The sequence below is a fragment of the Xenopus laevis genome, chromosome 9_10L, assembly GCF_017654675.1.
Source record: "Xenopus laevis strain J_2021 chromosome 9_10L, Xenopus_laevis_v10.1, whole genome shotgun sequence".
In the NCBI taxonomy this organism is placed as follows: Eukaryota; Metazoa; Chordata; class Amphibia; order Anura; family Pipidae; genus Xenopus; species Xenopus laevis.
The window spans coordinates 33,792,212-33,854,376 of record NC_054387.1 but is presented as its reverse complement, the minus strand read 5'-3'; the positions used below and the strand labels follow the sequence as shown (position 1 = coordinate 33,854,376).

The following is a 62,165-nucleotide window of genomic DNA, read 5'->3' as shown; positions in this document are numbered from 1 at the left end:
TATGGGCTAGACGGACTCCGACTGTGTGTGTGTGACGGACTCACCAACTGTTTGTTTGTGTGATGGTCTTACAGACTGTATGTGTGACGGACTCACCAACCGTATGTGTGTGTGACTGACTCACCGACTGTGTGACTCACCGACTGTGTGTGACTCACCGACTGTGTGTGTGTGACCAAATTTGTGTGTGTTTTTGACTGGCTCACCGATTGTGTGTGACTGACTCGTTGACTGTGTGTGACTGGCTCAATGTGTGTGTGTGTGACTGGCTCACTGTGTGTGTGTGTGACTGACTCACTGTGTGTGCGACTCACCGACCGTGAGTGACTCGCTGAGTTTGTGTGTGTGACTGACTCACTGACTGTGTGACTGACTCACCAACTGTGTGTGTGACTGACTCGCCGTCTGTCTGTGACTGACTCGCCGTCTGTCTGTGACTGACTCGCCGTCTGTCTGTGACTGACTCGCCGTCTGTCTGTGACTGACTCGCCGTCTGTCTGTGACTGACTCGCCGTCTGTGACTGTGTGTGACTGTCTCACGGACTCTGTGTGTGAGTGACGGACTCGCTGTGTGTGACTCACCGACTGTGTCTGTGAGACTCACTATCTGTGTGTGATTGACTCGCCGACTGTGTGTGACTGACTCACTCGCCGACTGTGTGTGACTGACTCACTCGCCGACTGTGTGTGAGTGACTCACTCGCCGACTGTGTGTGTGCAACTGACTCGCAGACTTTGGTGTTTATACAAATGGCTCGCCAACTGTGTGTGTGTGTGTGGGACGGACTCGCCGACTGTGTGTGTGGGACGGACTCGCCGACTGTGTGTGTGGGACGGACTCGCCGACTGTGTGTGTGTGGGACGGACTCGCCGACTGTGTGTGTGTGGGACGGACTCGCCGACTGTGTGTGTGTGGGACGGACTCGCCGACTGTGTGTGTGTGGGACGGACTCGCCGACTGTGTGTGTGTGGGACGGACTCGCCGACTGTGTGTGGGTGTGTGGGGGACGGACTCGCCGACTGTGTGTGGGTGTGTGGGGGACGGACTCGCCGACTGTGTGTGGGTGGGTGGGGGACGGACTCGCCGGCTGTGTGTGGGTGGGTGTGTGGGGGACGGACTCGCCGACTGTGTGTGGGTGTGGGTGTGGGTGTGTGTGTGGGACGGACTCGCCCACTGTGTGTGTGTGGGACGGACTCGCCCACTGTGTGTGGGTGTGTGTGTGTGGGACGGACTCGCCGACTGTGTGTGGGTGTGTGAGATTGACTGACTCATCGACTGTGTGTAACTGTCTCACGGACTCTGTGTGTGAGTGACCCACTCACCGACACACCGAGTGTGACGGACTCGCTGTGTGTGTGTGACGGACTCGCTGTGTGTGTGTGACGGACTCGCTGTGTGTGTGTGACGGACTCGCTGTGTGTGTGTGACGGACTCGCTGTGTGTGTGTGTGACGGACTCGCTGTGTGTGTGTGTGTGTGTGACGGACTCGCTGTGTGTGTGTGTGACGGACTCGCTGTGTGTGTGTGACGGACTCGCTGTGTGTGTGTGACTGACTCGCTGTGTGTGTGTGTGTGTGACTGACTCGCCGACTGTGTGAGTGACTGACTCGCCGACTGTGTGAGTGACTGACTCATCGACTGTGTGTAACTGTCTCATGGACTCTGTGTGTGAGTGACCCACTCACCAACACACCGAGTGTGACGGACTCGCTGTGTGTGTGACTGACTCGCTGTGTGTGTGTGACTGACTCGCTGTGTGTGTGACTGACTCGCTGACTGACTCACTGTGACTCGTTGACTGTGTGTGTGTGTGTGACTCAACTGTCTATGTGGGACTGACCGACTGTGTGTGACGGACTCGCCGACTGTGTGTGACGGACTCGCCGACTGTGTGTGACGGACTGATTTACTGTGTGTGTGTGTGACGGACTTACTCACTGTGTGTGATGGACTTACTCACTGTGTGTGACTCGCTGTATGTGTGACGGACTGACTCACTGTGTGTGTGTGACAGACTGACTCAGTGTGTGGGACGGACTGACTCAGTGTGTGGGACGGACTGACTCAGTGTGTGTGGGACAGACTGACTCACAGTGTGTGTGTGTGTGGGACGGACTGACTCACAGTGTGTGTGTGTGAGACGGACTGACTCACAGTGTGTGTGAGATGGACTGACTCACAGTGTTTGTGAGATGGACTGACTCACAGTGTGTGAGACGGACTGACTCACTGTGTGTGTGTGTGAGACGGACTGACTCACTGTGTGTGTGTGTGTGAGACGGACTGACTCACTGTGTGTGTGTGTGTGAGACGGACTGACTCACTGTGTGTGTGTTTGTGAGACGGACTGACTCACTGTGTGTGTGTTTGTGAGACGGACTGACTCACTGTGTGTGTGTTTGTGAGACGGACTGACTCACTGTGTGTGTGTTTGTGAGACGGACTGACTCACTGTGTGTGTGTGGGACGGACTCGCCGACTGTGTGTGTGTGGGACGGACTCGCCGACTGTGTGGGTGTGTGTGTGGGACGGACTCACCGACTGTGTGTGTGACGGACTCTCTGACTGTGTGTGTGGGGGACGGACTCGCCGACTGTGTGTGTGGGACGGACTCGCCGACTGTGTGTGTGTGTGTGGGACGGACTCGCCGACTGTGTGTGTGTGTGTGGGACAGACTCGCCGACTGTGTGTGACTGACTCACAGACTGTGTGTGTGACTGACTCACGGACTCTGTGTGTGAGTGACCCACTCACCGACAGTGTGACGGACTCGCTGTGTGTGTGTGACTGACTCGCTGACTGTGTGTGACTGACTTGCCGATTGTGTGTGTGTGCGCGACTGACTCACTGTGACACGTTGACTGTGTGTGTGACTCACCGACTGTGTGTCTCAACTGTCTATGTGGGACTGACCAACTGTGTGTGTGTGTGACTCAGACTGTGTGTGACGGACTCGCCGACTGTGTGTGACGGACTCGCCGACTGTGTGTGACGGACTGACTCACTGTGTGTGTGTGACGGACTAACTCACTGTGTGTCTGACTCAGTGTGTGTGATGGACTTACTCACTGTGTGTGACTCGCTGTATGTGTGACGGACTGACTCACTGTGTGTGTGACGGACTGACTCACTGTGTGTGTGATGGACTGACTCTGTGTGTGTGTGTGTGACGGACTGACTCAGTGTGTGTGACGGACTGACTCGGTGTGTGTGACGGACTGACTCGGTGTGTGGGACGGACTGACTCACAGTATGTGTGTGAGACGGACTGACTCACAGTGTGTGTGTGAGACGGACTGACTCACAGTGTGTGTGTGAGACGGACTGACTCACAGTGTGTGTGTGAGACGGACGGACTCACAGTGTGTGTCTGAGACCGACTGACTCACAGTGTGTGTGAGACGGACAGACTCACAGTGTGTGTGTGTGAGACGGACAGACTCACTGTGTGTGTCTGTGTGTGAGACGGACTGACTCACTGTGTGTGTGAGACAGACTGACTCACTGTGTGCGTGTGTGAGACGGACTGACTCACTGTGTGTGTGTGTGTGAGACGGACTGACTCACTGTGTGTGTGTGTGTGTGTGTGTGTGTGTGTGTGTGTGTGTGAGACAGACTGACTCACTGTGTGTGTGTGTGTGAGACAGACTGACTCACTGTGTGTGTGTGAGACGGACTGACTCACTGTGTGTGTGTGTGTGTGTGTGTGTGTGAGACGGACGGACTCACTGTGACTGACTCACTATGACTGACTGACCGACTGTGTGTGTGACTGATGGACTGTGTGTGTGTGACTGACCGACTGTGTGTGTGACTGACCGACTGTGTGTGACTGACTCATCGACTGTGTGTGAGATTGACTGACTCATCGACTGTGTGTCTCACGGACTCTGTGTGTGTGTGTGACCCACTCGCCGACTGTGTGTGTGTGTGACCCACTCACCGACTGTGTGACCGACTGTGTGTGTTGGACTCACTGTGTGTGTATTTTGGACTCACTGTGTGTGACTGACTCAATATCTGTGTGTGAGACTCAGACTGTGTGTGTGCGACTGACTCGCCGACTGTGTGTGTGAATGACTCGCCGACTGTGGTGTTTATAGAAATGGCTCGCCGACTGTGTGTGACTGACTCACTGTGTGTGACTTGTTGACTGTGTGTGTGTGACTCACCGACTGTGTGTCTCAACTGTCTGTGGGACTGACCATCTGTGTGTGTGTGACTCACAAACTGTGTGTGACTGACTCGCCGACTGTGTGTTTTGCACAGACTGTGTGTGACGGACTCGCCGACTGTGTGTGTTACTCACAGACTGTGTGTGACGGACTCGCCGACTGTGTGTGTGACGGACTGACTCACTGTGTGTGTGTGACGGACTAACTCACTGTGTGTCTGTCTCACTTTGTGAGTGTGATGGACTTACTCACTGTGTGTGACTCGCTGTATGTGTGACGGACTGACTCAGTGTGTGTGTGTGTGTGTGTGTGTGTGTGTGTGTGTGTGTGTGTGTGTGTGTGTGTGTGTGTGATGGGACTCACTGTGACTGACTCACTGACTTTGTGTGAGACTCATCAACTGTGTGTGACTCCACTACTGTCTGTGTGTGACTGACCGACTGTGTGCGTGACTGACTCGCTGACTGTGTGTGACTGACTCGCCGACTGTGTGTGTGTGACTGACTCGCCGACTGTGTGTGACTGACTCGCCGACTGTGTCTGTGTGACTGACTCGCCGACTGTGTCTGTGTGACTGACTCACCGACTGTGTCTGTGTGACTGACTCGCCGACTGTGTGAACAGATTTGTGTTTGTGTGTGTCTCGCTGACTGTGTGTGTGTATGTGACTGGCTCACCACCTGTGTGACTGGCTCGCCGACTGTGTCTGTGTGACTGACTCGCCGACTGTGTCTGTATGACTGACTCGCTGACTGTGTGAACAGATTTGTGTTTGTGTGTGTCTCGCTGACTGTGTGTGTGTGACTGGCTCACCGACTGTGTGACTGGCTCACTGTGTGTGACTCTTACAATGTCAATGTATCTGGAAGCCCTATCCCGAAAGTACGCGTCTGCGCACATAAGCCGGCAGGGTGGCGTGCCGGTAGGCAGATCTCCTGGTGCATCTTACAGTACCCCCCTTCAGGAGTACCCTCCAGGGACTGATAACTTGTGAGGAAATTTTCTGTGAAAAGCTCTGACCAAACGAGCGTGGATATTGGAGACTTTTACCCAAGACCTCTCTTCAGGCCCAAACTCCTTCCAGTTCACCAAACACTGAATATTGCCATTAAATCTTTGAGAATCCAGAATCTCTTGGACTACAAACCTTCGATGATCACCAAGTAAAATAGGAGCAAGGAGGAGGTTGATCACAGGAAAACATGTTTCTCACCAAAGGTTTGATCAAAGATACATGGAAAGAGGTTGAAATGTTCATATTTGGAGGGAGGTCCAACTTGACAGATACAGGGTTAATGATTTCTTTAATCGTGAAAGGGCCAATGCAACGAGGTCCGAACTTGGGAGATGGCAAATGAAGTTTGATATGATGAGTAGAAAGCCAGACTGAATCTCCAACTTGATAGGGGGGACTGGAACGGCAACGTTTATACGCCGCCACCTTCTGACATGAACAGGCTTTAAGGAGAGATTGATGAACCTGAGACCAGATGGCTCTAAAGTCAGGGATCAATGCAGACGCTGCAGGAACCTCCAGATTAAAGATGTTTGTTATAAGTGCAGGAGGATTATAACCAAAAACAGAGACAAAAGAACACCCCAAAGAATCATGACTTAAATTATTATGGACAAACTTAGCCCAAGGAAGAAGTTCAACCCAATTGCTTTGGTTTTGGGACATACAATATCATAAGAACTGTTCCAGAGTTTGATTGGTCCTTTCAGTCTGACCATTGCTTTGAAGATGGTAAGCAGAGGAAAAATTTAATTTGATCCCCAAAAGTTTAGAGAAGGATCGCCAGAATCTAGAAACGAACGTCACACCATGGTCCAACACAATGGATTGAGGAACACCGTGCAGATGAAAAATTTCCTTGATAAAACACCTGGGCTAAGCCAGCAGCCACAGGAAGTTTCTTCAGAGAAATGAAGTGAGCCATTTTAGAAAATCTGTTGACTACTATTAGAATAGTAGACATCTCGGACGATTTAGGCAACTCCACAATAAAATCCATGGCAATGTCTAACCAGGGTTGCACAGGTATAGGCAAAGCTTGAAGAAGACCACAAGGTAACGACCGAGAATCATCTGTTGTGCACAGACTGAACAGGCCAAAACAAAAAACTTGACATCCTTGGCAAGATAAGGCCACCAACATTATCTAGACACACTTGTGCATTTTCCTCACTCCAGGATGCCCAGAAATCTTTGATGAATGAGCCCACTTGAGAACCGGAGGAACCATTTGTTGAGAAAAAAATATCTAAATATCCAGAAGGACCTGTCAGAATAGTAATAGATTGATTAGCACCCACCAACAAGTGACGCCATTCCTCCAGAGCGGGTTTTACTGCCAATAATTTGCAATTGCCCACATCATAATTTCTTTCTGCTGGAGAAAGTCTGTGGGGGGGAAAAAAAGCACAAGGGTGAAGAGTTCCTTGGAAGTCAACTCTTTGGGAGAGGACGGCACCTACGCCCACCTCTGAGGCATCCACCTCTAAAATAAATGGACGAGCCAGATCAGGATGAATGAGTTTAGGAGCTGAACTGAAAAATTGCTTGAGGGTGCTAATCAACCTATTACTATTCTGATAGATCACAAGAATATAGTTCCTCTGCCAGAAGGCTCAATCCTCGTCCAGCTCGGTGGGCTCTTTTCTTCTCCAGGTTCAATTTCCTAATTTCTTATCAACCAGGTTCCAAGAATATGAAGGTGGTTAAGAAAAGACGTGCTTTTAAGCCTTTCAAGTTAGCTGCGACAGCCGAATCATTTATAAGGTACAAGGAGGCCAATAACTCATGCAAAAAAGCTATAAGGCAAGCTAAAATTGATATGGAAAAGGATATTGCAGCAAGCAGAAAAAAGTCAAAATTATTTTTTTAATATGTTAATAGTAAAAAAATGAAGCAGGAAGGTGTTGGACCTTTAATATCAGAGGGGGGTCAGCTGGTTGATGAAAAAAACAAGAAAACAAAACAAAAAAGCACAGATTCCGCACATATTTTTTTGTCTGTCTACACAAATGAGGAACCAGTTACTGAAGGTTTCCTTTTTGATAGTCCCAATTCTAGTAATATAACGCTGCATGGTTCACACATGATGGAATTCAAAAGAGACTAGAACATGTTAAGATAAACAAAGGTCAAAGGCCAGATGGAATTCATCCCAGGGTACTAAGCGAGCTTAGCTCTGTGATTACCAAACCTCTTTACTTAATTTTTCAGGATTCTTTGAGGTCTGGCATAGTGCCGAGAGACTGGCTAATTGCTAATGTGGTGCCGCTATTCAAGAAGGGATCCCGTTCTCAGCCTCAAAACTATAGGCCAGTCTGAAGTCAGTAGTAGGAAATCTTTTCGAACGGTTAATAAAGGATAAGATACTGGACTTCATAGCTAATCATAATACTATGAGTTTGTGCCAGCATGGTTTTAATTTCTTTTTATGAAAAGGTAAGTAGGGACCTTGATTCTGGGATGGCAGTGGATGTGATTTTGCTAAAGCATTTGATACAGTGCCACACAGACGGTTGCTGGTTGAATTAAGGAATGTTTGGCTGGAACATAGTATTTGTACCTGGATAGAGAACTGTCTAAAAGATAGACTACAAAGAGTGGTGGTAAACTGAACATTTTCTAATTGGACCAGTGTTGTTTAGAGCAGTACCATAGGGCTCTGTACTAGGTCCCTTGCTTTTCAACTTGTTTATTAATGACCTGGAGCTGGGCATTGAAAGTGCTGTTTCTATTTTTGCAGATGATACTAAATTGTGCAGAACTATAGGTTCCATGCAGGATGCTGCCACTTTGCAGAGAGATTTGTCTGTTTGGAAACTGTTAGTTTCCACTAAATGGCAGTGTGTTGGGAGTTTCCTTGAATGAGAAGGGTCTAGAGGTCTTTGTAGATAACAAGTTGTATAATTCTGGGCAGTGTCATTCTGTGGCTACTAAAGCAAATAAAGTTCTGTCTTGCATAAAAAGGGCATAAACACAAGGGATGAAAACATACTTATGCCTCTCTTTAGGTCCCTGGTAAGGCGTTCTCTGGAGTATGCAGTGCAGTTTTGGGCTCCAGTCCTTAAGAGGGATATAAATGAGCTGGAGAGAGTGCAGAGACTAAGTGCAACTAAACTGGTTAGAGGGATGGAAGACTTAAATTATGAGGGTAGACTGTCAAAGTTGGGGTTGTTTTCTCTGGAAAAAAGGCGCTTGCGAGGGGACATGATTACACTTTACAAGTACATTAGAGGACATTATAGACAAACAGCAGGGAACCTTTTAACCCATAAAGAGGATCACCGTACCAGAGGCCACCCCTTCAGACTAGAAGAAAAGAAATTTCATTTAAACCATTGTAGGTGGTTCTTTACAGTGAGGACAGTGAGGTTGTGGAATGCACTGCTGGGTGATGTTGTGATGGCTGATTCTGTTAATGCCTTTAAGAATGGCTTGGATGATTTCTTGGATAGACGCAATATCAAAGGCTATTGTGATACTAAATTCTATAGTTCGTATAGATATGGGTATATATAGTTTATGTGAAAGTAGGGAGGGGTGTGTGTATGGATGCTGGGTTTCATTTGGAGGGGTTGAACTTTATGAACTTTGTCTTTTTTCAACCCAATTTAACTATGTAACTGTGTAACTACAGAAAGCCTCTTGCGCTTCAGAAGTCCATGAAGCCTTGTATGTTTTTTCCATTAGTGCTGTTATGGCAGCCACGGTCTGAGAAGTTCTTTATGAACTTACGATAAAAATTGGCAAACCCCAAAAATCGCTGTATGGCTTTCAAGCCAGTAGAAGCTGCCCAGTTCAGAACAGCAGAGACTTTACATAGTTACATAGTTAAATTGGGTTGAAAAAAGACAAAGTCCATCAAGTTCAACCCCTCCAAAGGAAAACCCAGCATCCATACACACACCCCTCCCTACTTTTAATTAAATTCTACATACCCATATCTATACTAACTATAGAGTTTAGTATCACAATAGCCTTTGATATTATGTCTGTCCAAAAAATCATCCAAGCCATTCTTAAAGGCATTAACTGAATCAGCCATCACAACATCACCCGGCAGTGCATTCCACAACCTCACTGTCCTGACTGTGAAGAACCACCTACGTTGCTTCAAATGAAAGTTCTTTTCTTCTAGTCTAAAGGGGAGGCCTCTGGTACGGTGATCCTCTTTATGGGTAAAAAGGTCCCCTGCCATTTGTCTATAATGTCCTCTAATGTACTTGTAAAGTGTAATCATGTCCCCTCGCAAGTGCCTTTTTTCCAGAGAAAACAACCCCAACCTTGACCGTCTCCCCTCATAATTTAAGTCTTCCACACCTCTAACCAATTTAGTTGCACTTAGTCTCTGCACTCTCTCCAGCTCATTTATATCCCTCTTAAGGACTGGAGTCCAAAACTGCACTGCATACTCCAGATGAGGTCTCACCAGGGACCTATAAAGAGGCATAATTATGTTTTCATCCCTTGAGTTAATGCCCTTTTTTATGCAAGACAGAACTTTATTTGCTTTAGTAGCCACAGAATGACACTGCCCAGAATTAGACAACTTGTTATCTACAAAGACCCCTAGATCCTTCTCATTTAAGGAAACTCCCAACAAACACACTGCCATTTAGTGTATAACTTGCATTTATATTTTATTATACTTTGACTGGGTCCATCTCAAAACCTGAAGGAGAAAGAACGTATCCCAAAAAGGAAATACTGGTCTTGTGGAATTCACACTTCTCAAGTTTGGCATAGAGACAATTCTCTTTTAATCTGACCAAAACCTGTTATACTTGGGTAACGTCACCCGAAAATGCAGAGGAGTAAACCAAAATGTCGTCCAGATATACAATGAGTGAAAGAATTTCGATAGTGTCAGAGAGAGTGTAAGTGATTAAGTGTGACAGAGAGAGTGTGAGAGTGCATGAGTGAGTGAGTTTTGGAGAGAGAGCAGTCAGTGAGGGTGTTTGAGAGAGTGTGAGGGATAATGAGAATATGTGTGTGAAAGAGAGTGACAGTGAGTTTTTGTGAGAGTGTGAAGGCGAAAGTGTGTGAGAGTGAGATAGATAGATAAGATTCATTGTCACATTCATAGTTATAGAGCTACAACATTCAGTGAAATGTATCCTGATTGACTTTTTGTGCAAAATTAAAAACAAACTTCAACTAACAATTACTTACAAAAACAAACCTCTCAGCAAAAAACGATCAACATGACCTATAGGTAACTTTTAATGTACATTGTACATTCGTATTTTAAAAAGTATTTTTTTATTGTTCGTATCATTTTAAATAGAGAATGTGTGAGATTGAGTGAGTAATAGTGTTAGAGAGTTTGTGTTTGAGAGATAGTGAGAGAGAGATTGTTGTGTGTGTGAGAGAGACAGTGAGTGACTGTGAGAGAGATAATGAATGTTGGTGAATGTGAGAGGGTTTGAGAGAGTGTGTGTGAGGTAGAGTAGGAGAAAGTTAATGATTCAGTGTGAGAGTGGAATTGTGTGCGAGTTAGAGAGAGTGATATTGTGTGAGAGAGGGTATGTTAGTGTGAGACAGAGTGAGTGTGTGACAGATATATTGTGTGAGTTAGTGACAGAGAGTGGGAGAGAGCGAGTGTAAAAGTATAAAATTGTCTGTAAACAAGTGAGAATAAGAGTGAGCGCAAGAGAGTTGGTGAGTGAGATTAGAGTGTGTGTGTGTGAGAGAGAGTGAATGGGTGTAAGGGTTTGAGTGAGTGTGTGAGGGAGAGTGAGTTAGTTAATAACTGAGTCAGAGCTAAGAATTGAGTGAGTTACAGTTAGTGAGAGAGTGTGTGAAAGTGAGTGTGTGAGCAATTGTGTGAAAGTGAGAGAGAGGGAGTGTGTGAGGTGTGTGACAGATTTACTGTTAGTGAGTGTGAGAGTTGGTGTGAGAGTAGGTGTGAGAGAGTGTGTGAGATAGTGAGTGTTAGAAAAGAGAGCGAGATTGTGCATGAAGTTTATACAGTAAGAGACATAAGTGTGTGTGTGAAAGAGAGTGAGATTAGCAGAGTGTGAGAGACTGTGTGTGTATTAGAGATAGTGAGATAGTGAGAGAGTATGAGTGCATCAGTGATAGTTTTAGTTTGAGAGAGTTAGAAAGAGTGTGTGAGAGACTTTGAGAGAGCGAGTGAAAAAATTACTGAGAGGGTATAGTAAGTGTGAGTGAGTTAGAGAGAGTGAGTGAGAGTGTGATAGATTAAGAGAGAGAATGAGTGAATTAGAGAGTGTGAGAGTTGTAGTGAGAGTGACAAAGTGTGGAAGTAAGAGAGATAGAGAGTGTGAGATTGATAGTGAGAGACAGATAGTGATAGTATATGTGTGAGTGTAAGAGAGTGTTAGTAAGTGAGTCAGAGAGTGTGAGTGAGTATGGTATAGATCAGTGAGAGAGAGAATGTGAGTGAAAGATCATGAGAAAGCGTTGAGAGTATGTGTGAGTGAAAGCTTGAAAAGTTTCAGGGGCTCAAAAGCAATTGGGCAAACTAAAAATAAAATGTTTATTTCTAATACTTGGTTGAAAACCCTTTGCTGGCAATGACAGTCTGAAGTCTTGAACTGATGGACATCACCAGATTCTGGGTTTCCTCCTTTTTAATGCCCTGCCAGGCCTTTACTGCAGCGGCTTTCAGTTGCTGTTTGTGGGTCTTTCTGTCCACAGTTTAGTTCAACAAGTGAAATGCAGCTCAATTGGGTTCAGATCAGGTGACTGACTTGGACATTCAAGAATATTCCACCTCTTTGCTTTAATAAACTCCTGGGTTGCTTTGGCTGTATGTTTTGGGTCATTGTCCATCTGTATTATGAAACGTCTCCTAATCAATTTGACTGCATTTAGCTGGATTTGAGCAGACAGTGTCTCTGAACACCTCAGAATTCATTCGGCTGCTTCTGTCCTGTGTCACATCATGGATAAACACTAGTGTCCCAGTGCCACTGGCAGCCATGCAAGCTCAAGCCATCACACTGCCTCCCAAATGTTTTTGATGTGGTATGCTTTGGATCATGAGCCTTCTCCATACTTTTTTCTTGCCATCATTCTGGTAGAGGTTTATCTTGGTTTCATCTGTCCAAAGAATGTTTTTCCAGAACTGTGCTGGCTTTTTAGATGGTTTTTTTTAGGAAAGTCCAATCTAGCCTTTCTATTCTTGATGCTTATGATTGGCTTGCACCTTGCAGTGCACCCTCTGTATTTACGTTCATGCAGTCTTCTCTTTATGGTAGACTTGGATATGGATACACCTACCTCCTGGAGAGTGTTGTTCACTTGTTTGGCTGTTGTGAAGGGTTTTCTCTTCACCATGGAAATGATTCTGCGATCATCCACCACTGTTGTCTTCCATGGAAGTCCAGGTTTTTTTTGGGTTGCTGAGTTCACCAGTGCTTGCTTTCTTTCTCAGGATGTACCAAACTGTCGATTTTGCCACTCCTAATATTGTAGCAATTTCTCAATGTTCTTTTTCTGTTTTTGCAGCTTAAGGATGGCTTGTTTCACTTGCATGGAGAGCTCCTTTGACCTCACATTGTCTGTTCACAGCAACATCTTCCACATACAAGCACCCCCCCCCCTCAAATCAACTCCAGGGCTTTTATCTGCTTCGTTGATAATGACATAACAAAGGCATTGCCCACACCTGCCCATGAAATAGCCTTTGAGTCAATCGTCCAATTACTATTGAGCCCCTGAAATGAAGTGATTGTTTTAACAAAAGACTTAAGTTCCTCACATTTTTATTCAATCTTTTTGTTCAACCCACTGAATTAAAGCTGAAAGTCTGCAGTTCATCTACATCTGAGTTGTTTCATATAAAATTCATTGTGGTAATGTACAGAACCAAAATTAGAAAAAAGTTGTCTGTCCAAATATTTATGGGCCTAACTGTATGTGAGTGTGGGAGCATATGTAGAGGTTTGTGTGGGAGCATATGTAGAAGTGTGTGGGTGGGTTTGAGAGTGTGAACATATGTAGAATTTTGTGGCTGTGTGGGAGCATATGCAGATGTGTGTGCGTGTGATCGTTGGTACAAATGTAGGTGTGTGTTTGGGAGCATATGTAGGAGTTTGTGAGTGTGGGAGTATATGTAGAAGTGTGTGGGTTGCTGTGACTGGGAGCATATGTAAAAGTGTGTGGGTGTGAGTGTGGGAGCATATAAGTGTCTGTATGTGCATAAGTAAGAGTGTGAGTGGGAGCATATGTAGAAGTGTGTGGGTGTGATTGTGGGTCCATATGTAGATGTTTGTGTGTCAATGTTCGAGCATATATAGAAGTTTTTGGGAGCATATGTGAAAGTGGGTGTGAGTGAGAACATATGTAGAAGTGTGAGTGTGGGAGCATATGTAGACGTTTTTGTGTGAGTGTGGGAGCATATGCAGAAGTGTGTGAGTTTGGGAGCAAATAAAGGTGTGTGGGAGCAAATAAAGGTGTGTGGGTGCATATGTAGAAGTGAGTGTGGGAGCATACGTAGAAGTGTGTGGGAGCATATGTAGATATGGGTGGATGTGAGTGTGAAAATATATGTAGAAGTTTGTGTGTGTGGGAGCATATGTAGAAGTGGGTGTGTGAGTAAAAGTTTTGAGTAGTGAGAGAGTGTTGGAGTGAGTGTGGCAGCATATGTAAAAGTGTGGGAGTTGCGCATGTTTGTGGGTACATATGTGGAAGTGAGTGTGGGAGCATATGTCTGTGTGTGGGAGCATATGTAGAAGTGGGTGAGTGTGTGTGTGTGTTAGAATAGGTAGAAGCGTGTGGGTGGGTGTGAGTGTGGGAGCATATGTAGAAGTATGTGCATATGTAGATGTGGTTGTGAGGATATATAGAAGTATATATGTAGAAGGGTGTGGGTATGAATGTGAGAGCATATGTGAGTGAGAAAGCATGAGAAAGAGTGAGGGAGAATGTAAGTGTGTGTGTGATAGTTTGAGAGCGATGGTGAGACCCAATAGAGTGTTGTAGTATATGTAGTATTGTGAGTGTGGGAGCATGTGTAAAAGTGTGGGGGTTGAGCATTATTTTGCGTGTACATATGTAGAAGTGTGGGAGTATATGCAGAAGTGGGTGTGTGTGCGCATATGTCAAAGTGTGGGGGTTAAGCGTTATTATGGGTACATATGTAGAGTGTGTATTTTAGATATGTTAATATGGCTTTCAGGGAAACATTTTTTTTGAAACTTTAGTCTCCATACTTTGACATTCTGGAGTGTTATGATAGTTATTATTGAAAAGTTTATGTACAATTCTGATGGACTCTTTTCACTCATCCATTGATGTTCAAAGATAAATAGATGATTTGTTAATTTTGTCCATTAATATAGCAAATGTTTTGCTTGGTAAGTAGAGCGGAAGACTTTATTTATTTTTATTCTGTATTTATTTTTTCCTTAATGAATTTTTGTTTAATTTGGCATATGTTGCTCTATTTTCATTGGATTGAATCTAAATGAAATGTAATAATAATTATTTTCTTTTATGTAAACTGATAGCCTTTATTGTAAGTCAATATTTTGTTGATTTTGCCCTTACTGTTTAATTTTTAAATACCAATAAACATAATTGGAAAAAAAAGCGTGTGAGTGTTGGAGAATATGTAGAAGCATGTGGGTAGTTGAGTGTGGGAGTAATGTAAAAGTGTGGGGGGGGTGGGTTCATATGTAGTAGTGGGTGTGATTGGGAATATATTTAGAAGTGTGGGAGCATATGTAGATGGATGTGTGTCGGTAAATAATTAGAAGTGTGCAGGCGGGTTTGTGTGCAGAAGTGTGTGTGTGTGTAAGAATGGGAGCATATGTAGGAGTGCGGGAGCATAAGTAGAAGTGTGTGGGTGAGAGTATGGAGCATTTGTAGAAGTGGGTGGTGTGAGTGTGGGTGTATGTAGAAGCTTGTGAGTGGGTAAGAGTATAGGAGCATATGTAGAAGTTTGTGTGTGTGCATACAAATATAGAAATGTGTGAGAGTGGGAGCATATGTAGGAGTTTGGGAATATATGTAGAAGTGGGTGCATTTGTGGGTGGCTATGAGTGTGGGAGCATATGTAGAAGTTTGTATGGGGCGTAAGTAGAAGTGTGTGGGTGTGATTGTGGGTGCGTATGTAGAATCTCCAATCCAATAATTAAGGAGAGCACTTCAAAGCAATACTGCTGTGATTAGATTTTTATTTGTAGACTTACCATTCACAAGACTTGTTTTGAGCCTTGCATGCCCTTTCTCAAGTGCATATGTAGAAGTAGGTGTGTATGGATACATATGTAGAAGTGTCTGGGTGTGTGTGTAAGAGCATATGTAGGAGTGTGGGGATGTGAGTGTGGAAGCATATATTGAAGTGTGGGTGCATATGTAGAAGTGGGTGCATAAATAAAAATGTGTGGGTGCATATGTGGAAGTGTGAGGGTGCCTGTGTGGAAGGGTGACGGTGCATGTGTGTGAAGGATGGGGCTGTGTCTCTGTGAGGGTGGGAGCCTATGTAGAAGTGGATGTGAAGGTGGGTGCCTATGTAGAAGTGTCTGTGTGTAGGAGCCTATGTAGAAATGTTCAAGTATATGTAGAGGTGAGTGTGGGAGCCTATGTAGAACTGCATGTGGGGGTGCGTGTAGGAGCCTATGTACAATTGTGTGCGTGTAGGAGCCTATGTAGAAATGTACAAGTATATGTAGAGGTGAGTGTGGGAGCCTATGTAGAAGTGGGTGCCTATATAGAAGTGGATGTGAGCGTGGGAGCCTATGTAGAAGTGTGTTCATGTCTATGTAGAAGTGGATGTGCGTGTGGGTGCCTATGTTGAAGTGGATGTAAAGGTGGGGGGTACGTATGGGAGCCTGTGTAGAAATATACTAGTATATGTAGAGGTGAGTGTTTTAGCCTATGTAGAACTCGATGTGGGGGTGCGTGTGGGAGCCTATGTAGAAGTGGATGTGAGGGTGGGTGCCTATATAGAAGTATGTGCATGTGGGAGCCTATGTAGAAGTGGATGTGAGGGTGGGGGGTGCGTGTAGGTGCCTATGTAGAAGTGGATGTGAGGGTGAGTGCCTATGTAGAAGTATGTGCGTGTGGGAGCCTATGTAGAAGTATGTGCGTGTGGGAGCCTATGTAGAAGTATGTGCGTGTGGGAGTCTATGTAGAACTGAATGTGAGGGTGGGGGTGCGTGTGGGAGCCTATGTTGAAGTGGATGTGAAGGTGGGTGCCTATGTAGAACTGGATGTGAGAGTGGGAGCCTATGTAGAAGTAGGGGTGCGTGTGGGAGCCTATGTAGAAGTAGGGGTGCTTCTGGGAGCCTATGTAGAAGTGGATGTGGGGGTGTGTGTGGGAGCCTATGTAGAAGTGGATGTAGGGGGGTGTGTGTGGGAGCCTATGTAGAAGTGGATGTGGGGGTGTGTGTGGGAGCCTATGTAGAAGTGGATGGGGGGGGGGGTGTGGGAGCCTATGTAGAAGTGGATGTGGGGGGGTGTGTGGGAGCCTATGTAGAAGTGGATGTGAGGGAGGGTGCCTATGTAGAAGTGTGCGTGTGGGAGCCTATGTAGAACTGGATGTGAGGGTGGGAGCCTATGTAGAAGTGGATGTGGGGGTGCGTGTGGGAGCCTATGTGAAAGTGGGGGTGCGTGTGGGAGCCTATGTAGAAGTGGATGTGAGGGTGGGAGTGCTTCAGGGGACCTATGTAGAAGTGTATGTGGGAGTGCGTGTGGGAGCAAATGTAGAAGTGGATGTAAGGGTGGGAGTGCGTGTGGGAGCCTATGTAGAAGTGGGAATGGATGTGAAGGTGGGGGTGCGTGTGGGAGCCTATGTAGAAGTGGATTTGAGGGTGGGGTTGCGTGTGGGAGCCTATGTAGAAGTTTGAAGAGGATGTGAGGGTAGGGGTGCGTGTGGGAGTGGGAGCCTATGTAGAAGTTGGGGTGCATGTGGGAGCCTATGTAGAAGTGGAGGTGAGGGTGGGTGCCTATCTAGAAGTGGTTGTAAGGGTGGGAGCCTATGTAGAAGTATGAGCGTGTGGGTGCCTAGGTAGAAGTGGATATGCATGTGGGAACCTATGTAGAATGGATGTGCGTGTGGGAGTTTATGTAGAGGTGGATGTGAGGGTGGGAGCCTATGTAGAAGTGGGAAGTGGATGTGGGGGTGCGTGTGGGAGACTTAGTGAAAGTGGATGTGAGGGTGGAGGTGCTTCTGGGAGCCTATGTAAAAGTGGATGTGGGGGTGCGTGTGGGAGCCTATGTAGAAGTGGATGTGAGGGTGGGAGCGCATGTGGGAGAATTTGTAGAAGTGGATGTGAGGGCGGGTGTGCGTGTGGGAGACTGTAGAAGTGGGAAATAGATGTGGGTGTGCATGTGGGAGCCTATGTGAAAGTGGGGGTGCGTGTGGCAGCCTATGTAGAAGTGGATTTGAGGGTGGGGGATGCATATAGGAGCCCATGTAGAAGTGATGGTGGGGGTGCGTGTGGAGCCTATGTAGAAGTGGATTTGAGGGTGGGGGTGCATATAGGAGCCCATGTAGAAGTGGATTTGAGGGTGGGGGTGCATATAGGAGCCCATGAAGAAGTGGATTTGAGGGTGGGAGTGCATATAGGAGCCCATGTAGAAGTGGATGTGGGGGTGCGTGTGGGAGCCTATGTAGAAGTCTAGGGTGGGTTCCTATGTAAAAGTGGTTTTGAGGGTTGGTGCCTATGTAGCAGTGAAGGTGGGAGCCTATGTAGAAGTGGATGTGTAGGTTGGAGCCTATGTAGAAGTGGAAGTGTGGGTTGGAGCCTATGTAGAAGTGGATGTGTGGGTTGGTGCCTATGTAGGAGTGGATGTGCGGGTGGGAGCCTTTGTTGAAGTGGATGTGAGGGTGGAAGTTGAGGTGACCGCCTATGAGAGTGTGGGTGCCTATGTAGAAGTATGTGCATGTGGGAGCCTATGAAGAAGTGGATGTGAGGGTGGGAGCCTATGTAGTAGTAGGGGTGCTTTTTGGAGCCTATGTAGAAGTGGATGTGAGGGTGCGCGTGGGAGCCTATGTAGAATTAGATGTGGGAGCCTATGTGGAAGTAGATGTGGGGGTGCGCGTGGGAGCCTATGTAGAATTAGATGTGATGGTGGGGGTGCGCGTGGGAGCCTATGTAGAAGTGGATGTGAGGGTGGGGTGCGTGTGGGAGCCTATGTTGAAGTGGATGTGGGGGGGAGCCTATGTAGAAATGTGGAAGTATATGTAGAGGTGGGGGTGTCTGTGGTAGCCAATGTAGAGGTGGGTGGGTGCCTATGTAGAAGTTGGGGTGTGTGTGGGAGCCTATGTAGAAGTAGGGGTGCTTTTTGGAGCCTATGTGGAAGCCTATGTAGAAGTGGATGTGAGGGTGGGAGCGCTTGTGGGAGCCTTTGTAGAAGTGGATGTGAGGGCGGGTGTGGGAGACTATGTAGAAGTGGGAAGTAGATGTGGGTGTGCATGTGGGAGCCTATGTGAAAGTGGGGGTGCGTGTGGCAGCCTATGTAGAAGTGGATTTGAGGGTGGGGGTGCATATAGGAGCCCATGTAGAAGTGGATTTGAGGGTGGCGGTGCATATAGGAGCCGATGTAGAATTCGAGGGTGGGTTCCTATGTAAAAGTGGTTGTGAGGGTTGGTGCCTATGTAGCAGTGAAGGTGAAGGTGGGAGCCTATGTAGAAGTGGATGTGAGGGTGGGAGCCTATGTAGAAGTATATGCGTGCCTATGTGGTTAAGTTGAGGTGGCAGCCTATGAGCGTGTGGGAGCCTATGTAGAGGTATGTGCGTGCCTATGTGGTTAAGTTGAGGTGGCAGCCTATGAGCGTGTGGGAGCCTATGTAGAAGTAGATGTGCATGTGGGAGCCTATGTAGAAGTGGATGTGCGTGTGGGAGCCTATGTAGAAGTGGATGTGTGGGTTGGAGCCTATGTAGAAGTGGATGTGTGGGTTGGTGCCTATGTAGAAGTGGATGTGCGGGTGGGAGCCTATGTAGAAGTGGATGTGCGGGTGGGAGCCTTTGTAGAAGTGGATGTGAGGGTGGGAGCCTATGTGGAAGTTGAGGTGACAGCCTATGAGCGTGTGGGTGCCTATGTAGAAGTGGATGTGCTTGTGGGAGCCTATGTAGAAGTGGATGTGCTTGTGGGAGCCTATATAGAAGTGGATGTGCGTGTGGGGGCCCAAGTAGAAGTATGTGCGTGTGGGAGCCAATGTGGAAGTATATGTAGAGGTGGGAGTGCATGTGGGAGCCTATGTGAAAGTGGGGGTGCGTGTGGCAGCCTATGTAGAAGTGGATTTGAGGGTGGGGGTGCATATAGGAGCCCATGTAGAAGTGGATTTGAGGGTGGCGGTGCATATAGGAGCCGATGTGGGGGTGCGTGTGGGAGCCTATGTAGAATTCGAGGGTGGGTTCCTATGTAAAAGTGGTTGTGAGGGTTGGTGCCTATGTAGCAGTGAAGGTGAAGGTGGGAGCCTATGTAGAAGTGGATGTGAGGGTGGGAGCCTATGTAGAAGTATATGCGTGCCTATGTGGTTAAGTTGAGGTGGCAGCCTATGAGCGTGTGGGAGCCTATGTAGAGGTATGTGCGTGCCTATGTGGTTAAGTTGAGGTGGCAGCCTATGAGCGTGTGGGAGCCTATGTAGAAGTAGATGTGCATGTGGGAGCCTATGTAGAAGTGGATGTGCGTGTGGGAGCCTATGTAGAAGTGGATGTGTGGGTTGGAGCCTATGTAGAAGTGGATGTGTGGGTTGGTGCCTATGTAGAAGTGGATGTGCGGGTGGGAGCCTATGTAGAAGTGGATGTGCGGGTGGGAGCCTTTGTAGAAGTGGATGTGAGGGTGGGAGCCTATGTGGAAGTTGAGGTGACAGCCTATGAGCGTGTGGGTGCCTATGTAGAAGTGGATGTGCTTGTGGGAGCCTATGTAGAAGTGGATGTGCTTGTGGGAGCCTATATAGAAGTGGATGTGCGTGTGGGGGCCCAAGTAGAAGTATGTGCGTGTGGGAGCCAATGTGGAAGTATATGTAGAGGTGGGAGTGCATGTGGGAGCCAATGTAGAAGTGGATGTGAGGGTGGGTGCCTATGTAGAAGTTTGGGTGTGTGTGGGAGCCTATGTAAAAGTAGGGGTGCTTTTTGGAGCCTATGTAGAAGTGGATGTGAGGGTGCGCGTGTGAGCCTATGTAGAAGTGGATGTGAGGCTTGGGGTGCGCGTGAGAGCCTATGTAGAAGTGGATGTGAGGGTGGGGGGGGATGCGCGTGGGAGACTATGTTGAAGTGGATGTGGGGGTGTTTGTGGGAGCCCATGTAGAAGTGGATGTGGGGGTGTTTGTGGGAGCCCATGTAGAAGTGGGGGTGCGTGTGGGAGCCTATGTTGGGGTGCGTGTGGGAGACTATGTAGAAGTGGGTAGTAGATGTGGGGGTGCGTGTGGCAGCCTATGTAGAAGTGGATGTGATGGTGGGAGTGCATGTGGATGTGGGGGTGGGTGCCTATGTAGAAGTGTGTGGGTGCCTATGTAGAAGTGGATTTGAGGGTGGGGGTGCGTGTGGGAGCCCATGTAGAAGTGGATTTGAGGGTGGGAGCATATGTATTAGTGTGTGTGTGCGTATATGTAGAAGTGGGTGGAAGTATATGTAGAAGTGTGTGGGTGGATGTGAGTGTGGGAGCATATGAAGTAGTGTGGGACCAAATATAAGTATGTGACAGCATATGTAGAATATTGTGAGTGTGGGTGCATATGTAATAATGTGTGTGAGAATTGAAGCATAAGTAGTTGTGTGAGAGCATTTGTAGAAGTGTATGGTTGGGTGTGAGTGTGGGACATATGTAGAAGTGGGTGAGTGTGAGAGCATAAGTAGGAGTGGGTGGGTGTTAGTGTGGGTGCATATGTAGAAGATTATGGTGGTGCAGATGTAGAAGTATATGAGTGGATGCGAGTGTGGGAGCAGATGTAGAAGTGTGGGAGCATCTGTAGAAGTGTGGGCGAGTGTGTGAGGTTATGTAGAAGTGTGTGTGTGTGTGTAGGTGCATATGTAGAAGTGGGTGAGTGTGAATGTGGGAGCATATGTGAGTAAAAGAGCATGAGAAAGCGTGAGAGAGAATGTAAGAGAGTGTGTGAGTGAAAGTTTAGTGAGGGAATGCAAGAGAGATAGTGAGACCCAAGAGAGTGTGGGAATGAGAGAGAGTGTGGAGTTTATGTAGAAGTGTGAGTGTGGGAGCATATGTGAAAGAAGTGGGGTTGAGCGTTATTGTGGGTACAGAATGATGTAGGAGCATAAGTAAGAGTATGGGAGCATGTAGAAGTGTGTGTAATTGAGTGGGTATTTGAGTGTGGGAGCAATGTGAAAGTGTGGGTTCATATGTAGAAGTTTGTTGATGTGAGAGCATGTGTAGAAGTAGGTGAGTTTGAGTGTGGAAGCATATGTAGAAGTGTGCGTGTAAGAATGGGAGTATATGTAGAAGTATGTGTGAGCATATGTAGAACTTTGGGAGTGTTAGATCATATCTAGAAGAGTGTGGGAGCATATGTAGAAGTGTGTGGGAGCATATGTAAAAGTGTGTGGGTGATTGTAGGAGCATATGGTGGTGTGAGTGTGGGAGCATATGTAGAAGTGTGTGGGAGCAAATGTAGAAGTGTGTGTGTGGCTGTCGGAGTATATCTAGAAGTAGGTGGGTGTGTGATAATGGGAGCATATTTAGGAGTGTGGGAACATATGTAGAAGTGTGTGGGTGAGAGTGTGGGAGTATATGTAGACGTGGGTGAATGTGGGTGCATTTATAGAAGTTTATGGGTGGGTATGAGTATGGGAGCATATGTAGAAGTTTTTTGGTGTGTGTGTGTGGGAGCGTTTGTAGAAGTGTGTTGGCGGTTATTGTGGGTGCATTTGTAGAAGTATGTGTGTGTGTGCGCATACAGATGTAGATTTGTCAGAGTGTGAGCATATGTGGGATTGTGGGAATATATGTAGAAGAGTGTGGGAGCATATGTAGAAGTGGGTGAGTGTGCGAGCATCTGTAGTAATGTGTTGTTGTGTGTGAGTATATGTAGAAGTTTGTGGGTATAAGTGTGGGAGAATATGTAGAAGTGTGGGAGCATATGTAGTAGTGGGTGTGAATGTGGAAGCATATGTAGAAGTTTGTGGGTGTGTGTGGGAGCATATCTAGAAGTGTGTAGGTGCATATGTAGAAATGTGTGGGTGCATATGTGGAAGAGTGTGTGGGGGTGTAAGATCATATGTAGAAGTTTGTAGCTGTGATTGTGGGTGCATATATAGAAGTGTGTGTGGATACATATGTAAAAGTGTGTATGTCAGAGTGGGCGCATATATGGGAATATATGTAGACGTGTGGGTGTGTTGGAGCATATGTAGATGTGAGTGTGGCAGCATGTGTAGTGATGGGTGTAAGTTCGGGAGCATATGTAAAAGTGTGTGTGAGTGTGGCAGCATATCAAAAAGTGCGTGTGTGTGGGAGTGTTGGAGCATGTGTAGATGTGTTTGAGTGTGGCAGCATGTGTAAAAGTTTGTAAATTTGGGAGCATATGTAGTGATGGGTGTCAGTGTGGGTTCATATGTAGAAGTGTCTTGAGTGTGGGAGCATATAGAAATGTGTGGGTGCATATGTAGGGGTATGGGTGAAAGTGGGTGTGTGTGGGTGACAGTGGGAGCATATGTAGAAGTGGGTGGGTGTGTGTGGGAGCATATGTGGAACTGTGTGTGTGTATGTGGGTACATATATAGAAGTGTGTGTGTGTGTGAGAGAGTATATGTAGAAGAGTGTGCATATGTAGAAGTGGGTGTGTGGGAGCATATGTAGCAGTGTGTGAGTGCGGGTGCATATTTAGAAGTACAGTTAGGTCCATAAATCACTTAATTTCAGGGGCTGAAATGTAATTGACCATTTACTCAAAGTCTTATTTCATGGGCAGGTGTGGGCAATTCCTTTGTCTATCAATGAAGCAGATAAAAGCCCTGGAGTTGATTTGAGGGGGGGGGGGGTGCATGTATGTGGAAGATGTTGCTGTGAACAGACAACATGCGGTCAAAGGAGCTCTCCATGCAGGTGAAACAAGCCACCCTTAAGCTGCAATAACAGAAAAAAAACCATCCAAGAAATTGCTACAATATTAGGAGTGGCTAAATCTACAGTTTGGTACATCCTGAGAAAGAAAGAAAGCACTGGTGAACTCGCAACACAAAAAAACCTGGACTTCCATGGAAGACAACAGTGGTGGATGATCTCAGAATCATTTCCATGGTGAAGAGAAACCCCTTCACAACAGCCAAACAAGTGAACAACACTCTCCAGGAGGTAGGTGTATCCATATCCAAGTCTACCATAAAGAGAAGACTGCATGAAAGTAAATACAGAGGGTGCACTACAAGGTGCAAGCCAATCATAAGCATCAAGAATAGAAGGACTTGCTAAAAAAAAAAAACATCTAAAAAAAGCCAGCACAGTTCTGGAAAAACATTCTATGGACAAATGAAACCAAGATCAACCTCTACCAGAATGATGGCAAGACAAAAGTATGGAAAAGGCTCATGATCCAAAGTATACCACATCATCTATAAAACATGGCAGAGGCAGTGTGATGGCTTGGGCGTGCATGGCTGCCCGTGACACTGGGACACTAGTGTTTATCCATGATGTGACACAGGACAGAAGCAGCCGAATGAATTCTGAGGTGTTCAGAGACTGTCTGCTCAAATCCAGCTAAATGCAGTCAAACTGATTGGGAGGCGTTTCATAATACAGATGGACAATGACCTAAAACATACAGCCAAAGCAACCCAGGAGTTTATTAAAGCAAAGAGGTGGAATATTCTTGAATGGCCAAGTCAGTCACCTGATCTGAACCCAATTGAGCTGCATTTCACTTGTTGAACTAAACTGTGGACAGAAAGGCCCACAAGCAAACAGCAACTGAAAGCCGCTGCAGTAAAGACCTGGCAGAGCATTAAAAAGGAGGAAACCCAGAATTTGGTGATGTCCATGAGTTCAAGACTTCAGACTGTCATTGCCAGCAAAGGGTTTTCAACCAAGTATTAGAAAACATTTTATTTTCAGTTTTTTAATTTGTCCAATTACTTTTCAGCCCCTGAAATGAAGTGATTGTGTTAAAAAAGGGCTTTAGTTCCTCACATGTTTATGCAATCTTTTTGTTCAACCAACTGAATTAAAGCTGAAAGTCTGCAGTTCAACTGTCTCTGAGTTGTTTCATTTAAAATTCATAGCGATAATGTACAGAAAAAAAATTAGAAAAAAAATTCTCTATCCAAAGATTTATGGGCCTAATTGTATATGGTTGTGGTAGCATATGTAGAAGTGGGTGAGTGCGTAGCATATGTAGAAATGGATGTATATGAGTGTGGGAGTATATGTAGAAATGAGTGTGGGAGCATATGTAAAAGTATGAGAGTGTAGGAAGATATGTAGAAATGGATGTATGTGAGTGTGGGAACATATGTAGAAGTGAGTGTGGGAGCAGGGCAGCCATCAGGGGGGGGGCAGGGGGGAGAGTTGTAGGGGGCCCCCGAGGGTAAGGGGGGCCCCCCATCCCCATAAGGGGCCCTGGCCACCAATTTTCTCATAATGTGGGGGGGGGGCTGGCCACCAATTTTTTTTCTCATGTGGGGTCCTAGCCACCAATATTTTTTAATGGGGGGGGGCCCTGGCCACAAATGTTTTTTTATGGGGGGCCCCTGACCACCAATAGCTTTTTTATTTTTTATTAACATGTGGGAACCCTAGCCACCTATATTTTTTTTACTGTGTGGTGGGGAGGGCTGACCTGTAGGTGGGGCTTGCGGTGGGTGCAGCCCAGGGGACCCAGGAAATTTTGTCTTATGGGGCCCTGCGATTTCTGATGGCGGTCCTGTGTGGGAGTATATGTAGAAGTTTGTTGGGGGATTTGTGTAGGTTGGTGTGAGTGTGGGAACATATGTAGAAGTATGAGCGTGTGGGTGAGTGGGAGCATATGTAGAAATGTGTGTGGGTGTATATGTAGAAGTGTTTGTGTGGTTGGGCTTGACTGTGGGTGTGATTGAGTGTGAGAACATATATAGCATATGTAGACGTGTGTGTGTTGGAGCATATGTAGAGGTGTGGGGGCAGGTGTGAGTGTGGGAGAATATATTGCATTGTGTGGGTGTGAGTGAGTGCTGGAGCACAAGTAGAAGTGTGTGGGTGTGATTGTGGGGGCATAGGTAGAAGTTTGTGTGGGAGCATATGTAGAAGTGTGTGGGTGCGAGAGTTGGAGCATATGTACAAGTGTGTGGGTGTCGGGGCATTTGTAGAAGTGTGTTGGTGTGTGGGAGCATATATAGAAGTGTGTGGGAGGGTTGGATCATATGTAGAGGTGTGTGGGAACATATGTAGAAGTTTGTGTGTGAGTGTGGGAACATATGTATAAGTGGGTGGGTGAGTGTAGGAGTATATGTAGAAGTGTGTGGGTTGGTTTGAGTGTGGGAACATATGTAGAAGTTTGGGTGTGAGTGCATATTTAGAGTGTGAGTGTGGGAGCATATATAGAATTGTGTTTGTGGGTGCAGAAGTGGTTGTGAGTGTGGGAGACTATGTAGAAGTGTGTGGGTGGGAGTATGTGTAGAAGTATGTGGAAGAGTGTGGAACTATATGTAGAATTGAGTGTGGGTGCATTTGTAGAGGTGCAGGGTTGCGTGTGAGGATTTGTGGATTGTGTCAGTGTTGGATCATATGTGCGAGTGCACATATGTACGTGTGATGGGGGTGTGTGTCAGTTTTGGAAATTTGGAATAATCTGTTATCTGTCCCTGTTCATTCCCTAGTCTGTAGGCAGCAAGCAGAGTGGGGGCAGCGAACACCCAGGGGCCCCAAGTCAGCCGCAGCCATGTGAATACTACATGTCCTGCTACTGCACACACTTCCTGCACCCCCCTCCAGAAAGAATACGGCTTTCTTCTCTGCATGGGACCCCTCCACCCCCCTTTGCAGCCTCTACCCCAGGTTAGTGTTACACACACACTTTTTACACAAATACACACTTACACACTCACACTCACACACACTCTCTCTCTCTCTCTCTCACACACTATATTTGGGCAGATTGGGGGTGGTCACACACATTCACAGCACTCACATAATTGCACACAACACACACTGGTAACACATAATTTGCCACGTGTAGACACACATTTACACACTTACATGCATGGTGCCTTTGAAGTGGATTTCATCAAAACTGACAATTTTGGGAAAGCATTGTAACTCTGTACTTTGGATTTGAAAGACATGTTACCCATTTTGGATTTGGCTGAATGTGTACTTTCGAAAAATATATGGTTTTGGTGGGGTTCAGTAGCTGAAGTGACCTCTGGGACAATCTGTATGCACTAACTTCATTTTGGGGTCTCTTAACTCCAGATACTCCTATGCACAATGGGAATCCAACTGTCCAGTGGGCCCTTTGCATTCATATTTAGGATTTTTATTCTTGGTACCTAATGTTGTGTGGGAGAGTTGCAAAAAAGTTTTGGTTATTTTTTCAGAACTTTAAGAAAGTTTTATAGAAATCGCTATGTCCAGAAAAGCTTTAATGGTATTTAGGAGTAGAAAGACATGGTTATTCATTTTAGATTCAGCGGAGTGTGTACTTTTAAAAAAAAAAAAAAAAAAAAAAAAATGGTTTCCTAGGGTCCAAGTCATATTCTGGGTAGCGTTTGAAATTTCAGTAATTTACTGGTGTGAGTTTTTAATCTTTAGAAGTCAGAAATCTACCTAAAACTATGCATATATGGTATTGGTATGTCCTAGCGACAGTTGAATTTTTGTGCATAAAATTATTTTTCTGGTCTGAATCCCTATATTAAGAAAAATAGCATTTTGTCCCAGAAGTGGAACTAAAAATCCCAGGATATGCCCCAAAGTGAGCGAGCACAAAATGTCTGCCACTGAGTGCAAATGAAATGGGAAACTGGCAGTGAAAGGGTTAAGTGGCAGTGCACTGGTGCTCCTCTCAGTTTCTCTTTGTTTTTGATTTTTCATTGGTTTGATTGGGAAGCTTCATTCCATACCTCCCAACAATTAAAAGACAAAAAGAGCGAGTGAAATCTTTTTGGCCACGGACGTTTTATGGCCACACCCCCTTATTACCATGTCCATTTTAAATATGGCAGATTATGAAAGTTTTAACACATTTCTGTGAGTTTTAGTGCAGTATTTTATGTGTTAACAGTTTTGCTAATGAAAGTGATTTGCCCTTAAATCTGCTAGTCTCGGTTCTCCCAAGAGACCTGCTTATCTTAAATAGTTTGTAGTTTGTAATAGTTCAACAATTGTATATTTGCTGTTCTTAAATTGTTACAAAAGTATCTTAAGTGCAGCTGCTGAGTGTTCTGGGCTCTCTGCCAATAAGTGTCTTATTTTAATTAAAACATAACTTTTTGAAAAGTAATCCTAATTTCAAGCAATTTTGCAATATACATCAATTAAAAAATATGTAGACTTTTCATGATTTTTAATGGTTTCTGACAGTTCCTTGCTCTTCTGCTGATCTGTCTGACTACTTTGCTGAGTTGGCTGACTACTGTTACTTCGTATCAACAGCCAGCTGTCCTTAGACTGCATCCTCCAACCCCCACAATTCCCTGCACACGTGATTTCAATAAGGAATGGAACATCACAGTGCAATGCATTGTGGGTTATGTAGTTCCTGCATGCTGTCTGTAAGCTGTGGAGAAGTTGTTACAATTTGTAACATCAGTGTTTTAGTCTCTCCTTCCCTGCCAGGATTTCAAATGATGCAGAAAGAGAAGATCTGTTAAACAGCTGGATTTCAGCATAGAAAATGGCATGTATTCATACTTTTTGAAGAAACAGGTAGCTATGATGGGTTTATTAGGGGTTTCTGTGTTATGTGGGCCTCTTTATAAAATTTTGGTTTGGAAGCTGAACTTCCCCTTTAACTTTGTATCTTTTTCTGGCATCAATGCAGCAGATCAAAGAGAAAGTCGGGACATTTCAATAAGGAATCCCAGGACTGGGGGCTGAACTGTCAAAATCGGGACTGTCCCGCAGAAAACCGGACAGTTGGGAGGTATGCTCATTCCTGTGCTGTGGAACAGGTTCGTGTGTGTAGCACGCAGGCTTCTCATACACTTCTGCCACCATTAAGCCACCTCCCCCTTCCACTTCTACAGTACCCACATCTACACTGGGAATGGTGACAAGATGCAACACCTGCTTGTGAATGAGGCCCAGGACTTTCACATATTGCTACTTGGAGAAGGTAAGTCAGTGGCTTTCATACATTGAAATACAGAAGCTATTGTAGCACCCAGATATTAACAACAGGGCCCTATGTATATATATTTTAAAAATGACTGAATTAAATTATAAGGAACTTCACAATATGCTCTAATTCTAAATTAATTCTCAGATTTGTAGGCAAGGGGGCAGAATTATAGGGGCAGGATGACTCCCAAATGCAGAAAAAAGTCGGAGAGCAACACAAGCATGCAAAAAGTTCCTGGGGGTGCCAAATAAGTGCTGTGATTGGCTTTTGGGAGCCCCTATGTGGACAGGCAGCCTACAGGAGGCTTTGTGGGCAGTACACCTGGTTTTTACGGAACCAAAACTTTCCTCCAAGCCAGAAATTAAAAAATTGAGGCTACTGGGAGCAACATCCAATGGGTTGGTGAACAGCATGTTGCTCACAATCCACTGATTGGGGATCATTGGTATAGAGGATCACTTATCCTTTTCAAAGAGAGCACACAATTCCAGAAATACATCCCAAGCAAACGTGCTTGTTATGGGATCAAATTGTTTATAAACTCTGCAAAAGCAGATTGGGGTGCGCCAGCTATTTCATGATTTATGAGGGCTGGGACTCCCAATAAGACCCCCCTAGTTGTCCCCTTGATTTGACTGTCAGTGGAAAAATTGTAAGGGAGCTTATCTCTCTATGTAGATAACTTTTACACAAGTAGTCCCCTGTTTAGAGCTCTATATTCATTGCGCACTCTAGCCTGTGGCACCATAAATTGTGGCCAAAAAGGATTACCCAGGGATCTGAAAATTTTTTGAAACTAATGCCCTGAGAAATTATGAGCTCCTTGCCATCAAATATTATGACACAAAAAATGTATTCATGCTGATGTCAATCCCCAATGAGTAAGTAATTGCAGCACAGAGAGCTGGTAGGTCCCCTTAAATTAAACCTTCTGTATCAAGGAGGACAATAAGTACATGGGTGGTGTTGATAGAACCGACCATCTCCAACATTATTACAATGCCATCTGGAAAACAAGGGCCGGGTACAAGAAAGTGTGTGTATATATATATATATATATATATATATATATATATATATATATATATATATATATATATATATATATATATATATATATATATATATATATATATATATATATATATATATATATATATATATATATATATATATATATATATACTTCTATCTTGTTGTAAGCAGCGCACACTGGATGATTTTTTAAAAGGATTAATTTATTTTTCAAAATATTAAAAGCATAAAGCACAGATCAACGTTTCGGTCCTGGTCTTGGACCGTTGTCAAGATCACACCTGTTATTAAAAACAAAGCTTTATACACACATCAAAGCACTAAACAGGAAATGAAATCATTGACATTCAAATTAAGGATATCCTGTGGATCAAGGCAGTCATAGTGAACCATCATGGCAAATATGTAGTAAATAGCAACAATGTTGTTTTAAGCCAAAACAATTGTAGCACTAAGCAGCTATACAAATTTTTTTATATACTATGTAACTATCCTGGATCTGACCACTGTGACCGACATGACTTATATCATTGCTCATCTCAGATTGAGAAAACAAGTAAGGGACAATTGTTCATTGAGACCGTGTGGCATAAGCGTATTTAGTTTTTTTATCCAAAAACACTCCCTTTGTAGGAGCATCTTGGATCGGTCCCCTCCCCTCCTAGGGGGTGGTATATGATCAATACCAATATATTTGAAGGTGGGTAAATGATGACCCTTTTCCAAAAAATGCTTTGCCACCGGTTTCGTAGTATGGTTGTCCCTAAAAGCCGTACTGATTGCCGAGCGATGACCATCCATTCGCTGGCGTAGGGTCAAATCTGTTTTGCCCACATACGACAAACCACACGGACAAGTGATCAGATATATTACGTGGGTGGTTGTACAAGTAATGTGGGACTTGATGTTAAATCGCCTGCCAGTGTGTGGATGGGTAAAGCTCTGGCCTGGGGTCATAAAACGGCATGAAGTGCAGGTTGGGCACTTAAAGCACCCATTTTTTCTTCCCGCTAGCCAATTGGTACCTTCTTTTTGATAGCACTCAATTGGATCTGTCTTAACAAGTAAATTGTGTAAACTGACCCCTCTCCTGTAGGCCATAAATGGAGGACTTTGGAGTATTGGTTTTAACCCTTTATCAGCCTGCAAAATATTCCATTTCTTATTCACAACTGACTTAATTTTCCCTGACACATCAGAGTACTGGGAGGAGAATACCAATCTCTGTGAGGGCCCCTTACTTCCATGTTGTCCACTCACTCTCTGTCTGGCCTTGTGTAGGGCCTGTTTAAGTACTTTTCTGGGATAGCCCCTTGCTAAGAACCTACCTTCCATCTCTCTGAGTTGTATGTTCTTACTAACTTCAGTAGAATTATTACGCAAAACTCTACAGAACTGCGAGATCGGGAGGGAGGATTTGAGCAAAACAATATTATGCCAAAGTTTGGGGAACAATGTTTATTCTTCAAACGTTATATCGATGATATACTAATCATATGGCGGGGTAGTGAAACTTCATTTATGGACATGGTGTCATATTTAAATAATCTTGACAGCCCAGTGAAATTTACAGCGACGACCAGCACTAGCAATGTTCAATTTTTGGACATACAAATTACACGTAAAGGGCACAAATTTGATTACTCTTTATTTAGAAAAAAAACTGACCGCAATACTCTGCTTCATTTCAACAGTCAACATCCGGCGGCAATGAAATCCTCCCTCCCGATCTCGCAGTTCTGTAGAGTTTTGCGTAATAATTCTACTGAAGTTAGTAAGAACATACAACTCAGAGAGATGGAAGGTAGGTTCTTAGCAAGGGGCTATCCCAGAAAAGTACTTAAACAGGCCCTACACAAGGCCAGACAGAGAGTGAGTGGACAACATGGAAGTAAGGGGCCCTCACAGAGATTTGTATTCTCCTCCCAGTACTCTGATGTGTCAGGGAAAATTAAGTCAGTTGTGAATAAGAAATGGAATATTTTGCAGGCTGATAAAGGGTTAAAACCAATACTCCAAAGTCCTCCATTGATGGCCTACAGGAGAGGGGTCAGTTTACACAATTTACTTGTTAAGACAGATCCAATTGAGTGCTATCAAAAAGAAGGTACCAATTGGCTAGCGGGAAGAAAAAATGGGTGCTTTAAGTGCCCAACCTGCACTTCATGCCGTTTTATGACCCCAGGCCAGAGCTTTACCCATCCACACACTGGCAGGCGATTTAACATCAAGTCCCACATTACTTGTACAACCACCCACGTAATATATCTGATCACTTGTCCGTGTGGTTTGTCGTATGTGGGCAAAACAGATTTGACCCTACGCCAGCGAATGGATGGTCATCGCTCGGCAATCAGTACGGCTTTTAGGAACAACCATACTACGAAACCGGTGGCAAAGCATTTTTTGGAAAAGGGTCATCATTTACCCACCTTCAAATATATTGGTATTGATCATATACCACCCCCTAGGAGGGGAGGGGACCGATCCAAGATGCTCCTACAAAGGGAGTGTTTTTGGATAAAAAAAACTAAATACGCTTATGCCACACGGTCTCAATGAACAATTGTCCCTTACTTGTTTTCTCAATCTGAGATGAGCAATGATATAAGTCATGTCGGTCACAGTGGTCAGATCCAGGATAGTTACATAGTATATAAAAAATTTTGTATAGCTGCTTAGTGCTACAATTATTTTGGCTTAAAACAACATTGTTGCTATTTACTACATATTTGCCATGATGGTTCACTATGACTGCCTTGATCCACAGGATATCCTTAATTTGAATGTCAATGATTTCATTTCCTGTTTAGTGCTTTGATGTGTGTATAAAGCTTTGTTTTTAATAACAGGTGTGATCTTGACAACGGTCCAAGACCAGGACCGAAACGTTGGTCTGTGCTTTATGCTTTTAATATTTTGAAAAATAAATTAATCCTTTTAAAAAATCATCCAGTGTGCGCTGCTTACAACAAGATAGAAGTGGATATTCGATACAGCGGCGGCACCTGGTTACTTCACCTTTAAGGTGTGCGCATGACCTTACCTGGTTTCAGTATATATATATATATATATATATATATATATATATATATAGATATATAGATATATAGATATATAGATATATAGATATATAGATATATAGATATATAGATATATAGATATATAGATATATATATAGATATATCTATATATTTGATTCAAATGGCCCTTTGAAATTCATATGTTGTATATAAGGCAGCAGAACCAGACCCTAAATTGTCCTATTATAAATATCAGCTACAGATACTCCCTGCTCTGTTGTTTGGTGCCACTGAGATTCCGGAGATGCCCACTAGTGACATTGGCTCTACTGACACTTTATAGATTCGCTTCCACCCACACTTGGCAAACTATTTGCCCAAAAAGCTTGCAAAATGTGTCACAAAAGGGGTATCAGACGAGATACACAGTATTATTGCAACCCCAGGTTATGTTTCAAACCATGTTTTCAAATATACCATACGCAGCTGCATTATTGAAAGGGTAATTGTGTGTACTGATTACATTTATAATAAGGATTAGGTATCCCACTTTGTGCAAAATATTTATTATATATTTATGGTTTGTGTTCAGGGCACAAATAGAATTTTATGTTGTTTAGCGTGGATTTTTTTTTACCAACTGCACTGAGAGGTGTAGTCACTTGAGGTGTTAGGGCGCCTAAAATTTTGAGATGTGTGAAGACTCCATGAGATAATTGAATATTTGGAGGTAAATACTTTTTCCATAAATGTGCAGATTTTCTTTTTGGTTTTCTAAAAGTAACCCCCCCCCTCTATAAAAACAAAGAAAAAGCAGTTGATTCAGTAGGTTTTTATTACTTGTCTTTGGGGATTTAGAGAGAAATCTAATTTTAAATGTTTTCCCCTGTTTCCTTAGGACATGTGCAAAAATTGTGTAATTCTGTGCAGAATAGCTTCCAAAATTTTGCATATCAAGAAGACAAAGGCATCACTTCTAAAAAGCTGAAGGTGCGTATATTCAGAATATTCAGAAATTTGTGGGTTATTTCAGAGTTACAGTAAATGGGGCTGTTTAGACTAAAAATCTGCAAGGTGTGATCTCAGAACATAGTCTCAAATGTACCTACTGCCCTAGTCTTAGGGTGTTTGAAGGCCACATCTTTAGCTGCACCTATATATGTGGAGTACCTTTTTGATCAGGAGATGTTATTTAGCATTTTTTTTTTAAGTGTTGGCAATTAGAAGGAACTGGCATAGCTACCTATACAGCAGACCCTGCAGCTACGGGGGGGCCCAGACCACAGGGTCTGCTGCATAATAGTCCCTCTCCCTGACCCATCTTTTACCTTTAAAACAGGATCACGGTGATGGCCCGGGAGGTGTGGTGCGGGTCAGGAAGGGGGCCAGGGGAAGAGGACTCTTTGCGCCTGGCCCCCTCAGTAGTTTGGCGGGGGGGCCAACACTACCAAGTTATGGTGCTGTTGGAGGTTACAGTTTAAACAAAGTAAACATATACATAGCATGTGCATACATCACACAAATTGGCACATTTGTGGTACATGGTAAAGATTATTACACAGAGAGAGCTAAAAGTGGCTACGGGTTTAGGATATTCAAGGCTCAAGTTCTGGATGTAGCTCCAGCCCGGGGGAACATATTTTCTCAAATTTGAGACATCCTCTAGATTTGTATGTCAATTTTGTGTTTACCAGAACCTTGTTTATCAAGCCAGTGCTGTGTTGTAGAGGGTTGTGCGGTCATCCACTTCATGACCATGGATTTTTTGGCATAGAATAAAAGTATTAATAAGGATTTAAGTCCTAACTACGGGGAGTATGTCTTCCACTATTTCCAGTTGGCACAGTCCTGGTGTGCAGGCCCCAGGAAATACCAAGAGTTCTCATAGGTAGCCTACTACTTCAGGTCAGAGCTGTAAAATCGGTGGGCACTCCCAAACCATGTAGTAGAACAAGTCATCTGTATGTTGACATTTTGGGCATCTGGCTTCAGCAGATCTGCTAAACTTCTTTATTTTAACTGGTGAGAGGTATAGCTGGTGTGTAAACTTGACCTGAATAAGTCGGTCTCTCGCAGAAGTCATAGACTCAGTCTGTGGCCTCTTCCTAATCATCTGAATTAAGTGACAGGACATCAGCCTGCCAACGGGGCAGGGAAGACAGTCAATTAATGATCTATAGAGTCTATAAGATAAATTTGTCTCTCATGTCATCCCATAGGGACTGCTCATACCTGGTGGTAGTATTTGTGATCTGGAGTGAGGAGAATTGTGCTCCGAAAACAACTCTAAACTGAAGGTATCTAAACCATTGTTGGGCAGTTAGTTGCTTGAGTTGATCTATAGAAGGGAATTTGGAATCAACCAAGAGGTTGCTAATAAATCTGACTCACTATTGGGCCAGTAGTGGAAGTCATGCAATTCTAGCAAATGGGGCAGGTTTGCATTCTTCCAAAGAGGCAAGTGGGGGGGATTTGAGGGGTGCAGTCAGGGTTGAAATTTTACATGCTAATCTCAATGCAAGGAGTGGTGAAAGTAGTTGGTATTCTACCATAGTCTCCAAGTTTCTTATAGGAAACATTGTGAAGTGCCTCCAGAAAGCCCTACAATGTTCCTAGCAATGTGCTATTAGGGGTTTCCTCATGAGGATTGAGGCACAAGTGAACATGATATAATTGACCTGCTGTGTTGTAAAGAAAAAGGTTTGCTCTGTGAGCAAAATCCATGAAAGCCTGGGTGTTTTATTGGCCCATAGAAAGGGGATGAGTAAGGAGGTAACTCTTTAAAAGAAAGAAAGTGGGATCCGGACCAGTAAGCAGCAGCACATAGAATAAGAATTTTGGCAGATATGGCATTTTGTATATATTTACCTACCCCTGGTTAGCCCATGTTGTTAATGCTTGTTAAAAGCATGTCAGGATTGCCTCTATAGATGCTACCTCCTTCATAGCAAGGAGGCAACCTAGAGACAATGATACCTAGGTATTTAAACTGTGAGACACATTTCAACCCTTTGAGTTGGAAAGGGGGTACAATGGCACAATCACTGATGTCTTTTGATTAATGGCTAGACCAGAGAAATCCTGAAAGTCATCTAGTATGTACAAAATGTTTTCTAGTGATTAATTGGGGTCAACTAGAAACAACAATAGATTATCTGTTTAGAGGGCCAGCTTATCCTCGAGGCCACCTAGGCGAAAACCTTGTACAGTTACCAAGTGATGGATTTTGAAAGCTACGGACTCTATGGCAACTGCAAACAGGAGGGCATTTATCAGGTTTTTTTAGTTGTCATGGCAATATTAAGATGAAATATAACTTTGGACTTTAATTTCCTTTTTTTTCCAAACATCAAACTTCTACAGAGAACTGCATCCTCAATTCTGCATGTAGGGAAGCAAGAATGGCAACACTGAATAGTTGCAGGTGTGCACTTCCAAGGAATATATAGTTTGGGGGTTTATTTTAGAAGTAATGGTTAGTTTATACTGTGCTCTTAGAATGCAACCCCAAATGTAGCTATTGTACTAGGTTTAGGGTGTTTGGAGGCAATGATTTTAGATTCCTACCGCACACCTCCAATTCACCAATCCTGCAGTAGTGGTGCGTCCTTCCGTTGACCCGGCCGAGCCACCCAAACAACGTGTATTTTTGAAGAAACGGATCCGCACACACAGATTGTTGCAGTCGGGGAGTATCCCCTTTTATTTGCCACCAAACATTCAACGTTTCGGGGGGGCACACCCTCCCTTCATCAGGATACATTTTTTGTGCAGTGACCCTATTTAAATCCAACTTCCCCCACCTTCTTTTCCCATGATGCCGTTTACCAAGCAATTAACCCTTCAGTGCAATAAATAAATACATTACCATTCACATTCAATTCTATTTTGAAATAACAATTGACATCATGCTGTCATATATATTACAGTGTCCATGTGCAATTCTTATTAAAACAATAGAAATAATGTGCTACGGAAGGACAGCTTCCATCCAATAGGGGTTACAAAGGGGTTACCCAAAAGCCAATTTATACGTGCTAGAAGAATCACCTCCACTAATGAGTTATATGAAAGCCAGGCTGAAGGGCTGATACAACAGTTTTATGAGAGGGGTTATAGGAGGCAAGAATTACAGGCGATCAAAAATGAAGTGAAAGGTATCGATAGGAAAGATCTTTTGGGGACTAGGAAGAAAGAAAATAATATAAAACAGAATACAGTTTGTGTCACCACCTATGGCCCGCATTCTGCTTTTATTAAAAAAACTATATTACAGCATTGGCCTATTTTACAGAGGGATAAAACCTTTGGGAAATTGTTTAATAACAAACCCCTGTTTAGTTACAAGAAAGGAAAATGTATAGCCAATGGAATCATTAGAACTGATTTTAGAAGAAATTATAGGAAATCCGTATCAAGTAGAAAAGGTACATATCCGTGCTATCGATGTGGGCATTGCAATGGGGTGATTAAAGGGGAAGTTTGTCAGCACCCCACCCTAGGACATGACATCAAACTGAAACAATTTGCAACTTGTGATACAGAGGGGGTGGTGTATCTACTAAAGTGCCCATGTGGGTTATGTTATGTTGGTCAGACCTCTAGGACATTTAAAACTCGAATGAATGAGCATAAAAGTACAATAAGAAATTATAAACCAGAGGAGAAAGGAGGTACCATAGGCCAGAAAAAAGAGAAAGAGAAAGAGAGATTTAAGAAAGAAACCTTGCTGGCGAAGCATTTTTTTGAGACAAAACACAACATTTCACAACTTAGGTGGCAAATACTGGAGGTAGTACATAGGCAGGAAGGTGAGACAGATCAAAGGGCTTTATTGAGACGTGAGGCCTTTTGGATATGGCAGTTAAAAACACTTGCACCGAAAGGCCTGAATGAAAATTTCAGTTATATGTGTTTCTTGTGAAAGATAACTTTTTAATCTTCTTACATGTTTTTATATTTTTTTACAGATAACAACTTCAGTGATAACATAGAGTGTTAAAGGGTAACTAGAAATCCCAAAGACAGTAAGGTAGTAAAATCTATGTATAACATAATGGATCTTATTATGTAATAATGAATTTTAACTATACACTATATATTTACACAGTATTTATTGTTTTAATAAGAATTGCACATGGACACTGTGATATATATGACAGCATGATGTCAATTGTTATTTCAAAATAGAATTGAATGTGAATGGTAATGTATTTATTTATTGCACTGAAGGGTTAATTGCTTGGTAAACGGCATCATGGGAAAAGAAGGTGGGGGAAGTTGGATTTAAATAGGGTCACTGCACAAAAAATGTATCCTGATGAAGGGAGGGTGTGCCCCCCCGAAACGTTGAATGTTTAGTGGCAAATAAAAGGGGATACTCCCCGACTGCAACAATCTGTGTGTGCGGATCCGTTTCTTCAAAAACACACGTTGTTAGGGTGTTTGGAGGCCACAGCTTTCGGTGCACCCATACATGTGGGATTTAGACTGAAGGACTGTTAAGCTAAATTTTCTTTCTTTCTTTCTTTCTCCCACAACTGGAGTATGGGATGTAGTACCTCACACCTCTGGCGGGGTAAAAAAAAAATCAGGATGACCGTTGCCATTTAGTTTTATTTTTCACTTTCTTATGTCTTTCTAAAGCAGTGTCACTGACTCTGTGAACTGTTCTAAATTGATACGTTAGTTGATACATTTCTTCTCTTGGTCCCTGCTGAGCAGAATCCCAGAGTTTCATTGAAGGCAGCTGTTACAATTGATACAATAGTTGCTAATATTCCACAGATACGGCTGAAAAATTTATCAACTAATGTAATAAATTGTGACCATTCAGAATCTGCTCCTTGATCATTGAGCTGCCAGACTGAAACACCAGGGCAGGACCTTCAAACTATTTTGTAAAAAAAAACAACTAACCTTTAAGATGACTGATTTAAGCTGTCTGATTTTGTTGTATATCTTTTGAAATGTATGTTAATGAAATGACACGAGGCCTCACAACACAGAAAGGAGAACATAGGCGTGATCTTAGACTTGGCAAAGCGAAATCTCCAGTTTTAAGACATTATTAATCGGAGAGTCAATCGTGAAGCAAAGACAACTAGGCAAGTTGGGGATAGAGAATTACTCCTTAAAGGAGAAAGAAAGGCATATTTAACTGGGGGTGGGAGCACCCCAAGTGATTATATATACTTACCTGACACTCTGGCCGGTGCTGCTATCAGGAAAAAACTGCACCAGTCCAGGGGTTCCTCCAGGGAGCGATCAGGTTCCTTCTTCTTTCTTCAAATTTCCTGGGGCAGACGAATGTGCAGTAGAATGAAATAGCCGACTTCTTCATTAAAGTTCAACTTTTCACGCTACTGCACATGCGCACCCGAATGAAGAAGCCGTAAGCCGATCAATCCGTGGTGCTCACTGGAAGAACCCTAGGCCGGTGCAGTCTTCTGCTGATAGGAGCATCAGGGTGTGAGGTAAGTATATACAATCACTTGGGGGTGCTTAACTTTTGGCACCCCCAAGTAAAGAGCTCCATTCCTTCTCCTTTAAACAGAGAGAATTGGAATGGGTTTATACACTGCATACTTTAGTGCCTATGGGATATCAATGAGAAACATTACCATTTTTTCTGAAATATTTCTCTTGAAGCTTCTTTGACTAGCCTATGTCTTATAACCCCATATTTGTTGTGTATGTATCTGAGAAAGGCTTTTAATTTTGATGTACTGTATTTATTTTTATGTTTTTTGTATTTATGTAGCACACACTACATACTTACTGATACTAGAGTGACGAAGATGCACTACTTGGTGAACGGGACATTCTTCAGTCATCACATGGAATGGCACCATTGTGAACATATTCATCACTGGAAATACTTGAAGCCCCTGCACTTTAATACTGTGTTATAAGAATGTGCTGTGTTGTCCTGTCTGTGTAGGATAACTTTGCCCTTCATCTAAAGATGGAATTGGAAAAATAAATTTGGATATGGAATGTGTTAAAAGAATTACCAGCTACTATCCTACTATCTTCGCATGAAGAATGGAACAGAGAAACAGCCAAAGGAAACCAACCCTAGAAACCTGGGCTCCCAGTGTACTTGTGTTTTTTTTTTTGCTTTCTAATACTAAAACTGTACTTTTTAGGGTAATGGTAGACAAGTCCCTCACGACAAATCTCTTTTGTGGGTGACTAGTTCCCCCTGAATTCTTCCCCAGCAGCAATGTGAGTTGCCTGTAGGAAAACACTTTTTCTGAAGTCGCCCAAAATTGCCTCTCAAGGATGATACAATATAAATGGTGCAACAATCTAGCGGAAAAAAAAGAAAACTGCATATCTAGAAAAAATGTGAGTTTATCTAGGGGAAAAAAAATAAAAAATCTCAAGGCAAGAACTCATCTAGAAAAAAAGAAAGAGAGAAATATGTTCATTCATCCAGGTCATGGTATATGTGTAGAAATAAGTCAAATCTTTCTTGAAGACTTTATCAGTCATCCAACTGGATTTCTCAATTCAGAATAACGTGTAAATACTATATTTCAGGAATAAATACTCTGGAATGTTGCTCCAATCAGCATAATCTGTTTATCATAATCAGCAAGGATGACCTGAAGTTAGGTGTTGATTGTATTACCATGATTGGAGCTTTGAGGTGTTATTAAACCTTCCAGGGAGAAGTGCCAAAACAGCACTGTATGTGGCAGACAACATGTGTTGCAAAACCCACCTCTATTCAAACATATATATCTTCTTTAACACCTCTTTTGAACCAGTCATTCTCCCAGGCTAGAATCTGGACTTGGCAGTCTTCAAACGTCATCCACATATCGGAACCAATGACTAGTAGTGAAACTATCGAGGGCCTTCCTTTCCACTTCCTCCATGTATAGGTTTGTCACAATGGGCAAAACTGGCGATTCTGTTCCTGTAGAACTTATCCTTGTACTTGAAATAGGTAAAATAGGTCCAGTAAGGAACATACTTGCTTTGGATTAGGCTTTGTTCTGTTTTACAAGTTACCCTTGACAACAGAACAAAGCCTAATCCAAAGCAAGTATGTTCCTTATTTTATTTTGTACCTATTTTACCTATTTCAAGTACAAGGATGTTACAACTGCACATAAAAAGAGAAGTAACATCATAGGTTACCGTGGTTTCTTCTGTGCCTAGTACCAACCCTTTGTTTGTAAAATTCTGGGAGTACTGGTTGCAATGCTCTGTATTTCAAACCAAAGGGGCTAGGTATTTTGCCACATTGTAGGTCACATAGTTAATGCTGCTGCCAATAGGTCTGAGAGGGACCCCTTCCTTGTGTATCTTGGGGAGTCCATATATACATGGAGGGGTTTCTCCAGGGTAGAGGCGGTGAGATGTGGCTGTGTTGTATGGCATCAACTGTGAAATGGCTCATCTGTAAAATGAGTCTGTCTTATATGTTCATTTAGCAGTTGTTTTTGGGTTTTCTGTAAAAAACCAACCTCTAAAAGGTGAATTAATGTAGAAAAAAAATAAATAAAGGGACAAAAGGAGCTTGTCTAGAAAAATAGAGAGATTGATGCCCCTAATGTCTCTCTATAAGGAAAGGGTATGGGTTGGTGTCCTGTTGTGTTTGTATAAGGAGGACAAATATGGGGGCTCAATTATCCAAGCAGCTCTCTGTGCAAAGTACAAAGTTTGTGCCATTTTTACCCACAATGCAACATTTCACCCAGATCCACCATCATTGTAGTTGCCCAAATGCACAGATTTGGAGTAAAAAAAACCCTCAGCAACTGCATCTGTAATTGTACTTTGTAGTTGGAAATGACCCCTGCTTATTTTGCCCAGATCCAGTAACAAGAAGAGGAACATTGGTCAGTCTGACGTTAGTATGGGGCAGATAGAAGCATTTGGCAAGTTTAGAGCAGAAAGAACACTAGCAATGCGCTTTTGCTTCCTCCTACTCCCAGTGGTGGTAAATGAAACATTTTCTGATTGGATCAGTGTTGCTAGTGGAGTACCGCAGGGCTCTGTACTTGCTCTTTTGCTTTTTTTTAACTTGTTAATAAGTGACTTGGAGGTGGGCATTGAAAGTACTGTTTCTATTTTTGCAGATGATTCTAAATTGCGCAGAACTATAGGTTCCATGCAGGATGCTGCCACTTTGCAGAGTGATTGGACAAAAAAGAGGTTCAACGTTGATAAATGCAAGGTTATACACTTTGGCAAAAATAATATAAATACAAGTTATACACTAAATGGCAGTGTGTTGGGAGTTTCCTTAACTGAGAAGGATCTAGGGTTTTTTGTAGTAGTAGTGTCATTCTGTGGCTACTAAGCAAATAAAGTACTTTCTTGTATAAAAAGGGTCATTAACTGGAGATGAAAACATAATTTTTTATAGGTCTTCGGTAAGACCTCACTTGGCACCTGCAATATGCAGTGCAGTTTTGGACCCCAGTCCTCAAGGATATTAATGAGCTGGAAAGAGTACAGAGATGTGCAACTAAACTGCCATAAGCAATGAAAGAACTATGAAGAAAGCCTGCCAAGGTTGGGGTTGGTTTCTCTGGAAAAAGGTGCCTGCAAGGGGACATGATTACTCTTTACCAGTACATTATAGAACATTATAGACATATAGCAGGGGATCTTTTTTTTTTTATACCCATAAAGGCCAGAGGCCACCCCTTCAGACTAGAAGAAAATAACTTTGATTCTGGTGATTGACCAGAGTGCTACACCTCTAGCATATCTGACCATCCTGTTGTGGCCATATGGACAAGATCCACAATAGTGTAGGACCAGGAATCCCCAACCTTTTGAACCTGTGAGCAACATTCAGAAGTAAAAGGAGTTGGGGAGCAACACAAGTGTGAAAAATGTTCTTGGGGTGCCAAATAAGTGCTGTGATTGGCCATTTGATAGCCCCTATGTGGATTATCAACCTACATTTGGCAGTGCACCTGGTTTATATACAACCAAAACTTGCCTCCAAGCCTGGAGTTCAAAAATAAGCACCTGCTTTGAGGCCAAAATCCAAGGGGTTGGGGATCAACATGTTGCTCACGAGCTACTGGTTGGGGATCACCGGTGTAGACCAATGTGTTGTAAGCCACCTAAAGCACTGGTAGATTATATATAGTCTATTCAAATAATGTGATTGGTCAGACTCTCCGGTCACTCAACAGATCCATCAGAAACACTGTTTATATAGTGTAAATTGGGTATACTGAGATTGATCTACCAAATGTAAAGATGTATAGAATGTGGGTTTGTGGCAATACATAGTATTCCCCCGAGGCATGGGCCAAATTGTCTTATACTAAATAGAGTATTAATATGTTAAAAAAAAAAAAACGCACACTGTTGCATTAAAGCAGTAAATGTATAGAGTAAAGACATGGTTCACTAATAAGTGTTGCTATCTTGCAGGTCTTGAGTTTGATTCCCATTCTTTAAAGGTCTGTGTAAGCATGTTACCACTTTATAAATATGTAACATGTTCAACAGCGGTTGAGTGACACAATGGCTTGCTGTTTTTGATTCCAGCCTCAGTACTGTACAGTTAGCTCTTTTTTAGCATTATTTGCTGTTCTGCACAGGTCTTTAAACACTTACTATAGATATGTAATTTATACTGTTATTCTCTTCAATTACCATGCAGGGTAATTTAGTCCTTGCATCCAACTGGAGTCAGTATTGAACTCAGGTCCTCACCTATGCAAGGCAGCAGCTTAACCATCAAGCCATTGTGTCACTGTCTGTGTGTTGCTTATTTTATACAGACATCTAGTGTTAACTTGCTCAAGCAAAGCTTGAAAAAGATTACACAGCTTTTTTACATCCGAATCAAATTCAGGAACCAGGGGTTGTAATACCTCTACGCCATTACATTACTCCATCTTCTGTCATTATCTTTTTATATATATTAGATGAAAAAAATCTTAATATTTTGCTGAGGAGGGAATCAAACTCTGGACACAAAAGCTGAAAAGTTGAAAGGCAGGAGTGCTAACCACTAAGCTACCACACTCAAGTCTTTCTCTGTTATCTAAGTAGCTCCCCTTTCCATCCAACAGATGGTGAAGTTTTGGCTGTATTCATTCTGACAACATGTCAGTACGGGCTAGAAAGGAGGCTTGAGTTCTGAGGTGGATCAGGGCTTAGAGCAACTGTGTTAATGTGCTGGCGTCTGGAGTTTAATTCCTGTGTTGGCATGGTTTGAATGCATGTTTTATGTTCTATGTGAACTCGATGATACTATATAGATAAAGGATTAGCCTGAAAAGCTACGCAGCTGGGTGGCGCATTGGATAGCGCTGCTGCGTAGTAGTACTTGAGTCCTGAGTTCAATTCCAGTCTGAGCACTATCTGCAAGTTGCTAAAAGTTGTGCGGTCCATGGGTAGCAGTGATTGTTCCAAAAACCATAACAGCTGGATGCTGTGTGATGCGGTGCCTCAATCAGGTAGCAGGACTTGGATTCCGATCTGAGCCCTCTACCTGCCAGGAGTTTGCATGTTCTCCGTGTGTGTGTGGGTGGGCTCCGGCCCACCCTCCAAAAACATGCTTTCTAATTGGCCCCGCCCCCCTCATTTGAGAAAAAAAAACATTGCAGATCATGCTCAGGTTAGAATTGAACTCAGAACCCAGGGCTGCAGTTAGGGCCTTATACACCTGGCCCTAACATGAGCATGGGCAATACTAAAGTCAACAAACCCTGACATGAGCATGGGCAATACTAAAGGCAACAGACCCTGACATGAGCATGGGCAATACTAAAGGCAACAGACCCTGACATGAGCATGGGCAATACTAAAGGCAACAGACCCTGACATGAGCATGGGCAATACTAAAGGCAACAGACCCTGACTGAGCATGGGCAATACTAAAGGCAAAGACTTAAGAAAGATTTTTTTTTTTTAAGAAGAAAGAATTTTTTTTTTTTTAAGAAAGAAATTTTTTTTTTTTCTTTAAAAGAAATTTTTTTTTTTTTTTAAGAAGAAAGAAATTTTTTTTTTTTTAAGAAGAAAGAATTTTTTTTTTTTAAGAATCTTAGATTCTTAAGAAAGATTCTTAAGAATCTAAGATTCTTAAGAATCTTAGATTCTTAAGAAAGATTCTTAAGAATCTAAGAAAGAATCTAAGAAAGATTCTTAAGAATCTTAGATTCTTAAGAATCTAAGAAAGATTCTTAAGAATCTTAGATTCTTAAGAATCTAAGAAAGATTCTTAAGAATCTTAGATTCTTAAGAATCTAAGATTCTTAAGAATCTTAGATTCTTAAGAAAGATTCTTAAGAATCTAAGAAAGAATCTAAGAAAGATTCTTAAGAATCTTAGATTCTTAAGAATCTAAGATTCTTAAGAATCTTTCTTAGATTCTTAAGAATCTAAGATTCTTAAGAAAGATTCTTAAGAATCTAAGATTCTTAAGAATCTTAGATTCTTAAGAAAGATTCTTAAGAATCTTTCTTAAGAAAGAATCTTAGATAAGAAAGAATCTAAGATTCTTAAGAATCTAAGAAAGATACTAGCGAAAGATTCTTTCAAAGAAAGAATCTAGAAAACGCAAAAACGAAAGAATCTAGAATAGATTCTTTCAAAGAAAGAATCTAGAAAAGATTCTTTCAATGAAAGAATCTAGAAAAGATTCTTTCAATGAAAGAATCTAGAAAAGATTCTTTCAAAGAAAGAATCTAGAAAAGATTCTTTCAAAGAAAGAATCTAGAAAATGCAAAAGCAAGAATCTTTTCTAGATTCTTCTTTGAAAGAATCTAGAAAATGCAAAAGAAAGAATCCAGATAAAGATTCTTTTCAAAGGAAAAAATCTAGAAAAGGGGGAAAAAAAAAATCCAGGAAAGAAAAAAAAAAAAAAAAAAAAAATCTAGAAAAGGAAAAGAAAAAAAATCTAGAAAAGGGGGAAAAAAACAAACCAAACCAGAATCTAGAAAAGAAAGCATCTAGAAAAGTGTCCTAATCTAGAAGGCACTCTGTGATGTCAGGGTCTGTTGCCTTTAGTATTGCCCAAGTTATCTTAGGGACAGGAGTATAAGGCCCTAACTGCAGCCCAGGGTTGAACATTAACCTCTGCATGATCTGCAAGGGTTTTTTCCTCAAATGAGGGTGGGGTCAATTAGAAAGTATGTTTTTGGAGGGTGGGCCGGAGCCCACCCATGCGGAGAACATGCAAACTCCAGGCACGGGAACCCAAGCCCTGCTACCCGATTAAGGCACTGCTCTTGGCACAATGACTGCTACGCAGCAGTGCCAACCCATGGACTACACCACTTTCAGCAATTTGCAGATAGTGCTCAGACTGGAATTGAACTCATGACTCAATGACTACTACGCCGCAGCGCTATCTAATGCGCCATCCAGCTGCGTAGCTTTTAGGTCTAATCCTTTATCTATATAGTATCAGCGAGTTCACAGAACAAAAAATGTGAATTCAAACCATGTCATCATGGGAATTGAACTCCAAACCCCAGCACACTAACACAGTCACTCTAAGCCCTGATCCACCACAGAACTCAAGCCTCCCTCCTATCCTGTCTTGACATGTTGTCAGAATGAATACATGAACTTCACCACCTGCTGGATAAAAAAGGGGAGCTGCTGAGATACTTCAGATGGAAGCAAATGTGATGGCTTAGTGGTTAGCACTCCTGCCTTTCAGCTTTTGTGTCCAGAGTTTGATTCCCTCCTCAGCACAATGTTAAGATTATTTAATCTGATATATATATATATATATATATATATAAAATAATGACAGAAGATGGAGTAATGTAATGGTGCAGAGTTAACTCCCATTGTATTACCGACTAACTGTCCGACCAAAGCTCCTCCTCTTCTTGTTACCTTTATCCCCAAACTTGATGGATTCCATTCTGAGCAATCTACTCCACAACAGTTTGCATAGCTGTTGTTGACAGCCCCCTACCCCTCATTCCAGTCTCCATTGCGCTGCACCCTACAATTATTGTAAGTTTTGAGCAGAACCAACCGAATAAGGAAACGGAATGCACTTGCTGGCAGCATGAGAAAGTAGTGCAGGAACAGGGAAGGGGCTAAATGGCAGGTATTGATTTGTTGCTGAAACAAAGGAGTAGCCAGGAGACTAGAGCTGAAGAAGTAGAATTACAATGGATGGAGGAGCAGAGGTAGAAAATCAATATATGGAGGTGAATATAAATGTTGAAGAATAGGTTTTTGGGCAAAAGAAAGAGATAGAAGACTCAGGGAAGAGAAAGCTGTGACTATCTCTTTAAATGGAGGGTGAATGGGAAAAAAAAGAAAAAATAGCCTCAAGTATTTATATTGTAAATATTGCAAGTACACATCTTTCATTCTGGTAGAGATTCCGGGGGCTGTAAGGCACTCCAGCCTTTTGAGAATCTTTAGTAATCCACAGGAGAGAGGGGGCTTTAATACTCCCAGGGTGAGTTGCACGAATCTGGGGAGCGTATGTTTAATGGATTATAGCTGAATGGATAACCTCTCATTCACTTTAAGGATCTATTGGGGAGTAACATATAATTATTATTATTTTATATGTACAATAGATGGGTATATACACTGATCATACAGATTACATACCAAATGCCACTGATAACAAAAGATGGTGGGTCAGGAGGGTTTCTTATGAAAAGGTGCATAAACTTAAGCACACCCCACTATACACACCTGTGTGTCAAAAACAACAGCGTGAAGGAAAGGTTGCTTAATGAAATTCATGTAACACTGGAACTATAAAAAATACAACACCAGCACTCAGTCTGCACTCCCACCAGCCTGCTTGTTCTCCCATCTCATCCATTCGCTCACTCACTTTCCAATGCACCCAAAGTATGCGCCTTATTTGCTTAGCCCTTTTTTGGCCCTGTAATCCAGCAAACAAGATGCACCCCCCCCCCTAAACAGGGAAAATAGGTTATATCGACAGCAAGAGATAGTATTTGCAACAGAACAGGTCAGTTGTGGTATCAATGCATGTGACCCAGTTAGTAAATAAACTGCATATTTTGCATAAGGAAAGGAGGCAGCTGCTACCAATATCTTTATTCAGTGGAGGGAGAAGCAGGTATGTGGATGTCTGTAAGTAGAGAGGTAAGTGTCCCTGGAACCTGTAGGATAAGTAATTGCAGGAATGGCCTATGATGCAGAATTTTCCTTCCCTTTGGATCTAGGTGGAATTCCTGAGAAAATGAGAGAGGAAGAGGTGAAGCAGGATTTACTTATCCCTCCCTACGTTTTCCCAGTCTGACAAGCAACAAATGGGCCAAAACCTACATAAGTTTCTACAAAGGTAATGTAAGTTTTTCCATACGTTACCTAAATCGCATATGACTGTTTAGAGGCCCAAAGATGTTGCTGTGGAGCCCAATATTACCCTGCTGAAAAGATCCCGTAGGAGTAAATAGATCCCAATATAAGCAGCTGGTGTTACTCTGTAATAAGTAATGAGCTAATTAGTCAGTCAGTTCATAGGGGGTCAGTGGAATTTGCCCTTAATTCAAACCTTCCTGCCCTTGTTTGGTCATTGCTCCATATGGAAGTTATGTGCTGTTATAATAATCTGACTGTGGTGCCCAATAACTGGTCAGTAGTAGTTCATTTAAATAGTAAACACATTCATTTGCTAATTCAGTCGTTAGATTGGGAGTTCATACAAGTTGTTTAAATGATTAATATTTAAATAAGTTAGTCAGGGTCATTGGGGGCAATGTCATTTACCTTAAATGTTTCCATTTGTTGGAGTTCAGTGCCCCTGCCTGCACCTCTCGTCTGTGCATTGTCTGATGCTTGATACACAATTTACATAAGTTTAAGTAAAGTATATTTCTAGGCAAGTTATACTAATTGCAAACGTTTTTATGTAAATTTATGCATAACTTGTGATGTGGCCGGGCCCCCCAAAGATCTCACGGAGCCTCTCCCCCACCCATGATGGTGGCCCTGGCACTGCATTTTAAAATAATAAAAGTTCTTAGTGCCCTATTAATAAAGTCACACTGCCTCCTGGTGGTACCCCAAATGAACTAATTTCCAGAAGGAACAGACCTTCCTTAAAGTAGAACAAAACTCACTGTGAAAAAAGTCCCCCTTAGTTAAGCCTGGCATTGCCCCCACCTCCTCGCACTGTACATTATTTAAAAAAAAAAAAAAAAAACCTTAAAAACAAAATGTGACCCTAAAATGCAGAGCAGCACAACAGAGCTCCAGGGCACCATCTAGGGTTGCCACCTCACCCCTTTAGGGCTATTCCACACGGGGAGATAGCCACGCGTTTGCGGTCGCGGCGACAAAGCGCCGCGCCAGTCGCCGCGACCGGCGCAGGCGACAGTTTTGTATGGGCGCCTATGTAAAAACGCCTGTGCTAACCACACGAGGCGATGCGCTTTTCAACAGTCGCCTGAAAATGCCTCGCCAGGCTTTTTCAGGCGACTGTTGAAAAGCGCATCGCCTCGTGTGGTTAGCACAGGCGTTTTTACATAGGCGCCCATACAAAACTGTCGCCTGCGCCGGTCGCGGCGACTGGCGCGGCGCTTTGTCGCCGCGACCGCAAACGCGTGGCTATCTCCCCGTGTGGACTAGCCCTTAAACTGATTTATGTGCAGCCATGCATCTAAATGAATTGCTAATTAGCCATTCAGGCTGTGGATTCCATATGTGTTCTGTTTTTAAAGGGTGATGTGGCAGATTTGTTTATGAGTTTTATTTTTTTTACTAATGCACAGTGTGGGGAGGGAGCGGAGGCAATGTAGTTAAAGTTTTTTTGTGTTTGGGGCTTCAGTTCTCCTTTAAAGCAAGAAATGTCTTTTCAAATTCACCATTCATTAAAGGAGAAGAAAAGTTATAATCGCCGGGGATGCCAAATGTTATACACCTCCAGTGATTATCACTTACCGGTATCTGATAGCTCGGGCTGATGTCGCTGTTAGCAGAAAATGGCACCAGCCTGGGGTATTGATCATTGAGCTCCGTGTCACAAATTTCTGTTACCTCCTTCTTTGCTCAGGGTGCACATATAACAGAAGAAAAAAGATTGTTGAAATCTGTGCTGGCTGCAGTATCCCAGGTTATAGCAGTTTTCTGTTAACAGGAGCATCAGCCGAGGATATCAGGGAAATCACTGGGGGTCGTGGTTGGACTTGAGCCTTGGGGGCTCACCGGGGCTGCAAAAGGATGGGCCCTCCTGTCAGTCTCAGGGGCCCCCTCTCGACCTATAATTGCTGTCCCCGGCATGCGCATATGCCCGTGTTGCAGGCATTTGGGGCAGCCAGGAGAGCAGGTCTGGGCCTGCGGGGGCCCAGTCCGTCCCTGCTGGGAGTGCCTTTGGTGTGATTTTAACGTTTCTTCTCCTTTAAAGCATCATTAAATCTGGTATAAGCCATCATCCAAAGCACAGCCTGGCACAGCAAGCAGAAATATGACTGAAGAGCAGGACAGGTTAACCCTTACCCCTAGTCTGCTGCAGTGTGTATAGAATAGTTATTTCTGCCAAATGGGAGTTTGGTTGTGTCAGGTGAGCAATTCTCCATCAGAATTGCTGTGGTTACTGTCCATTGAACAAGACTATATACTCTATATGCTCTATACATCCCATATAATATAGCCAGTAGTCGACAATGTTACATGAGCCCCACTGTGTGAAGAATGAAGGTAGTGCAGATCTGCTGACGTTCTTCTGAATCATCACTGACTGCTCTGAAGTTGAGATTTCTGGCCTAGAGAAACATCCACAACTCTTTTCATTTTTCAATCATTTTTATTGGCATTTTATTAACAAAAGAAACACAAAGTGTAGGAACGCTTGAACATATGGTGTACAGTTGCCACCTGGCTGGTATTTCACAGCAGCAGTTAATACAAATTATACTTGTAATTAATAATGAAGGAATCTATAGAAAGGCTGAAAATACTTTGTAGTCTTAATGAGCTTTATAACTCACAGGGCAGAGTGTTTCTCATCCAACTGATAGTGATACATGCCCCCTAATACTGGATGGGAATAGCAGCAACAGGATTCCGCTTGTGAATAAGAAGGCATATGATTGGGGTCCAGATGAGTCCGTTGAACAAGTTTTGCTTGCATGAAATCAACAGAGCCTTGTTTAGACTGTCAGGCCACATACCGGCTACCAAAATTTTTTCATGATTGTGTTCTTCCCAACTCTTTTTACAGTTCAATGCGGCTCACAGGTAAAAAAAAAAAAAAAAAAGGTTGGGGACTCCTGTTCTAATAGAGCACAAATTAACTCCTGCACACGATTAAGTTCAACCATCTGTTTTTTCATCTATAGGAAGAATCTTCCAAGCTCTTTCCCCCATTGAAGGGTTACCGCTCCAAGATCTTCTGAAACCTGAGAGAGAGAGAAGAAATGGTGATCTGGATTACAAGATGGTAGGCAAATCATTTTAAATTTAAACATGATAAATCTGTGACTGCACCAGGGGTGCTTCGCCAATGAGGCGAGTTGAGGCTGCTTCTGGTACTTTAAGAGCAAATTTCCAGGGGAGGGGGCGCAGCAGCAACTGCTGCTGCCTCAGGCGGCAGAAGGGCCAGGATCGCCCTTGGACTGCACATCTGTGGAGGAGGTGAGTGAGTGTGGTAGCATATGTAGAAGTAATTGAGGGAATATATGTAGAAGTGCGCAGCACCGGAACTAGGGGTAGGCAGAAGAGGCACGTGCCTAGGATGCAACGAAGTGGGGGCACCAAACACGTACCTCTTCTTTCAGCCTACCCCTGGTCTGGACTCTTTCTTTCCCACCGGCTCTCCTGCGTGCTTCTGCGGAAACGCATGCATGCGCACTCCAGCCCATGCCGGCTGCCTTGGGCATCCGGCTGGAAGTGCAGGGGGTGTGAGTGTGGGATAATATGTAGAACTGTGGGTGATTGTGTGTAATTGTGGGAGCATATGTGGAAGTGTGGTTGGTGGTGTGTGATTTTGGGACCATGTGTTGAAGTTTGGGTATGTGTGTTAGAGCATATGTAGCAGTGTGGGTGGTGTTGTTTGCGATTGTGGAACATCTAGAAGTGTAACATAGTTCACTTCTAGGTTGAAAAAAGACACACGTCCATAAATTTCAACCTTTTAACTCAAGTGTGGTTGGTTGTGTGTGAGTGTGGAAGCATATATAGCAGTGTGGGTGGTTGTGTGTGATTGTTGGAGCATATGTAGAAGTGTGGGCAGTTGTATATGATTGTGGGAACATATGTACAAGTTTGTGTGGGATCATATGTAGAAGAATGGGGGTGCATATTGGTATTGGAGCATACATATAAAGGTGGGCTTGTGTGTAATTGTGTGAGCATGTGTAGAAGTTGTGGGTTGTGTGTTGGAGAATATGTCAAAGTGTGGGGGGATGTGAGTGCATGAGGAAATGTAGAAGTGTGTAGGTTGTGTGTTGTTGTTGGAGCATATGTAGAAGTGTGGGAGCATATGTGTGTGGGTTGTGTATTGAAGCATATGTAGAGGTGTGGGTGATTGTGTGTGAGGTTGTGAGCATATGTGAAAGTGTGGGTGATTGTGAATGAATGTGGGAATATATGTATAAATGTCGGGTTGTGTGTGATTGCGGAATCATACATAGAAGTGTGGGTGGTTGTGTGTGTAAGTGTGGAAACATATGTAGAAATGTGTGTGAGTGTGGTAGCATACGTAGAAGTTTGTGAATGTGAGAGTGGAAACATATGTAGAAGTTTGGGAGTATATGTAGAACCATGTGGGTGTTTGGGAACATATGTAAAAGTCTGTAGGTGAATGTGAGTTTGGGAGCTTATATAGAGTTTTGTGTGGGAGCATATGTAGAAGTGTGTGGGTGCATAAGTAAAAGTGTATGTGAGTGAGTGCATATCTAGAAGTGTGTGGGTGTGAGAGCGTATCTAGAGGTGTGTTATTGTGGGTGCATATGTAGAAGTGGGTGGGTGTGAGCATATGAAGTGTTTGGGTGTGATTGTGGGTGCAAATGTGGAAGAGTGTGATTGTGGGAGCAAATGTAAAAGTGTGTGTGCCGGAACATATGTAGAAGTGGGTGGGTGAGCATATTTAGGAATGTGGGTGTCGGAGCATATGTGGTTGTGTGTGATTGTGGGAGCATACGTAGAAGTGTTGGTAGTTGTGTGTGGTTGTGGTAGCATCAGTAAAAAGGTGTGTGTGTAAGTGTCTATAAGTGTGTGGGTGTGTGATTGTGGAAGCATATGTAAATTTCGGGGGGTATGTGAACATGGAAGCATCATTAGAAATATTTGGGAGCATATGTAGAAGTGGGTGGTGTGAGTGTGGGAGCATACTGTATGTAGATGTGTGTAGGGATGCACCGAATCCACTTTTTTGGATTCGGCCGAACCCCCGAATCCTCCACAAAAGATTTGGCCGAATCCCAAACTAGGGGTGGGAAGGGGAAATTTTTTTTCTTGTTTCTTGTTTTCTGACAAAAAGTCACGCAATTTCCCTCCCCGCCCCTAATTGGTTGTGAGTGTGTGAACACGTGTAGAAGTGTGTGATTGTGGGTGCACATGTAAAAGTGAGTGTGGGAGCATATGTAGAAGTGTGTGGGGGTAGATTAGTAGAAGTGTGTGTGCAGATATAGAATTGGTTATGAGGGTGGGAGCATATGGAGAAGTGTGTGTGAACAAGTAGAAATGTGCATGTGTGTGTGGGAGCATATGTAAAAGTGTGTGGGTGGGTGTGTGCGAGAGAGAGCATTTGTAGAAGTGTGTGGCTGTTATTGTAGGAGCATATGCAGTAATGTGTGTTGGTGCGGGAGCATATGTAGGTGTGTGGGTGTATATGGAAACATATGTAGAAGTGTGTGAATGTGGGTGTATGTGTAGAATTGTGTGGGTGGGTGTGAATGTGGGAATATACGTAGAAGTGTGTGGGTGATATTGAGGGTGCATATGTAGAATTGTGTGGGTGAATATGTAGACGTTTGTGTGCATATGTAGAAATGGGTGGGTTTGAGTGTGGGAGTATATGTAAAAGTGTGTGGGTGCATAAGTAGAAGTTTGTGTGTGTGCACGTGTAGAAGTGGGTGTGTGTGGGAGCATATGTAGAAGTGTGTTGATAGGTGTGTGTGTGTGATTATATGTAAAAGTGTGTGGATGTTATCGAGGGTGCATATGTAGAAGTTTGTGTGGGAGCATATGTAGAAGTGTGTGATTGTGGGAGCATATGTAGAAGTGTGTGGGTGTAGGAGTATATTTCTGTTGGTGTATGTGGAAGCATATGTAGAAGTGTAGGTGGTTGTGGGTGATTGTTGGAGTTTATGTAGAAGTGTGGAGTGTATGTGGGAGCATATGTAGAAGTGTGGGTGTGTATGTGAGTATGGAAGCACATCTAGAGATGTGGGTGGTTGTTTGTGTGATTATGGGAGGATATTTGTATGTGACTGTATGTGGATTTTCTGTGAGTGTGGAAGCTTATGTAGAACTGTGGGTGGTCTTGTGTGATTGTGGGAGCAAATGTAGAAGTGTGTGTGTGGGAATATATGTATAAGTGTGGGTGATTATATGTGATTGTGGGTGTGTATGTGGGGCTATTTGTAGACATGTGTGTGGATTTTGTGTTTGTGGAAGGATATGTAGAAATGTGGGTGGTTGTATGTATTTGTTGAAGCATATGTGAAAATGTGGGTAGGGGCAGAGCTGACTGCTGATGAGAGAGGAAGCTGTCTGAGAATCTCTGTGCCACGGGGGTGCAAATAAGTACATTAGGGGCCATGTAGAGAACTGCAAGTTGGGAGCAACAACCCGATATCTCCACAACAGATGGGGAAGTCAAAAAAGAACCCGTCGCCGGTAAAAATGACGGCGCTCTATGCAAAAACCAGCACACAAACAGATCAACGCTCACTCTCCCAAGATGGCGTTGAATCTCACTGCAGCAGCCCGAGCCATGAGGGAGATGACTCCAGCATGGAGGCGCACATGCGTCCGGAGCGGCCACAACAACCCCCCATTACCCTACCACTCTTAAGGGAGCTACTTACCACCCTGCGAACAGACCTCCAGGCGACTTCAAAAGGGTTGTTGTTGAACTGCATCTGTAGGTGAGGCAACTAGGAGACCGCACAGACCATCTAGAGCAAAAAATGGCAGAACTGGTAAGCTCTTATAACTCACTAATAGATGCAAACAGCAGCTTAGAAGAGGAAGTACAGCAATTAACCAACAAATTAGGTGACATTGAAGATAGAAACAGAAATAGAAGAAATAAGATCAGATTACGGGGTGTCCCGGAACAAGTCAGGAATGAAGACCTAGTTCTGTAAATACAGGCAAGGCAATGCTTAAAGAACTACTCCCAGAGGAAAAAGCTGAATTCTTACTAATAGACAGGGAACACAGACTGCCAAAAAATAAAAATGCTCCACCAGCTGCACCGAGACAAGTCATATTAAGACTACACTTCTATCAGGTGAAAGAACAGGTCATAACTAAATTCCGCAACGCACAAACCTTGCCTCAGAAGTACTCAGCCCTGCACTGCTATCCAGACCTGTCAGCATGAACCATGAACAAGAGATGGGAATATGGCCCGGTCACAGCAATATTAAGAGAGGCCAACATCCCCTACAGATGGCTGTTCCCGATCAAACTAAGAATAATCTACAAGTGCCCCCGATAATTGTAGACTGTCCACAATAGGGGATACACCTGTTGAAAAAATGGCAACTAGAACCACAGCAGGAAAAGAAAAACTGCCAAAATGCCGAAACTGACACAAGACTGGCACAGAAACCAAAGCAATCAAAGGAAAATCACTAAGCGTAACCTAGCACAAAACAGAAGACATAGGAATTGAGGAGGCCACACCACTAACCTCCGAAGCTACCTGAAGTAAAATTCCTGCACAACATCAATGATCTCTCACACGGGAAGGACCCGCACCACTACTACCATCAGAAATATTGCCCCCTGGCATGGACTAAGACCGAGACTTAAAGGAGAAGGAAAGCTACGGAGGCATTTTATTGCCAATAGATTAGCTGCAATAGTGCAAGATAGAATGCTATATTTATTCCGTAGAATGTTTTCCCATACCTAAAAAAAAAAGCTCTAGAAACTCTCTGTTTGTTTAGGATAGGAGCAGCAGTATTAAGATGGTGTGACATCACTTCCTGCCTGAGTCTCTCCCTGCTCTGGGCTCAGATTACAGCAGAGAAGGGAGGGGGGGGGGGGGAAAGAGGAGCAAACTGAGCATGCTCTTGCCCAGGGCAATGAGGTTTAAGCTGAGGGCAGGAAGTCTGATACAGGAGCCCATGTGTACACAATAGAAGGAAAGAAATGCAGTGTTTCTTTTGACAGGGGACTCAGAGCAGCACTACTTTGGGGGTTTACTGGTATATTTAGATGGACCTTTCTGATAAGGCTTATTTAGTTTTAACCTTTCCTTCTCCTTTAAAAAACCCCCCTATGGCTCCAAGACAAGGAGACCACCACAAACGTTTACACAATACAAAGACGAAACCCGTAACGTCAAACAGAGCCAAAAAATACTATACTTAACCAAGTATTGATGTATATAAGTTTTGTAAAATGTTCTATGCTTTTATCTATCCCTTTCAGTCTATCCTCTGTACCTCCCTCCCCTCTTACTCACCACCCACTTTGGAATCCATCATCTGCTGCAACACCGGCTGCACAACTTGAGCCACTGCTGTAATGACTCAAGACCAAGCCCAGGAAGACCACCGACCATGAGATACCACACCAAAAAAGTCAAGCTGAGTGAGCATAACTTTTCTTATAATCACACCCTAACAGCACCATTAATCTATCCATTATCACACTCAATGTAAATGGGTTTAACAGCCTAAACAAAAGAGCCAAGCTCCACCACTGGGCAAAACAGAGTAAAGGAACAATAATATGCCTACAGGAGGATCCAGGAGAAAGATACCTCATTTTAACAGTCCAAATACTCAAAAAACCCTTCACTATTGCATCAGCATATGCCCCAAATACAAAACAATCTGCCTACTACCGAGCATTCTTCAAAGCCCTAGACAAGCAAAAGGATGGACATACACTCATAGGAGGAGACTGTAACATCCCATTAAATCAAAACTTATACGTGCAAACACAAGGAACCTCCACCCCAAGACATGAAACCCTAACGCATGCAACAAACCTACAATGACTATTGAAACTTCACTCCCTTTATGATGTATAGAGAGAAACACATACAAAAGAAAAAGACCTTTCTTATTATTCACACACATATACAAAATACACAAGAATTGACTAGATATTGGCAGACAATAGACAAACACCTACTCCAGCAAAATCTAAGAGAAGCATCGGACTTAGAACATGGTCAGATCATGCTCCAGTAATATCAATAATATCAACCAATGCACCAATGCCAAAATACAGCACATTGGAGACTGAACAAATCCATCCTATGCAACAAAACAATAACCCAGCAATGCCAGCAGACACTACAAGAATTTTTCTTTTCTAAAAGCGAATGGAGAAGTAAAGTTAATGGAGAAGTAACAATAGGAACTCTATGGTGCACCCACAAAACTGTCATAAGAGGACATCTTATAAAACTCACTTTGCAACTAAAGAGACAGAGAGAACACACAATGAAAAACCTAATGACACAATTACAAGACCTAGAAAACAGCAACAAGCAATAGCTGCACAAATCAAAAGCAAAACTAATCAGAGAAATTAAAAGTAAAATCCATGAAATTAAGCTAATACAATTAGAATACTGCCTCCAGAGATTGAGGCTAACCAGATATAACAAAAGTAACAAAGCATCCAAACAATTAGCTAACCTTCTAAAACAAAGACAAACAAACCATACAATAGACCATATAATAGACCTAGACCAAAGGGGAAAAAGACAACAAGCCTAAAAGGACATTGCAGATGTCTTTGCAACATATTACTCATTCCTGTATAACTTCAAAACAGACCCCAACACCCCACAACCAACAATGCTGGGCATCAAAAACTTCCTCACCAAAGCAAAACTACTGCAAATCTCAGAAACCCAACTGCAATCCCTCAACCAACCTATAACAGAAAATGAATTACTTACAGCTATCAACACAGCCCCAATGGGAAAAGCACCAAAAGCACTCTACTATAAACATGATACGAACATATTGATTCCTCAACTAACAACCCTCTTTAATGAAATCTGCAAACAAGGCAAACCCCCTGCAGAAATGCTGAAAGCAACAATATCCACCATACCAAAACCAGGAAAAGCATCAAATTTATGCCCAAATTACAGACCAATATCACTGCTTAATTGCGACATCAAACTATATGCAAAGATACTGGCCAACAGACAAAGATATTTTACCAACTATCATACACCAAGACCAAACAGGATATACAAAAGGGAAACAAGGCATTGACAACACCAGGAAAATGCTGTCAATTATAGAAAAAGTCACAAAACACACCCACAATCCTCCTCGCACTAGACACCGAAAAGGCGTTCGACAGGGTGCACTGGCATTATATGGCAGAAGTGTTACAGGAATACGGAATGAAAATTACAATTCTTCAAGCAATAGAAGCCCTGTACACCAAACCATCAGCCCAGGTAACCAAAATGGGATTCCTCTCTGAGACTTTCCATATCACAATTGGAAACGGATCAGGATGCCCCCTCTCCCCAATAATTTTCAATCTGATTCTAGAACCATTAGCGAAAGTAATAAAAGAGTCCACATAGGACACTCAAAATTCAAACTGGCGCTATTCACGGATGACATTTTCCTTTCACTCACAAACCCTAACCAATCATTAGCAGCGACATTTCAAACACTCTCGGAATACAGCCAAATCTCCTAATACAAACTCAACATCACCAAAACCCAAGCACTACCCCATAAAATCTCAGAAAGCCAATTAACTCTATTAAAACAAAAATGCCTCTTCCAATGGAAACAGCACTAGGAATTAGGGATGCACCGAATCCAGGATTTGGTTCGGGATTCGTCCAGGATTCGGCCTTTTTCAGCAGGATTCGGATTCAGCCGAATCCTTCTGCCTGGCCGAACCGAATCCTAATTTGCATATGCAAATTAGGGGCGGTGAGGGAAATCTTGTGACGTTTTGTCACAAAACAAGGATGTAAAAAATGTTTTCCCCTTCCCATCCCTAATTTGCATATGCAAATTAGGATTCGGTTCGGTATTCGGCCGAATCTTTCGCAAAGGATTCGGGGGTTCGGCCGAATCCAAAATAGTGGATTTGGTGCATCCCTACTAGGAATAGAGCTGGGAGACACTATAGCCACCACCTATTGCAGCAATTACCCCCCTCCTCAAAAAACCATTAGAAAAATGGAATCCCCTGTAAATCTCTTGGATGGGAAGAATGGCAACAATAAAAATAATGTCTCTACCAAAACTACTATACCTCTTTAGAACTTATCACAGTACCTATATAACTACTACGTCACATCCAAACAACTTTTGATAAGTTCATCTGGGTAGGGAAAAAACCCAGGATCAAACGCAAATTATAGAACTCCACATGAAAGAAGGTGGAGGAAACTACTATAAGGCAGCAATCCTGGAATAAATGGCAATGTGGAACCTCCCCCCAACCCAAAAACAATGGATCTACATAGAACAAGAAGCATCCTACCCACTCACACTACAACAAATGATGTGGGCCAGCAAAATAGAAACTCCTCCAGCGACGGCAAAACCGTACCACAACACAGCAACAGCCCAGAGAATCTGGAATCGCACCAAAAACAAAAAGTACATCCATGCTTTCCCAGCAAGACAAACCCCATCAGAGTACTAGAAGCAACAATCCAGGGCTGACAACAAGTAATCAGAACCTAAATGGCTCAACACAATTGGACAACTGTTCCACTCAAATATAATAAGGTCATTTTGAGGACCTCCAAACCCAATACAATTTGCCTAAACACAATCTATACAAATTCCTGCAAATAAGGTACCTTCTAACCCCATATTTGAGAGACCTCCCGACACAGCAAACTTTTGACAACTATGCTTTAAAAATGCAGGGCAAAAGAAAGGACTATCTAGAATATACAGCATACTAGCAAACCAACCATCAACCGAGAAGCCACAACATACCTCCAAATGGGAACAAGACCTGCAAATATCACTAATGCTCCCTCAATGGATACAAGCGGCCAACCTAACCCTCAAATACAACAACCACATGGAAAACCAGCAAATATAATATACAGATGGTACAAAATACCCATAGCCCTACAACAAATGTTACCATTGATCCCCACGATATGCTGGAGATTCAACAAAGCAGAGGGAAAACTATTCCATATATCGTAGGCTTGCCCAAAATTGCATCTTTTTGGAATGAAGTATCACTCCTACTGAAAAAAAGTAACAACAGCTCTCACTAAATTAACACCAGGCTTAGCCCTGCTCAACCTTGAAATACAAGACTACCATCCCAATATCAGAAGATTAGTGTTCCACATACTCACCTCCGCCAGACTACTAATAACCAGGCAGTGGAAGTCAACAGAAATACCAAAACTGGAGGAATAAACAAATCTTACAGACTTAAACTTGGCTTAAGAGAAAATGGCAATTACAAACACGAGCCCTACCAAGAAAATAGACCTCACTCATCTAAGATGGGAAACCTGGAAACAGTGCTACTCAGCACTCCCAAACAAACAGATAACCAACCAATGTCAGCTCAGCCCTCAGCAGACTAGATAACAATCAACCCCTCTCCAATCTTACCTTTTCTCAGCTCCTCTTCCCTCTTCTTTTCTCTTTCTCTCAAGCAATGTTTCCATGTTGCATGTTTGGACATTTTTGAAACCTGCAAAAATAAATAAAAAACATAAGTTAAAAAAAAGAAAAAGAAAATGTGGGTTGTGTGTGATTGTGGAAGCACAAGTCGAAGTGTGGGGTTGTGTGTGATTTTGGGAGAATACGTAGAACTGTGGGTAATTGTGTGTGAATGGGGAAGCATAGGTAGATATGTGGATGGTGGTGCTTGATTGTGGGAGCATATGTTGAAATGTTTTTAGTTATGTGTGATTGTGGAAGCACATGTAGAAGTGTGGGTGCTTGTGTGTGTTTGTTGAAGCAATGTGAAAATGTGGTTTGTTGTGCGTGATTGTGGAAGCATAAGTCGAAGTATGGGGTTGTGTGTGATTGTGGGAGAATATGAAGAGCTTATGTAGAAGTGCGTAGTGTATGTGGAAGCATGTGTACAAGTGAGGGGGTGTGTGTGAGAGCATATGAAGAAGTGTGTGTGTGTGGGCGTGGGTGCACATCTAGATGCGTGGTGTGCGATTTTGGGAGCATATGTAGAAGTGTGGGTGTTTGAGTGCGGGTGCATGTATAAGTGTGGGGTTATGTGTGATCGTGGCAGCATATGTAGAAGTGTGGGGTTGTGTGTTAGTGTATATTTAATAGTGTAGTTGGTTGTGTGTGATTTTGAGAGCATGCTGTTTGTGTGTGCCATTCTCTGCTTGCCCAGTGCTGCTTGTGTGTGCCATTCTCTGCTTGCCCAGTGCTGCTTGTGTGTGCCATTCTCTGCTTGCCCAGTGCTGCTTGGGTGTGCCATTCTCTGCTTGCCCAGTGCTGCTTGTGTGTGCCATTCTCTGCTTGCCCAGTGCTGCTTGTGTGTGCCATTCTCTGCTTGTCCTACGCTACCTGTGGAGTGTAAGCCTGTTAGGGGTTTGTTCTTGGGGTTTGCTAGCATTTGGAAATTTTTGTTAATGGGCCCCTAAGGTGTTTTATCATGTGTTGGGAGGCTGTTGTATTATCCACAGGGGAGGATGAGGCATATGGATTTAAGGGTATGTTTTAACATGATTTAAATTTTTCACATACGAGTGATGAGGGATTTCCCTGCAGTGAACACCAACCATTTGCTTTTTTGGTGTGCTACCACCGTTAATGTGGATATGATCTTAAACGTTTTTGTGGTAACAAGGGTGTGGTTTACAGTGGGTGTGGTTTAAAAGGGGGAGTGACCAACACTGATTTCTATTATCGGCCCTCCACCATATAGGCCAGTAACATTTTGGCCCTCGGTACCACAGAAGTTGGACAGCACTGATCTAATGTATCAGCCTGTATGACTGTTTCAGGTAGAGAATTCCACATCTTGACAGCTCTCACTGTAAAGAACCCCTTTCGAATATTTAGGCGGAACCTCCTTTCTTCGAATCATAATGGGTGACCTCGTGTCAGCTGGAAAGACCTACTGGTAAATAAAGCATTAGAGAGATTATTATATGATCCCCTTATATATTTATACATAGTTATCATATCACCCCTTAAGCGCCTCTTCTCCAGCATGAACAACCCCAATTTGGCCAGTCTTTCCTCATAGCTAAGATTTTCCATACCTTTTACCAGCTTAGTTGCCCTTCTCTGTACCCTCTCTAATACAATAATGTCCTGTTTGAGTGATGGAGACCAAAACTGTACGGCATATTCTAGATGGGGCCTTACCTGTGCTCTATATAGTGGAAGAACCCTTACTCCTGTGAATCAATTCCCCTTTTAAAACAGCTCAAGACCTTATTTGCCCTTGATGCTGCTGACTGGCATTACTTGCTACAGCCAAGTTTATCATCTACAAGGACTCCAAGGTCTTTTTCCATAATGGATTTGCCTAGTGCAGTCCCATTAAGAGTATAAGTGGCTTGGGTATTTTTACATCCCAGGTGCATGACTTTACATTTATCAACATTGAATCTCATCTGCCACTTAGCTGCC

General features: G+C 43.2%; 2 long non-coding RNA genes across 2 annotated transcripts; one reads left to right on the top strand and one right to left on the bottom strand.

Moving 5' to 3' along the window:
- Window positions 1–28,062: 28,062 nt before the first annotated feature.
- On the top strand, window positions 28,063–40,413 carry LOC108702001. Its single transcript, XR_005964233.1, has 4 exons — window positions 28,063–28,186; window positions 28,290–28,378; window positions 33,341–33,432; window positions 39,206–40,413. It is a non-coding gene; the product is annotated as an uncharacterized LOC108702001 (long non-coding RNA).
- A 9,792-nt stretch (window positions 40,414–50,205) lies between these two features.
- On the bottom strand, window positions 50,206–60,415 carry LOC121398189. Its single transcript, XR_005964170.1, has 3 exons — window positions 60,168–60,415; window positions 54,423–54,512; window positions 50,206–50,789 (listed from the first exon to the last, which is right to left on the bottom strand). It is a non-coding gene; the product is annotated as an uncharacterized LOC121398189 (long non-coding RNA).
- Between the last annotated feature and the right edge of the window lie 1,750 nt (window positions 60,416–62,165).